General features: G+C 45.3%; 1 protein-coding gene across 1 annotated transcript; it reads left to right on the plus strand.

The window, feature by feature from the left end:
• Positions 1–2,624: 2,624 nt before the first annotated feature.
• DGLUCY (D-glutamate cyclase) lies at positions 2,625–37,919 on the plus strand. The gene is given in 15 exon segments (XM_023546645.2): positions 2,625–3,178; positions 10,078–10,152; positions 10,155–10,221; positions 12,385–12,583; positions 16,107–16,230; positions 17,398–17,520; positions 21,766–21,879; positions 21,882–21,968; positions 22,366–22,375; positions 22,705–22,722; positions 29,275–29,333; positions 29,336–29,380; positions 29,383–29,509; positions 33,969–34,070; positions 37,757–37,919. Coding segments are annotated over 15 exon segments (1,407 nt in total). The 5' UTR covers positions 2,625–3,075; the 3' UTR covers positions 37,911–37,919.
• The last annotated feature ends 23,029 nt before the right edge of the window (positions 37,920–60,948 follow it).

Genomic DNA, 60,948 nt, shown 5'->3' on the forward strand with positions numbered 1-60,948 from the left:
AAATGTAAATCAAAACTACATTGAGATACCATCTCACCCTGACAACACTGGCTTTAATCCAAAAAACATGAAATAACAAATGTTGGAGCGGTTGTGGGGAGATTGGAACTTTTATGCACTGCTGGTGGGAATGTAAAATGGTACAACCACTTTGAAAAAATATATAGCACCTCCTTAAAAACTAAAACAAGAAATACCATACTATCCAGCAATCCCACTGCTAGGAAAATACCCTGGAGAAATAAGAGTGATCACACAAATAGACATATGCACACCCGTGTTCATTGTAGCACTATTCATAACAACAAAAAGATGGAAACAACCTAAATGCCCATCAGCAGATGAATAGATAAACAAATTATGGTACATATACACAAAGGAATACTACGAAAAAATAAAGAACAATAATAAATCTGTGAAACATCTCACAGCATGGATGAATTTGGAGGGCATTCTGCTGAGTGAAATAAGCCAGTCACAAAAGGACAAATATTATATGAGACCACTATTATAAGAATTCAAGAAAAAGTTTACACATAGTAAAAAGTATCCTTTGATGGTTATGAGGGTGGGGACAGAGGGGAAGGGGAAATCTCTAAGTAGATCGTAGACAAGCATCAACTTCAGTGAAGGAAGGACAACACATAATACAGGAGAAGTCAGCACAAATGGACCAAAGCAAAAGCATAGAAGTTTCCTAGATACATCCAAACACTTTGAGGCACCAAGTAGCTGGGGCTGGGGCCTGGGGACCATAGCCTCGGGGGACACCTAGGTCAACTGGCATAACAAGGTTTATTAAAAATAAATGTTCTACATCCCACTTTGGTGAGTAGCATCTGTGGTCTTAAAAGCCTGCAAGCGGCCGTCTAAGATACCTCTATTGGTCCCATCCCACCGGAGCAAAGAAGAATAAAGAAAACCAAAGACACAAGGAAAATACTAACCCAGAGGACTAAAGGACCACATGAAACAGAAACTCCATCAACCTGAGACCAGAAGAACTAGGTGGTGTCCTGCTACCACCAAGGACTGCCCTGTCAGGGATCACAACAGGAAGTCCCAGAGAGAATGGGAGAAAAATGTAGAACAGAATTCAAATTCATGTAAAAAGACCAGACTTAACTGGCCTGACAGAGTCTGGAGAAACCCCTGAAACTAAGGCCCACCCATGCTCTGTTAACCCAGAACTGAAACCATTCCTGAAGCCTACTTTTCAGACAAAGATTAGACAGGCCTATAAAACAAATAAATAACACATGTGAGGAATGTACTTCTTAGTTCAATCAAATATACAAGACCTAATGGGCAGCTACTGTACAAAAGTAGGACAAGAAGGCAGGAAGGAACAGGAACTGGATGAATGGACATGGGGAACCAGGGGTGGAAAGGGGGAGCATACTGTCACATTGCGGGGATTGCAACCAACGTCACAAAACAATATGTGTATAAATTTTTGAATGAGAAACTAACTTGAGCTGTGTACTTTCACCTAAAGCAAACACAAACCTATCATTAAAAAAAAAAAATCTTTCCCCCTTCCAGGGCAATATCCTTCTTGCTTCGTCTGTTGGAGATTTTATGCAATCTCACATTCTTCATTAAAATGGTCCTGAGGTGGACAAGCTTTTTATCCATGAGATTAGAGTTGAAGACACAAATTGACAGTTTGGACTCCCACTGGGTTCTTCTCTTAGGATGGCAAGAGTTGTCCAGAACCCTCACTACGGAGACTGCCCTTGAACATATAAACTTTGTTCTGCAGCCAACCAGTCACTCCTCAAAGGTTTATGGAGCTCCCGCTTCTGTGCCAGGCACTATGCTGGGCCCTGGGTATACTTAGCTGAAAAAGACAAGACATGGGCTGTGCTTTGGGGAGTCTCTAGGTGGTGCAAACAGTTAATACATTTGGTAGTCAACTGAGAGGTTGGAGGTTCAAGTCCACCCGGAGGAACCTCCAAATAAAGGCCTTGAAGCCAACTGGTACTGGTACCTTGGAGGCCAACATAATGTGGCTACCTAAACCAGTCAGTTCCAACTCATGGCAACCGCACACATGTCAAAGCAGAACTGAGCTCCGTAGGGATTTCAAAGGCTGATTTTTTAGAAGTAGATCACCAGGCCTTTCTTCTGAGACGCCTCTAGGTGGAATCAAACCTCCAACCCTTCAGTTAGCAGCCGAGCATATTGACCATTTGTACCACTTAGGGACTCCATGGCTAACTATCCCTACTTTTTGCTGACACACTGCATCCACTTATAGGATTCCTTTCTGAGAGTAATTTCCTAGAGCTTTGAGATCATCTCTCTTTTTAAAAAAAAAAAAAAAAACTACAATATTCATTCATCCATTCATTCTCCAAAAATCTCTGTAAGACACCATACCTACAGCAGTGTACTGGTGGTGGTAGGAGACATAAAGAAGAAAATACAAAATTCCTACTTTCTGGGGACCCAAATCTAAATAACACAAGTCAAAGGTAGACAGAAAATTGGCCTGGTGTTTCATTTGTCATTGCAAGTGGTATTCATTAATTCATCCATTTGATCATAAATATTTTTGGCACTTAGTATTTGGTAAGTGCTCTGGAGCCTATGGGAGAAGCCTAAGAAGAGTGTCCCTCCCTCAAGGCACTTGGGGTCACCCAGGGAGAGAGGAGGTTCAGAGCGAAGTAGAATATCAGGCCGTTGGTGACTCTGGGCCAAAATCGGCAGCGCAAAGAGTTCTGTGGAAGCAAATGGGCCCAGTGCAAGCCTATCAGCTGCTTCACAGGGGTGGCGGACACTGAGCTGGATTTTGAGAAATGGACAGGCCTTCAGGGAGGGGAGGGAGGACATTCCAGGCCAAGAGAAGGGTGTGAACAAAGGTCATGAAGCCTGAGGAATTTCTCATTAAAAACTGAGACAACTGGGGAAACCTGCTCAAGAGACACACTCCACCCCCTGGCCACTCACCCCACTCTCCCCTTCACCCCACCCAAAGCAGGGCCAGGACAGCTGGGAAGGGATTTCTAATTTGTCCCCTTCCCCTTCTTCCTTCACCCAGATTCTCTGCAGCCCATTCAAGGACATATAATGATCCTCACGCCCCACCTGAGGTCCCGCCTTCCCTCTGCCACAAGGAGCATCATTCTACAAAGGAAATCAAACACCAGAAGCATGTGTGGCCTGGCTGGGGGTGAGTGATGTTGGGTAATTAAGAAAGAATTCCCTTCATAGAGTAAGTTAATGGTGGTGAAACAATATGGTTAGACACGAGAATGGTGACAAAATGCAAAGAATGTAAACGTCATTGAACTGTACGTGTAGAAAATATCGAATGGGTGTATGTTTTGTTACGTATATTTTCACCAAAAACAAAATTGAAAAGAATTCCCTGGAAAGACCAACTGCACAGAGCGAGGAATTCTCGAGACTTCTAGCTTCCACATGGGAGATAGAAAGTAATAAAATGGTTAGTGCTGGTGACTACTTAACTTTCCAGGAGAAATGGTACCTTTGGCCAGGTTCAAAGCATGGGAACCTCATCAGACAGGTCTAATATCTTCCAGTTCTGCTTGGTCACCTCAGCTCAGTGGGAGAACTGCCAATGTTTGTTTTAAGCCATAGCTAATTGGGTTTTCTGCTTCCTACAGCTAAAAGGGAAGCCCTGGTGGTGTAGTGGTTAAGTGCTACCACTACTAACCAAAGGGTCAGCAGTTCAAATCCGCCAGGCTCTCCTTGGAAACCCTATGAGGCAGTTCTACTCTGTCCTATAGGGTTGCTATGGTTCAGAATTGACTTGATGGCACTGGGTTTGGTTTTATAGCTAAAAGCATTCTTAATTAATACTTGACCTTCATATTCTCCTGGGGCTCACAGCTACCATCTTCTGTGCTAAAACTTCATACAAAACCCTCATGATTCGCAACTCCATCTCTGAGATGAGCTCATGTCTGAGGCCGGGCTTGTGTTTCAAGCCTCAGATGATAAAAGGGATTTTCCCTCCTAGGAAAACTGTCCCCAGATTACACTGCATTTTAATATGATTTTGATTCAAGCCAAGTCTCCCTACCCTGAGCTGTTTTTTTTTCCCTGGATGGCACCTATTGTCCCACTGTTTCCCAGAGGGATACCCAAGCATCTAGAACATCCTGCAAGAGAAAACAGATATCAAATTTGTCACTGACCTAAGACACAGCAAAGTTTCACAATAAAAAAAAGTTTTTTCTGGTTACAATGGAAATGCCAAAGGGAAAACCACAGCACTGTTTAAAGTACTAGAGCAGAAAAATTTTCATCTAGTTTATTGATGTATCTGGCCTCTGTTGATATTTACAACAGGCCAACAGAGTTATCTATTGTTTGTACAATGAAGCACCTCCAAACTTAGTAGCTTAAGCCTGTAATTCTCAGAATTCTGCCCTTGAGGCTGGGCTTTGCTGGGTGGTTCTTCTGCTCAGGTGGTGTCTTTTGGGGTTAGAACAGTCATGATGGCTTCTTCATTCACGTGTCTAGACTGTCTACTGGGAAGGCTAGAACAGCTGGTACTGACCTAGAATCTCTCTTTCCATGTAGCCTTTCCAACAGTGATCACCAAACTTCTTTACATGTTGGCTCAGGGCTCCAAGAGAGTATTCCAAGAGGTCAAACCCTAATGTTCAAGTGCTTATCAAGCCTCTGCTTGCATGACACTTGCTAATGTCTCATTTGCAAAGCAAGTCACATGGCCAACACCAGCATTAATGGGGAGGGAGCTACACAAGGGCATGAATTCGGGGGGCATGGTTCATAGGGAACCACCAAGGTAACTGTTTACCATGGACCTATTATTAACTTCAGCAAACACTAACTTAACCTCAGGTTGACTATCATTTTTTCTCTGCTAGCTTTCTGACTGTCAGTTCTATTAGTGTCTTATGCTGATAAATAGCCACAGTAATATATCAACAATGCCAACATTTTACATATTTGTGCCAAATGACTTCTCACAGACCAATCTCTGATCCTGTACCACAATTTAGCATGGACTTTGGAATCAAACTCTAGCTCCGCTGCTCAATGTCTTTATGGCCTTAATTTTCTTTACCTCCCTGAACCTCAGTTTCCTTGGCTAAAACATGGAGAGAATAATAGTACCCACCTCATATAACTGTTGTGAAGAATATATGAGAAGATATAGGTAAAGGACTAGCACAGACTATGTACTCAAATAAATGTTTTTTTGCTCTATTATTTTGCCCCTAGCCCTATCTTCTCGTCTTAGAGACAGAGCTGTGGGTTATGAGGTATACTGAACGAAGTTCTAGCACAGAAGATAGTACCCAGTAGCTGTGGATCCCAAAAGAATACAAAGGACAAGTATTAATTAAGAATGCTTTGAGCTATAGGTAACAGAAAATCCAATTAACGGTGGCTCAAACAAATATGTGTTTATTTTTCTCACATAATAAGACGTCTGAAGGTGGGCATCTGCTAGTTCAGTGGTCAAAGACAGCACGTCTGTGATTCTCTTGGCCTTTCCTCCATGGTTATAAGATGGTTGCCCTGCCAGCTCCATTATCACACCTACTTTCAAGGAAAGGAGGGGGGAAGGGAAAGCCACATTGTCCTTTTTACTTGGAATGGAATAGCCTTCCTAGAAGTCCTGTCATACTTCTGCTTATGTTTCATTGGGCAGAACTTGTCATGTGGCTCCCCCTAGCTGCAAGGGAGTTGGGAAAGTAAGTAGCTTCTTCAGTCTCTCTAGAGATGGCCAAGGAAGAAGGGGGTTGGAAACGGTTGATAGGTTAGCTAACCAGCAGGGGCTGCCACAGCCTGCTGCTTATGGGCCAGGCTGCAGTGAAAGCTCCTTTTGGCCCAGATGAGGACCCTGTGATGAGGTGATTCCCTAGACAGCTACTTGCTAGAACCTCAGGAAGTAATAAAGTGAAGTGGCCATGGGCTGAAACCCTGAAGTCAGACAGCCTGGGTTTGAATCCCAGCTTTGCTCCTGACCAGCTATGCAGCCTTGGGAAACTGCGTGACCTCCCTCAGCCTTAGGCTCCTCATCTATACAATGAAGTAGCGATAGAATCTTCCCTATGGAACTATCAGGAGAAGTAACTGAGCTAACATCAGCCAAGTACTCAGCACAGCGCGTGGTGCAAAACAGGAACTCCGTCTATGCCAGCCACTGTGTTTGAAGGCTCAGTGAGAAAAGAAGCTCACTTTACCCAATGGCTGGAAAATCCAGTGTAGGACTATGCCTTCTGGGGCTTTAAATCAGATTTTTTTTTTTTAAAAAGTTACCATCAAGTCAACTCTGACTCAGGGCGAACTTATGGGTGTGTTAGAGTAGAACTATGTCCCATAGGGTTTTCAGTGGCTGGTTTTTTCAGAAGTAGATTACCAGGCCTTTCTTCTTTTTTTACTTTTATTATGATTTAAGTGAAACTTTACACAGCGAATTACTCATTAAACAATTAATACATAATTTGTTTTGTGGCATTGGTTGCCAACCCTGTGATGTGTCAACACTCTCCCCTTTTCCACCTCAGTTTCCCTGTTTCTATTAGTCTTTTTCTGTCCTTTCCTGCCTTCTTGTCTTTGCTTGTGGGCTGGTGTGCCTGTTGAACTATGAAGCATGTCCCTCACGTGTGTTATTATTAGCCCTAGAGACCTGTCTCATCTTTGGCTGAAGGGTAAACCTCAGGAATGACTTCAGTACTGAGCTAAAAGGGTGTCCAGGGGCTATACTCTCGGGGTTTCTACCAGGCCTTTCCTCTGAAGTATCTCTGGGTGGACTTGAACCTCCAACCTTCAGTTAGCAGCTGAGTGTATTAACTGTTTGTATCACACAAAAACAAACAGGGACTCCTTAAATCAGACTTGAAACATTAAAAAGTGAGTTTTTTTTTTCCCTCGTCATTAAGTTAAAAAAAAAACCTCAGGCTTCTCTGCTAAAAGGGCTCAGAGGGATCCCTTCATCTGTCTCCACAAAAAGAAAGTGTCGTGGCTTTAGATGGAGCCCAAGGGACCCAGGGGATGGGTGAATCACATTGACAATAAAATACCTCACCCTGGTGCAACTGCTGCTGCTCCAAAGAGCCACTTGAGGCCTTTATTCTGTGTCCTGTTACTAATATAGATGAGTCAGGGACTTTCCTGTGACCAGCAGGTACCCTTCATTAAAGAAGAAACAAAGAAGCTTTGTACACATAACGCTTTCCTGATCTACTGTATTAAAAATCCAATTTGTTCCCACAACAGGCTTTGGAGAAAGGGGGGTGGGGGTGAGGAATAGTAGGCCTTGACTGGTTGTATTCCCTTCCACCTGACTCTAGATTATTTTTGGAGCCACACTGGGCTTACTTAAGATGTGTGGTCAGCTTCCTCGGGCTTCAGCACCTGTGGGTGTCCCGTTTGTCCTCATTTTGAAGGTTTCTTTGTGGCATGATCTGCAGGCACTTCAGAGTTTGAGATAATGAGTTCCAGGTCCACTGGGAAGAGTAGGATCTGGTCCTGGCCTTTTCCTAGTGGACGGTAACATCTGCTCCATTCCACAGTCCCCAAGGAGGAAGGGGCCGTAGGTGGTGGTGGACTCACCCTAGGGAGACCCAGTGCCCCAGTCCAGTGGATATGGTGAGCTAATGACGTGAGAAGGACTCAGGGCTCATCTGTCTCAGGTTTTGAAACTTGGCTGGATCACCCACCGGCAGTGCAACCCTGGGAAAGTGACTTCACCTCTCTGAGCTGTATTTTCCTCATCTTTAAAATACGAATGGTTACGTGTATAAATGACTTAGCACAGAGAGCCTGGAGTATGAGAAGTGCTCAGTAAATATTAGCTAACAATGTTAGTGCAGGAAAGAAAGCCCACATGTTGACAGAGCAAATCTGCCATAATTAGAATTGTCATCCAGGTTATTTCTCCAAAAGGGTATAATTCTATTTTCCTTTGGGATATCCTTTTTAAAGGAAATGGTACCCCACCCTACTTTTTTTGAAACATATCTTTTCTTGTTTATTTTTTCTCCAATTACAGAAACTATACAAGTTTACTGTAGAAATTTTAGAATACTGAGGAAAGCTCAAAGAAGAAAATGAAAATCACCCATAGTCCTGTCACCTAGAGATAACCATGATTAACATGTAGATGTATTTCCTTCTAGCCCTTTCTCTCATCAATTTTATGAATTATGCTAAACACACTATTTTGTTGCCTGGTATTGTTCCTTTAATGATACGTCATGAATATCTTTTAATATCATTAAATATTTCTTCTGTGCCGTATTTTAGAGGTCTATGCAGGATTTCAACACCTGTTACTTAAACACCTATGTGTTAGGTAATTTACATACAATAACCCACTGAATTCCTTTGATTAAAATGACTAAGGCTATTTTATAGATGAGAAAGCTGAGGCAGAGCAATGTAAAGCCACTGTCCAGGATCACAGAACTGGTCAGAGGCAGAATCAGGATTTGAACCCAGGTCTGTTTGCCTCCAAGGCCAAAGAACTTCATGTTTCAGAGGGCTGCTGGTTGCCACCAGAGAAGGCTGTGGGTGTGAGTGAGGGTCTTTCTCTATAGCTCTGTCGTTGTTGTGTGCCGTTGAGTCAATTCTGACTCATAGTGACCCTATAGGACAGAGTAGAACTACTGTATAGGGTTTCCAAGGCTGTAACCTTTATGGAAGGAGCCCTGGTAGCACAGTGGTTAAATGCATGGCTGCTGACCCAAAGGTCGGTCGTTCAAACCCACCAGCTGCTTCACAGGACAATGTTGCTGCAGTCTGCTTCCATAAAGATTTCAGCCTTGGAAGCTCTATGGGGCAGTTCTACTCTGTCCTATAGGGTCACTATGAGTTGAAATTGACTCAACAGCAGCAGGTAATTTTTACAGAAACAGATCGCCAGGTCTTTTCTCCTGTGGAGTGGCTGGTGGGTTTGAACTGCCAAACTTTCGGTGGTGAGAGTATAAATTGGTACAACCAGCTTGGATAATTGCAGGCTTTAGCTACAAAATCTGAACATACATGTTCATTCACATACCCTATGGCCCTAGGTATATGCCCAAAAGAAATGTATACATATGATCATGATTGAATTGTGTCCCCCAAAAACATGTGTCAACTTGGTTAGGCCATGATTCCCAGTATTGTGTGGTTGTCCTCTATTTTCCGATTGTAATTTTACATTAAAGAGGATTAGGATGGTATTGTTACACCCTTAATAAGGTCACATGTCCCTGATCCAATGTAAAGGGAGTTTCCCTAGGGTGTGGCCTGTACCACCTTTTATCTTACAAGAGATAACAGGAAAGGGAAGCAAGCAGAGAGTTGGGAACCTCATACCACCAAGAAAGAAGCACCAGGAGCAGAGTGCGTCCTTTGAACCCAGGGTTCCTGTACGGAAAAGCTCCTAGTCCAAGAGAAGATTGATGAGAAGGACCTTTCTCCAGAGCCGTCAGAGAGAGAAAGCCTTCCCCTAGAGCTGGCGCCCTGAATTTGGACTTCTGGTCTACTAGTCTGTGAGAGAATAAATTTCTCTTTGTTGAAGTCATCCACTTGTGGTATTTCTGTTAAAGCAGCACTAGATGACTAAGGAACATATGAACCTCCAAAGTACAGGTACTAAAATGTTTGTGGCAGCACTCTTCGTAACAGCCCCAGATTGGAGACTACTCAAGTGTCCATCAGCAATAGATTGAGTAAATATACCATGATATATTCATGAAATGGAAAGAAATCAATTATCGTTAAATGCAACAATGGATGGATCTCACAAACATACTGCTCAGTGAAAGAAGCAAGACTCCAAAGACACGTAGTGTATGATTCTATTCTATGAAGTCCAATGACATGCCAAAGTTATCTGTGATGTTAGAAGGCAGGCTTGTGGTTTCCCTAGAAGGGGGAATTGACGACTAGAAGGGGCACATTTCTGGGATGCTGATAATGTTGTGTTTCTTGATCTGGGTGCTGGTTATGTGGGTGTATTTACTCCGTGAATATTTACCAAGCTGTACACTTAGGATATTTGTATCTTCCTATATAAAAAGTTAAAAGTCTGCCTAGATGGCACTATGACCTTGTCCCTTCTCTCACCAAACCCAGGGCCCCAAACAACCAGCATGGTAGTCCTGAACAGGTCCCTGGCCCCAGCTTTTGACAGTTTCTGCCAGGCCAACAGTCCCTGCTGGGCAGAAGTGAGCCCAGCAAATGGATATTGCCTGCCCTGGGAGCTGCCTCAGATACCAGGTAAAAAGCCTGGGTTACAGGGGTTAAGGCTGGTAGGTGGCCAGGTGCAGTAGCTGAGTATCTCTGTCATCAGGGACCTGTCTGTCCCAACTCGGGGACCCCACACTGCCTGGCATGAGGCCTCACTCATGATTGTTGCTCAGGAAAGAGCTGCCCTTCCATCTTGCTCACTCCTACCCTAGCCCCTGCCCCTGCCCCGGTCCCCAGTAAAATCTTTGGAACCACTGAGAAAGTCCACCTTCGGGGAAATCCCATTGGCAATGCCACCCATGCACTTAATCACCCAAGCCAGACACCTGCCGCCTCAGGATTAGGAAGAAAGTACATACATCTGTAGTCCCAACACCCAGAGACAGACATTACTATTGTGTTTGTTCTCCCCGGATTTTGAGAACGTAACATATCAAATAAATAGCTGTCATATAGTTTCCTAGGGCTTCAGTAACAAAATAGCACACAGTGGCTTTAAAAAACAGACATGTATTGACTCACAGTTCTGGAGGCTGGAAGTTCAAATCAGGGTATCGGCCATGACGGTTCCTTCTGAGGGTTCTGTTCCCTGCCTCCCTCTGAGCTTCTAGTGGCCGCCAGCAATCCTTGGCCTTCTTTGCTGCTTGTAGATGCCTTCACATGGTGTCTTCTCGCTGGGTGTGGCTGTCTTCATGTCTGTTCTCCCCCTTTAAAAAATACCATTCAGAAGAGATTAGGATTAGGACCCACCCTACACCCTACTCCAGTATGACCTCATTTAACTGAATGATAACAAAAGGAAGACTGAACAAGGTCATGTTCACAGGTAGAGGTGTCAGAACTTCAGCATATCTCTTTCGGGGGTCACAATTCATTCCATAACAATGGTCCTACTGATTCTGCTTCCTAATGCCTCTCCAGAGGGTCCACACTTCTCCCACCATCCTAGCTCAGGCTGACATCTTCTCTCCTCTAGACGATGACATCTTAACTAGTCTCCCTGCCCCAGGCTCACTCCCAACCCCCCACCCCCCACCCCCCACCTTCTACTCTCCCACCAGAGTAACTTTTTCTATCTTTAAATATGATTGTGTCACTCTTATATTTAAAATTGCTCAGTACCTCCCTGTGCCTTATACCTTAGCCTAATGTCAAGGCCTGTGGTTACCTGTCCCCTGCTCAGGTTCTCCCCCCTGCCCCACCCTAGTCATTCCCAGTGCTCTCCCCAGACACGAAACTGTCCAAGAACATTCTGCCTGTACCCATTTGTAGACTCCAGAGAAGGGAAAGTCCTTTGGAGACCCCACCTGGGCCCAAGGCTGGGTCCTTTATGTTTTTCCCTAGTGTGCCCCATCACTACCAACCTGGAGTCCCCTAGAGAAGACCCTTCAATGTTCCAGGGTGTTTAATGCCTCCATGCTTTTTCTATCCTGTTCCCTCTGCCTAGGATGTGCTTTTGTCCTTGTTGACCTGATGAACTCCTATCCATCCTTCAAGACCCAGCTCCAGTGTCTCCTCTTTTGTGAGGGAGAATGGACTTCTCATTCCTTTGTGTGCTACTCTATTTAGACTGTTAACACTTACTACTCTGTATTGAAGCATCTGTCTTCAGTGCTGTCCCACCTACTGCCGTAGGGTTGCAAGCTCTGTAAGGGTTGGGGTGGTACCCTCTCCATCACTGTAGCCCCATCACCAGCATGTGCCTGGCAGGGCTCAGTGAATGATTCTGGAGCAAATGAGGAGCAGACTTGTAATCAAAGAAGCCTTGCAGCCTCACAGAAGCATTTCCCTAAGGAAGGAAAGGCCCCACCAACGGGTATCACCGAGGGATTCCTCGAGACACCTGTCCTTTGTCCCGTTTAGTCTGCCAATCCCCCCTTGAAGGTAGAGAGGGCACCATTGGTTTTTCTTGGTGGTTTGGCTGGTCTCAGGTTGAGGTTAGAAGAAATATAATGGGGATGGGAGCAAGAACTACATTACATATATGCTGATCTGATAGTCTTCAATCTGGTAAATTTGGAAGGATGCCCCCAAGACTCCCTGCTCAAAACTATGTCCCCAAGCTCAGTGCCAGTGCCTGAAATCTCAGCACTAGATGTCCTCCTCCCTTTCTCTCCAGTCCTTTTAAAAAATATATCATTAGGGGCCATATTGAGAGTCCGGGGACCTGAGAGTTTTCCCTGGTATTTCCAGGACAGGCTGTCCCCAATTCTGGAAATACGAGTTTGGTATCTGCATGGGCAGCCTGGCCTCGCTGGAGGAGTACTCACAGCAGCCAAAGGACATGGTGGCCTTTGTCCTGGGCTGCAGTTTCTCCCCAGAAGAGGCCTTGAAGGAGGCAGGGCTCCCCAGCAGAGACTCAGGAGGTCATGGCTATGGCAGTGCATACAAGGTAGGGGACATGAGCCACCAGGGCAGAATACCCTGGAAATGGGGATCAACTTGTATTTTCCTGTGACGGGAAAGAACTGGCACAGGAGACAGAAGACCTCAGCTCAGGCCCCAGCTCAGCCACTTTCCAGCTGTGCAACCCAGGCCAAGCTGCTAACCTCTCTGAGCTTTCCTCATCTGGAAAAGGGGGCTACAGCCTCTGCCCCTCCCACCTCTGGGACTGTGTGAGCACCCAGGGTGAAGCACTTGGTGACCCCAAAAGTGGGATTTGAGCCCCTCGTGATAGAGCATTTAGGCTGTGTGAACCAAACTTCTGTATCATTTGTGGTTCTTATAACTTAGGGCCTCTCAGTGAAATCTTCAAAAACTCTCCCTGGCTGGGGTGAGCATTTCCTCAGAGACAATGTATCAGGCTCTGCAAGTATTCTGGGGTTCGTGGCAGAGCCCCTGCCAGGCCTTTCATGACTGCTTTATGTCTCTGTCAGGAAACCTGGGTCATGTTCTGGACTGCTGGTGGTCACAGACGCCACACAGCCACCTCACCTGGGGCCACCAAGATGAGGTGCTGCCTCTCTGCTGGTACTCTGAGGGTTTATTCCAGCCATTCCTTGTCCAGTTGAGAGAACTAGGCTCCCTGACCCCACCAGCCCCTAGGTTCATGGACATTTTTTGTAAAGTCTGAGAATTTACTCTGCTTATAAACAGCCGGCCCTCCAGGTCTATTTATGGAAGACTCAGACAAAAGATTTAATCTCAGACCCAGGACATTTATTAAAACTTGCCTGTTCTAGGCTCTTAACAGAGAGGCTGAGTGGCCTTTGATCAAAAACAAGGCTGCCCACAGCATGGTCCTTTCATGTGGGAAGTGTGTGTCTAGTGGTTTTCTAGAAGCTGGGGTGTGGTGGCTGAACAGCCACTGCTGGCTGGGACCCAGGCCAGGCTCCAGCCCTAGAACACACCATCATTTATAGCTTGTAGGGGCTGGGAGGGCCTGCTGGCTCATCACGAGCCTCTCATTTTAGTTGAGGAAACTGAGGCCTAGAGAGAGAAAGGGTCTTGCCCAAGTCACAAAGCCAGACTGGAACACAGGCTCCTGGCTCCACCAAAAAAAAAGTCAATAATAAGAGTTGTGAAGATTGAATGATGCTCATCCCTGCCCACCCTAAATGCTCAATACAGTCAATGTCTCCACAGCACCACACCTCACTGTCCCCAGTGGTTACCACGCAGCCTTCTGTTAAATGTTGATGACTCTGCCCATTTGTTCCTGGAAGGAATGGCCAGGCAGCCATCTTGCATTCAGCTGGGGGCTTTGAGGGAATAAAGCCATCAAGGCTTTATTATTTTAATAATAATACTGCTAATATATTAATTGTATTGAAATATTGGTAATTATATTATATAATGTATAAAATATATTGTCTTAATATACAATGTTCTTATATATTATTATGTATATATTATATAATAATGGAAACCCTGGTAGCATAGTGGTTAAGAGCTATGGCTGCTAACCAAAAGGTCAGCAGTTCTAATCCACTAGGCGTTCCTTGGAAACCCTGTGGAGCAGTCCTACTCTGTCCTATAGGGTCGCTATGAGTCAGAATCGACTTGACAGCAGTGGGGTTTATTATATAATAATAATAATAGTTTCCAAGGAGTGCCTGGTGGATTCAAACTGCCGACCTTTTGGGTATCAGCCGTAGCACTTAGCCACTACACTACCAAGATTTCCCTTTAAAATACAGCATTAATAATATTATATTATTATGTAATTATATTAATAACACAATATCATTGTTGTTAGGTGCCATCAAGTCAATTTTTGACTTACAGTGACCCATGTGACAGAGTAGGACTGCCCCAAAGGGTTATCTAGCCTGTAATCTTTATAGAAGAAGATTGCCAAGGCTTTTCTCCTGAGGAGCCACTGGGTGAGTTCAAACCACCAACCTTCGGGTTAGCAGCCAAGCGTTTAACTGTGGCACCACCAGGGCTCCTTAATATAATATTAATGATACAATATTATTATTATATAATGATGTAATATTCTTATTTAATGAGATATTATTATGTAATTATATTAATGATATTATGTAATGACATTAGTGATATGTCATCAATAATATTACTGTATTTTTACACAAATAACGTGCACCTTCTACTTTTGTTTGCCATCCACTCCCTCCCCCGTGAGGTATTTTCATAATCACCACTATGCCAATTTCTTTTACAAGTTGCTATAAAAAAATTGACATAGCGCACTTACAAAAATACCTCGTGGGGGGCAGGGAGCAGCTAGCAAACAAACACAGAAGGCGCACATTACAGTAATAATATAATACTGTTGTGTAAGATATTAATGGTATAATATTGCTATGTGACAATACTAATAATACTGCCTCCTCAGCCTCAGGGAGCACTGCCCGTCTCCCCTGAGTGTCCCTGGCATGTGCCCTCTTTCAGTGCTGGTGCCCAGACACCGAGCTGGCAGGCACATGCTGGTTTCATCCTGGTGCCAGGATGGTTACTGCAAGTCCTTCAGGCAGCAGCCAAGACTGTCCCAGTGGATTATAATCCTGGCCGTGTCCTAAAACTTTGGTAAGCCCCATCTCAGGGACCAGAAACTATTCAGGAAAACAAACAAACAAACATGCCAGTGAAAGTCAAGGCAGTCACCCTGGGCCACTTCTACAGAGGCAGGAGGAGTGACGCTGGGCTAAGTGCCGGTCTGGGATCAGACCTCTCTCCCTTCGTGGATACCGGAGCAGAGAAGGCACCAGGTCCTCCCACTGCCCTGGTTCCCTCTGCCTCCGATTCTGCCAGAGGCTCTTCACCTCTGGCCCCAGGCCCTTTGAAGTCCAGAGATAATACTCAGAGGGTCCGTGAAATTGGACGGGAAAAAAATTACAATCTGATTTTCATAGCCTCTAACTGAGATTTGGCATTCCCTTAATAATGACTGCAAGGAGCAAACTTCAGGAGTATTAGCAGACCCTGTGAGGTTGTGGCTGCCAGAAGAAAAACCACAGATATTTTCCTATCACCTTACAGTTGTTCCAGATATCTCAAAAATATCCTTTATACTGATGACTACTTCAAAATAACCAAGGTTATTATTGGAGCTACTGTTTTGTTCCCTAAACCGTTAGTGCAGAAATACATACATCTCTATATCACATTTTGTCATAACTTGCTAACTGCACTTGCAGGGTAACTGGTTTCCTTTGTAATCTTAGGCATTTCCTTTTTTACGTTTAAAAGCATTACCTTGAGCAGGTTTCCATAGCTTCACCAGATTGCCAAAGGGGTCCATGGCACACCAAAAAAGTCACAACTCCCGGTTTTACACCAATAATTATTAGCAAACTTCCCAATTTCAACTTAAGATAGAAGTTATGCTCTCATAGCGGCTACTGAGACCTCCCCCTTCATTCCGCTGCCTGCAACCTTGGTGCTCAGGGCTTGAAACGGTGCTAATTCCATTTTTTTTTTTTTCTTTTTTACTTAATTTTTTTGGTCAGATAACAGTGCCTTGCTCCACCACTGCTGGCTTTTGCTGCCCTCTGATGGTTACAGTGAGGCCTGTCCCCAAGGACAAGCTGGAAAAGCTGATGCAGGCCAGTTGCTCCATTGCTGGGGCGGGGGGTGGGGGGCAGTGAGCATGGACAACCCATTCACATTGGCCACCCAGCTCAGTGACCACTCTCTTTCCTGATCTAGATAGCCTTGCCTGGACTTGCACCTGAGAAGCGGACAGGAGCTTGCTATGTTCCTGGGCTGTCACGGCTTGTCCTCATCTCTCCCAGGGGTCTTGGGGCTGAAGGCACCAGACAAGGCTAGTGACTTGCAGCAGCAACAGGGCTGGGCCTTACAGATTTAAAGATACTGACTTTGGCAGAACTAGCTATCTTTACCCATTAGCGGTCTGTGAACTTCAAGTGAACCTGGGGTGGGGGGAGCAGGTGGTGGAGGGTGATGGCAGGGCTCTCTGCCCTGAGACTTGAACTCAAAGTCACCTTCAACTGGGCTGCTGTCCAGTGGCCTATTTGCACAGGAGAAAGCTTTGTCCCAGTGCTAATTCAGACTGAAACCCACGGAACCCAGTGCATTAGCTCAATCTGAGGGTAAGTAGGCAGATCCAGGAATGAAAATCTGAAGCTGCCCAAGCCTCGTGGAGGCTCTCAGAAGGCCTGGTAAGAGCTTGGGGTTGGGTCTCAGGAGGAGGCCAGAGTCCACTGTTATTGAACTGGCACAACTGTGTAACAAACAAAATCTTGAATTTTATAAAAATAGAATCAGCACTTCCTACCTTCATCATGTGGAGGTGATCTCAGGCACACCCAACAACAACGTGTCTGCTGAATTGTATGGTTATTGGGGATGGGTTGGGCCCAGCACATTCCTCTTTGCCGTGCTCATCAGGTTTAGGGATGCTGTTGGTGACAAATATTAGAATTTGGATCTGTGGAGTGTGATTCAGTCTGTCTCCAGGTAAACTCACAAATGTTGCCTTTGTTAGCTATTTGTACAGTGAAGGTGTTGGGCTGAATGGACCTCATGTCATGGGAGCCTGAGATTCTGTATTCTGAGACAGTACCATCCAGACTGGATTGTAAGACATCAAGTGACCTGGATCATTAAGGTCTCAATTCTTTTTTCCTTCTCCTCCATCTCAGATATCATTTAATATTATCCTATGGCTAGCGTTCCTTTTGGAGAAACAACCACGAACATCTACTCAATGTCTTCTGCTGGGATGGTACCTGCCAGTGCAGGACCCAGCTAAATTATGTTTTTTTTTTCCATCTGCAGACCTGCTGGGAATCAAAGATCTTTCCCAGCCTGCCTACGGGGACATTGTGGTGTGTCAGCCAGGGGATGTCCCAGTGTTCTGGCCTTCTCAGCTGACCAGTCTCGAAGCTGTCAGCAGCTGCAGTATGTTTGGGCATGGGGTGGGAGGGAGGACAATTCTTTTGACCTCAGGTGGGCTCTGATGATTCTTAAAAGCATAGGCTTATAGTACATAATCAGGAGGGACCAATCCCTGGAGAAGGACATCATGCTTGGTAAAGTAGAGGGTCAGCAAAAAAGAGGAAGGCCCTCAACGAGATGGCTTGACACAGTGGCTGCAACAATGGGCTCAAACAGCAACAATTGTGAGGATGGCGCAGGACCAGGCAGCGTTTTGTTCTGTTCTACATGGGGTCACTAGGAGTCAAAACCGACTTGATGGCACCTAACAACAATAACAGTACAAGCATTAAAAAAAAAAAAAGTAATAAAACAAAAACCATAGGCCTACAGCCCACAGCTAAACTCTCTCTGGCTTCCTTATTGAACCCCAGATCTTGGTCTCCTCAGCAACGTAACATGCCTTTCATCTCAAACATGCTTTGATTAAATTTATCTCTATCTGCTGAAGCTTTATAGCCCATTTTAACAGAAGAGCCAACCTTTAGCTTGACCTTTGGAGACATTTTGGAGGTTGATGGGGTTTTAAAAGCAAAGGTGGAGCCAAGAAATACAACTAAACCAACCATTTCAAATGGTATTTGCAAGGTGATTGAAAGTGATTCTGTTACTTAAAAAAAAAAAGTTTCCATTGAGTCAGTTTCAACTCAATGCGACGCCATGTATGTCAGGGTAGAGCTGTGCTCCACAGGGTTTCTAATGGCTGATTTTTCGGAAGTACAGGTAGTCCCCCAACTTACAGTGGGGATCCGTTCTGACGACTCCGTTGTAAGTCTGTTCTGACATAAGCCGAATACCCCTTTTTCTTTCTTAGTTTTCATTATTGCCTTTTATTATCAGTATCTTCATAAATCTGACCTTTGAACATCTACCAGAGTGAATGTGAGAATAACAACAGCAGCTGCAACACTGTGTGTAGTACATATTACTAACAATAAGACGTACCAAAAAAAAAAAAGGTTGTAAGTGCAATTTGTTGTAACTCAAACATGTCAGTCTACTGACTACCGGTAGATTGCCAGGGCTTTCTTCCGAGGCACATCTGGGTGGACTTGAAACCCCAACCTTTCAGTTAGCAGTCAAGCACATTAACCTTTGCACCACCCAAACCCAAACCAAACCCTGCGCCGTGGAGTCAATTCTGACTCATGCCATCCTCATGTGTTACAGACTAGAACTGAGCTCCACAGGGTTTTCTGGGCTGTAATCATTACAGAAGCAGATCTCCAGGCTGTTCTTCCGTGGTGCTGCTGGGTGGGTTCGAACTGCCAAACTTTCGGTTAGTAACTCAGTGCAAACCATTTGGACCACCCTGGGACTCCAATGTTGTTACTACCTTTTTTCAAAGACCCATAGTGATATTACAACGAGGAGACACATGAGGGCGCCCTAAGTAGCTCACAGCACGATGTGAATGTGATACCTACTGCCGTGTGGTCGATTCCGACTTGTAGCGACTCTATAGGACAAAGTACAACTGCCCCCACAGGTTTTCCAAAGCTATAAATCTTTACAGAAGCAGACTGCCACATCTTTCTCCTGTGGAGTGGCTGGTGGGTTCGAACGACAGAACTTTGGGTTAGCAGCTGAGCACTTTAACCACTGCACCACCAAGGCCCCGTCATGGATGTGATAGAAACATCAAAAAAAAAAATTGCATCCCACTGTTGCAGACAGGAGACAGTTCCGGCCCGGTCAGCCGCACTTGAACTGTAAAACACAGAATTTGCTGTTACTTTTTTTTTTTTTTTTTTTACTGGCGCAGTGGTTGAGAGCTACGGCTGCTAACCAGAGGTCAGCATTTCAAATCTACCAGCCGCTCCTTGGAAACCCTACAGGGCGGTTCTACTCTGTCCTATAGAGTTGCTATGAGTCAGAATTGACTCAACACCAACAGGTTTGGTTTTGGCTTTTTGTTTACCTTAAAGGCATTCAAGGGAGTTTAGATATCAGAATGGCCTCATGATAAAGATTATCTCCAATATGACAATAAGGTAGAGGCACCAAGACCCATGGGACTCCATTTGCTTGGTTAACATGTATGTATTGAGCAACTGCTATGTGCCAGGCATGGGCCCAGTTGCCAGGCATACAATTCTGAGTGTGTGTGCACACGTGTGTGTATACACACTCACATCCATGCAGTAAATAACCCCTCTCCTTCCTCAGGTCACAGTGTGTGGGCACGCCAGCACTTCAGCACTTCAGTTCTCATTAGAGACAGCATGTTTGATTGAAAATGAGAACAAGTCACTGCATCACTCAGCGACCATCTTCTATAGCAAATAATATATTGATAATTGCAGTTGAAATATTGAAATTTGAGTTTTTTTTTTTTTTAATTAGAAAGGTTTCTCAAAAAGTCATTCTCAACTTTCAATATTTCAGCTTCTATTTTACACTCTAGGCTGGCTTTAGAGCAACCAATATCAGCTATTGTCCAAAACATGGGAAAACCATTATTGCATTCATCAAATTCGTTAGTTCCTCCCCTGATGCATCACTTCTAAAAGTTAAATTAAAATGCTTTACCAGTAGGTTCGTCTTTTGAAGTCTTGACTGATTGGGCTTTCTGTTGTTCTTAGGTGCTGTGGAGTTGATTCCGTGTGTGCGAGTAGAACTGCTCCACAGGGTTTTCAAGGTTGTGACCTTTTGGGAGCAGACCTCCAGGCCTGTCTTCTAAGGTGCCTCTGGGTGGGTTTGAATCAGCAACCTTTTGGCTAGTAGTTGAGTGCTTAACCATTGGCACTACCTAGGATCTGGCTTTCTATTACAGCTGAGAAAATTTTACTGTTTCTGTGAAACCCCAGATCTTGTCATTTGTTTGGTCACCTCTGCCTTGACTGAGCACCTATGGTGTGCAAAGCAGCATGTGGGAGTCTGAGGTGAATGAGCTGTGGGCCTCTTCTCTAGGAGCACACAGCTGAGTGGGTGATAGTAGTGAAGGATAATAATGACGCTGATTTGTCATAATGACAACGTAGACAGCCAAGCAAAAAACCAAACCCATTGCCATCAAGTCAATTCCAACTCACAGTGACCCTACAGGACAGAGTAGACCTGCCCCATAGGGTTTCCAAGGCTGTAATCTTTACAGAAGCAGACTGCCAGATCTTTCTCTCAAAGAGCAGCTGGTGGGTTTGAACTGCTGATGTTTCAGCTAGCAGCCAAGCGCTTAACCACTGCACCACCAGGGCTCCTATATGCAGAAGACAGGTCAGTTAAGTACAATAAGCACTTCTCCTAATGGGCAGGCACAAGGACACAGAATGAGTAAGATATAACCCCTGGTTTTAATAAAGCAAACCATCATTTACGGAGGGCTTATCCTGTACCTTTTCCTAAACAATTTTTATGTGCGCTTTCCCATCTGACCCTGACAACAACCACATGAGGTGTTTTACAGCTGAGGAGACAGGTTTCAGGAGGTTGAAGCCACACTCTAACTCCAGTGTGTTTGCCACGCTAAAGCCAGGTCCTAATGACTCTGCTAGTGTGTTTCCCATTCCCTGAAATCTATAATGGAGATTGTTTTAAAGAACAATATTAATATAATCCAAAGCAAAATATAAGCGCTCTGAGGAAAAATAGGAGTTCTTGGGTGGTGCAAATGGTTAAGTGGTTGACTACTAGCTGAAAGGTTGGCAGTTCGAAACCACCTAGAGACGCCTCAGAAGACAGACCTGGCGATCTGCTTCCGAAAGATCACAGCCTTGAAAATCCTATGGAGCACACGGGGTGACCGTGAGTTGGAGTTGACTCAACGGCAACTAACCACAACAACCTGAGAAAAATAGAACTGTTGCAGAGTAACAAACAAACCTAACATTTGCTGCAAAGTAAAGCAAGATGGCTTCACGCGTTGTTAGAGTCCAGTAGATGCTTTCTGATATCCATGGGATTAAACTACTGGGCTCTCCTAGGGCCCTGGCTGTAACTGTGGCTGTGGAAGGGCTGTGGCTGTACCTCACTCCTTTTCCCACATTCAACTCGTCTTTACTTTCCCAAAAGTTGGAGGCACTTATTTAAGTGAAACTTGACTGGGCCATAAGCCTGTTTGCTCTGAGCTGGTACCAACAAATGGTGAAGAGAGTACTGTGAGCAGAGTTGAGGCACAGGTGCCATCTTGCCCATCAGCAGTGGGCTAGAAGAGAAGGGACTGGGTTCTACCAAGTGGCTCAGCTTTGTCCCTCCTGTTGTCTGTTTTAGAGGCCTCACTGGCTGTCACCAGTGCTGCAGGTTACATGATACTGACTGACCTGAAGGGTGCAAAGATGCCAGCCACCTGTCTCACCCCTGAAGGCATTCTGGAGGTCCATCACATCTCCAGGATCCTTTGTGCTACAGCATCGCATCAGCTTCAGCTGTGCAGAAGATCAGAGAACTAGAGACTCTGATTACCGTAGACCCAGGTAAGAAACAAAACATTCACACCTGAATGACCTGGAGAAATTCATCACTGATGTAATTGTCAGGGAAAGAGGCAGGATAGAAACTACTGTATGATCCTGGTCTCTTAAAAAAATGTTTGTACTATGTATGAATCTCAAAAAAGTCTAGAAGTCAATGCACCAAAATATTGACATTGATGATTTTACTTGAACACTGACCATGTAAGGGGTTTTGGGACAGTGAGCTTATTAGCTGGGCACGTTGTAGCCAGAACCAAATTGGGACTGGTAGTAAGAAAAAAGAAAAAAATCTTTTCTAGGTAGGCAAAAAAAAAAAATTACCCTTCAAGACTAAAGGGGTGTACTAGCCCTGGAGCAGGGCCTGGAAGGCAGGAGGGAACAGGAAAACTGGTAATAGGGAACCCAGGGTTGAGGAAGGAGAGTGCTGAGATGTCATGGGGTTGTTAACCAATGTCATACAACAATGTGAACTGTTTGATGAGAAACTAGTTTGTTCTGTAAACCTTCATCTAAAGTGCAATAAAAAAAATAATTTAAAAAAAGTTACCCATGTGTTTATAATGCTCCTAATCTCCCCCTTTTGCACCATTGCCCTGGGGCTGGGCATAGAACAGATTTTTTTTTAGATACTGGGCAGCAGAGGAAGAGGCCCTGGTGGTGGCACCGTGGTTAAGGTGTTCGGCTGCTAACTGAAAGGTCGGCGGTTTAAACCCAGCAGCCACTCCGAGGGAGAAAGATGTGGCAGTCTGCTTCTGTAAAGGTTACAGCCTAAGAGACCCTACGGGGCAGTTCTATTCTGCCCTACAGGATCGCTAGGAGTCAAGACTATGAGTCAGAATTGACACGATGGCAAGGGGTTTTTTGGTTTGGGGCAGCAGCGGGGGCGGACAGGACCCTGCAGCCCCAGGCTCCCGACAGTTTCCGTATTGTATATTGTGCAAACCCTTCTGTGGTTTGCCAGCTGCTGCAGTTCTGGACATGGAACAGGGCTGACGGAGTCTACGAGGGGTTCTACCGATTCTAGTTAGGAGGAGGTTTGCTGAAAGCTGGTTAGCCAGGGGTAGTCAAATCGATTCCAGCTCACAGCAACCCGTGTGTCAGAGTGGAACTGTGCCCCTTAGGGCTTGCAGTAGCTGATTTTTCCAAAGTGGATCACGAGGACTTTCTTCTGAGGTACTTCTGGGTGGACTTGAACTTCCAATCTTTCAGTTAGGAGCTGAGCCTGTTAACCATTTGCACCACTGAAGGACTCCTGAGTTGAGGGGCTTTTAACTTCTTTTTAGCTACATCTGCATTTCAGAGCCCAATTTCTAATCCCAGTCGGCCAGCAGAGGGCGCTGTTTCACCCTCTGTTTGCACGGTCAAGTCAATCTGTTGGCAAACGCACGTGAGGCAACTGTGCTGTAAAGACTTCAGAGCCTCTCTCCACCTTAGTTTCCTCATCAGTACACAACAGTAGAAACAATTATACCTCCATTTCAGGACTGCTGTAGGTAATAAGAATGCTGAGTTTTACTCTGTGCCAGGCATTATGCTGAGAGTGTTTATATATTTTATCTTATTAAATTCTCTCAAAGATCCTATGAGGCAGCTATTACTAACCTGCTTTAACAGATGAGAAAACCGAGGCACACAGTAAAATCTGCGAAAGCTGGAACCTGTGTAAGGCAGAAATCTGTCCAAAAAGGAAAACTCAAATATTTTCCACTAATACAGAGCAAGAGAAAAGTGGTAAGGCCACACCCTGTCAAAGGCGGAAAACTTGCAAGACCCAGAAACACAAGGCAGCCGTGTTGAGTTCCGGATCTCACAGATTTTAGCATATGAAAATTGAGAAACTGGCCCAAGCCCACATTCTAAGTAGATGGTCGAGCCAGAACTCGAACCTACATCTGCTGACTCCAAAGCCCATGATCAGTAAATGTTGGATAAATTGGAATCTGAGTCTAAATGATACATCACCATTTCACGTGGGAAGTTAAAAGAGTGCCCTGGCCTCTCCTGGATCACACCCCGTTCCCTGTTTTATATCTTCTCACTGGCACTGATTCTAGGCCTGGGGGCTAACAACCATTTTGCACCTTGAATGGCTGGAGAAGGCATAAGTGGCCTCTCCGCTGGCCCACCTGACTCCTGTCTCCTAGACAGATACCTGGATCGATGGTGGGGAGGCTGCCATAGACGGCAGGAGGATGAGGCCAGCTTGGGGAGGCCAAATCTCCAGGCCAGACTCCAGGACCCGGACAGAGCTGGTTACAGTGACATTGACGTCAGTGTTATTTAAAGAGAGCAGCAACTGGGCAGGGCCACAGCGCAGCCAGCCTGGATGTCCTTTACTCACAATGGCTGTCACTGTGGCTGAGAATCTGACGTGCGACCCAGCCTTAAAAACGTTTGACTGTCTCCCCTTGGGACTGGGAGAAAGGGCTGCCCCCAATTACAGGGGGGTCTAAGGTAACGGCTCCTCCTGCTGAACCACAGGGCATAGCTCTTCGTTCGCTTTTTCATGTTCTTTCCTTTGCTGATTCTGCAGAGAATAAGGTTCCTTTTCATACATTCACCCAGTAGATGTGGGCTATCTGCCCACTGGAGGAGCCCTGGTGGCACAGTGGTTAAAGTGCTTGGCTGCTAACCGAAAGGTTGGCGGCTCAAACCCACCAGCCACCCTGAGGGAGAAAGATGTGGCAGTTTGCTTCTGTAAAAGATTTCAGCCTTGGATACCCTATGGGGCAGTTCTACTCTTTCTACACCAAAACCAGAGCCAAACCCATTGCCGTCGAGTTGATTCTGACCCATGGCGACCCTATAGAACAGAGTAGAACTGCCCCATAGGGTTTCTAAGGAGTGGCTGGTGGATTCAAACTGCCGTCCTTTTGGTTAGCAGCTGAGCTCTTAACCATTACGCAACCAAGGCACCATTCTTCCTGTAGGGTCACTATAAGTCGGAATCAACTCAATGGCAACTGCTTTTGTATGCCCACCACTGATACACTTTCTAGGACCTATACATACAGAGAAGTGAATATTATGGCTGTGTGTACACAGTCTCCTACACAGTGATCTCCTTGGTGGTTATCTTTTTGCATTTCTACAGTCCTTTCTCCCTCACAAGCACTCTCACAGGGCTGATGGCTCTCCTCTCCCACTCAGCATGAGACTCCCGAGGGAAGATGAATTATTAACTCTTCCATTAGCATAAATAAAAAAGTAGCAGGGAAGTAAGTTTATTGCAGACATGATGCACCCACAGCTTAATAAAAATGCCCCAGGATGTCGCCCACACCACCACTCTTCATGCTGGTGTGAACTGTATGGCTGGGCTTGAAGCACAAGGCTTGGGACAAAGACAGATTTATGACTCTCTGGATGTGCCAATATTGTCTATTAAGGAGCATCTTTAATCCTCAAGAACAACAGGTGCTTTTGATTGCTGCTATGTTAAATAAGCAGATATAAGATTAATGACAGTGTACCAAGCATTACTCACGGGCATAAGAATAGAGCCACTCAATCATTTTTGAGAGGACGCTGGCTTGTAATTGAGATGCTTGGAGAATAGGAACACAGAGCTTTATAGTGATGACATGTGCACGAATAACAATAAGATCACCATAAACATATGTCCTGTTATGCAGTTCACAAAGTTCTCTCTCCTTCTTTCCTTTGGTGCTCATGACACTCTATGAAATTGGTTGCATCCCAATTTTTTTTCCTTTAATGATGTTGTTATCCTTTCCCTCTTTTATCAACAGTAATTCCTGCTCATTGTGGCAGCATCAAGAAATAAACAAAAGCAAAGAAGCAACAAAAATGACCAGAATCAAATTTCAGAGTGAGACAACTCAACAGAAAGTCATAGGAGCAGAATTGAGGCAATGGAAGTCAGAATTAGTGAGATTGAAGATAAAGCACTTCACGCCAACATACTTGAGGAAAAATCAGATAAAAGAATTTTAAAAAATGAAGAAATTCTAAGAATCATGTGGGACTGTATCAAGAGAAATAACCTATGAGTGATTGGAGTACCAGAATAGAGGGGATAACAGAAAATACAGAGAGAATCGTCGAAGATTTGTTGGCAGAAAACTTCCCTGATATTGTCAAAGATGAGAAGATATCTATCCAAGATGCTCATCAAACTCCACACAAGGTAGATCCCAAAAGAAAGTCACCAATACGTATTATAACCAAACTCACCAAAACTAAAGATATAGAATTTTAAGAGCGGCTAGGGATAAGCGAAAAGTCAGCTACAAAGGAGAGTCATTAAGACTAAGCTTGGACTACTAGGCAGAAACCATGCAGGCAAGAAGGCAATGGGATGACATATATAAAGTCTTGAAAGAAAAAATTGCCAGCCAAGAATTATATATCCAGCACAACTGTTTCTCAAATATAATGGCGAAATTAGGACGTTTCCAGTTAAACAGAAGTTAGGGAACTTGCAAAAACCAAACCAGTATTATAAGAAATACTAAAGGGAGTCCTCCAGTTAGAAAATCAGTAACATCAGATAACAACTCAAGACTAGAATGCCGGACAGAAACAACCAGATATCAACCCAGATAGGGACATCACAAAAATTAAGCTAAAACACTCAACACAGATAAACAGAGACATCAATATGTAAAAGACGACAACACTAAAACAAAAAGAGGGACTAAAAAATGTAGTCACAGATCTTTCATACGGAGAGGAAGTCAAGGCGATATACAGAAAAGATTGGTTTAAACTTAGAAAAATAGGGGTAAATTAAGGTAACCACAAAGGAAACTAACAATCCTACACATCGAAATAAAAAACAAGAAAAACATAAAGACTCAGCAAATACAAAGTCAATAACAGTGAAAAAGAGGAAAAGAAAATATGTAAAACTGATCAGAATCTCATCATAATTAGCCAACATTAACTGCTCAGTGTTTGCCAGTGACGTCTTTTTCTTCAGTCTGATTCTATGGGTATATATATACATACACATAATTTTTAAACAAAAATGGGATTACACTGTGATATCATTTTAGGGATTTCTTTTCTTCACTTTATATTGTGAACATCTTTACATATCATTAAGCAGTCTTCTACAACATCCTTTTTAATATTTGTATAGAATTCCATTTTACAACTGTTCCACCATTTTATCAATATCCTGTTATTTGACATTTGGGTTGTTTCCAACATAAACAACGCTGCAGTGAACAGCCTTCTGACTCAATGTGTGCACATACCCATGATTGCATCATTAGGATAAATTCCTAGCAGTGAATTGCTAGCTGCGGTGGAATGTACAAATCTAAGGCACAAATCACCCTCTAGACAAATGTTCCAGTTTCCACTCCCACCAGCAGTGTGTGAAAGACCATTTCCCTCCAGCCTTCCTCAACCTGGACCACCCCCCATTCTCCACATAGGAAAACAGAGGTCCTGAGAGATCAAGGGATAAGGCCCAGGTCACACAGCTACAATGTGCCAGTACCTGCACTTGAACGTGAGCCTTCAGACTCTAAATCTGGAACTGTTCCTGTGTACTCCCTGTCTTCAAGTGGCACCTTTGCCGTCCAAGGTGACTTGAGTGTGGACAAAAGCACGTGGTGTGTGATGAGGATTGGGAGGCTCTGCTGCCCTGCTGGGACTGACTCGGTAGCCATGGCTGGGCGTCTGTAGTGGGTGCTGCTGGTGCCAAGCCCATATCTCCTCTGCCCGCCTGGGTTCACCTGCAGCTGCAATGGGTGGTTCTCAGCACATTGACAGCTTCCCGCCTTAGATGCTAACATGTCTCTGCTCCTCCACCTGAAGGCTTTCCCTGCACCTCTGAGCTTCCTCTGCCACAGCAGGCAGGCACGGTCCAAGAGTGCAGGGAGTCAAAACCCCCGCAGGCAACCTTCACCCACAGGGGACAGGAGCCAGTGGATAAATGCCCAGCCTCCCATCCTCTAGTAGGACATTCTGAGGTGTGCTCCACATGGTTCCTTAGAGGATCCCAAGCAGGGCTGAGCCCCAGTTGCCTTCAGAGTAACTAACATACCATTTTTTGGCTCTTTTCCCTTTCCTGTTTCATTTTCCTCATCTTCTGACTTACGTTTCCTGGGATTAAACCCAAACCCAAACCCGTTGCTGTCAAGTTGATTCCAATGCACAGTGATCCTACAGTACAGAGTAGAACTGCCCGATAGGGTTTCCAAGGAGTGGCTGGTGGATTCGAGCAGCTGAGCTCTTAACCACTGTACCACCAAGGCTCCTTCCTGAGATCACCTCCGACTAAAATGTCTGTACCCAAGTCCTTGTCTTAGGGGCGTCTTTTGGATGACCCCCAACTAAGGCCATCCTATTGCCCTTCTTCATTATATATTTCCTGTATCTGTTAAACACCAGTTGCTGTCAAGTCCGTTCCAACTCATGGAGACCTCAAGTGTGTCAGAATAGAACTGTGCTCCAGAGGGTTTTTCAATGGCTGATTTTTTGGAAGTAGCTTGCCAGGCATTTCTTCCAAGGCACTTCTGGGTGAACTCTAACTCCAACCTCTCGGCTAGCAGCCAAACGTGTTGTATGCACCACCCAGGGACTCCCTCTATTAGTTAAAAAAAAAAAAAAGTAAACTGCTATTACAAATAAACCCCAAGAGGCTTTGCTCAAATACAATAGAAATTTCTATCTCTCAAGTAATAGTCCAGGGTGGGCCGAGAGCAGCAAGAAGGGGGATCTGGTCCACCCAGTGACTCGGGGAACCAGCAGCTCTGCCGTCACCATCATGAGACCTCCCAGGGGACTCTAGTTGTCAACATTCCAGCCACAGGAAAGGGAAACAGCTTGGAGGAGCGCATAGGAGGTTTCTGGCCAGGCCCTGAGGTGGCACACATCACTTTCATTTACATTCTATTAAAGAGAAGCTGGTCTTGTGGCCATACCTGAGCGTAAGGGAGGCTGGTAAGACACTTACCCAGCTGCCCTTCACCGTTGTTGTTGTTAGGTGCTTGGAAGATTTTCAAGTCATAGCGACCCCATGTGACAGAGAAGAACTGCCCTATAGAGCTTCCTAGGCTGTAACCTTCATGGGAACAGCTCACCTGGTCTTTTCTCCCTCAAAGCTGCTGAGTGGGTTCTAACCGGCGACGTTTCAGTTAGCAACCAAGCACTTAACCGTTGCACAACTTCAGTACTCAGGGACAAAGAGAATGTGTTCTGATGAACGATTAGCAGTCTCTGGCCACATCCCTCAAAAACAAACAATTGAACAAAAAACTACTTAGCACAATTTTCTACTTTAAACACAACTAACAGATTTTATGATTTCATTTTTTTGTAATTTTAGGCAAGACAAGCTGCTGCGGGCCTCTCTGTCACTGTCCCACACCCACTCTGTGCTCCTCACCATGCGATTCCCACGCATTTCACCCACAAGCCTCCGGAAGAGACAGACGGCCCCCAGGAGCCATCGCTCTGGCTATATTCTTGCAGGCCTTGGAGAAGGAGGCCTCCATAGTTGTTGACCGGAGAGCCTTGATCTTGCACGGGAAGCTTGTTGAAGAGGCTTTTGAGCAAGGTGGGTAAGATGAAGCTTTACATTTCCCTAACTTGGCCTTTGTGGGCAGAGACTGGAGAGAAACGGTGACTTTCGCTGGGTGCCCAGGTACAGTGCTGTGTCGTTAGGGAGGGCGTCTTCCTTAAAACTCAGAACAATTCTTTAGTGTAAAAGCATCATCCTCATTTTGTAGATGAAGAGACTGCTGCTCAGAGAGGTCCAGGTGATTTCCTCAGGCAGGAATGGTGAGCTGGATTTGAACCCGGGTCCCCCAGGCCCCAAAGCCCATGATCCTACCTGTGTACCCGCTGCCTTCCCTCTCAGAGATGGGGAGTGACCTGCTTAGAGCTCTCAGCTCCTGGATCAGCTCTCGACTACTGGAGCCGGGGACAGGCTTGTGGAGTACAGGGTGGTACAAAGGCTCAGACGGCAGCGTCCCGCGAGACCCGCGGAGCAGGGGTGCCCCGCTCTGCCCAGTTCCTGGGGCCCCCAGGTGGGCGTGAGGGCTGCAAGTGTTAGTGAAGTAAGCAGTGATACCACTGCCCTCCCCTCCCCTCGAATCTGCCAGAAGTGTCACTCCAGTATAAGCTGGAAGCCTAGAGAACGAAATCTGCTTCCCACGACCTGTCTCTCTACATCCCTCTGTGTTTTTCAGAGTCTTTCCCTTTCATGTTTAAAAAGGGCTTCAGCCCCAGTAGGGCATACCCTTTCATACCTGTTATGTCGTAAATTTCAAGAAGAAATGTGTCTGTGCAGAGAGCTGTTTGGACTGAATCCATTTCATTCGATAAATGTGTATTAAGTACCTACTATGTGCCATGCAGAAACCCTGGTGGCATAGTGGTTAAGTGCTGCAGCTGCTAACCAAAAGGTCCGCAGTTCAAATCCACCAGGTGCTCCTTAGAAACTCTGTGAATCAGAGTAGACCGACAGCAGTGGGTTTGGTTTTGGTATGTGCCAGGCGGAAACCCTGGTGCCGTAGTGGTTAAGAGCTACAGCTGCTAACCAAAAGGCGGGCAGTTCAAATCCAATAGGTGCTCCATAGAAACTCTATGGGGCAGTTGTATTCTGTCCTATAGGGTCACTATGAGTTGGAATCTACTCAATGGCAATGGGTTTGGGTATTTTTTTTTTAATGTGCCAAGCACTATTCTAGGCTCTTAAGGATCCACCAGTGAACAAAACTGGCAACTAACTTGCCCTCATGGAGCATATTTTCTAGTGGAGCATGACATAATAAACAATAATAAAAAGTAAAGCATTTAAAAAGGACAAATATTGTATGATCCCACTTACAGGAAATATCTAGAAGAGGCAAATGAACTAAAGTTTATTTGTAGCTACCAGAAGTGGAAGGAGGAGGGAAGGGGGCAGTCACTGCTGGGGGTGGGGGCGGGTAGCTGAGTTTCTGTTAATGGTAGGGGAATAATTTGGAAAGAGATAGTGGTAATGGTTGCATAACATGATGACCATATTCAGGGTCACTGAGTTGTACCAGGTAAAAAATGTTGAGCTGGCAAATGTTTCATTATGGACATTTTACTACAATAAAAAGGAGCCCTAGTGGCACAACGGTTAAGCGCTCGGCTGCTAACTGAAAGATGGGCAGCTCGAACCCACCCAGCAGTTCCACAGGAGAAAGACCTGGCAATCTGCTTCCTTAAAGATCACAGCCTAGAAAACCCTATGGGACAGTTCTACTGTGTCACATGGGGTCGCTGTGAGCTGGAATCAACTCGACGGCACCTAACAACAACTGCATAATAAAGCAATTTTTAAAAAGTAAAGTAGATAGCATGTTAGAAGGTGATGATGCTATGGTAGACAATGAACCATGATAAGGGAAGGGATGTGCTGGGCTGGGTGGTGAGTTTTTTTAAATAGCATGGTCAGGGACAGCCTCTTCAAGAAGGTGGCATCTGACAAAGGTGTGTTCCAGGCTGTGGGAGCAGCCATGCAGAGGTTGTAGGTGGCATTAGAACCCAGCATGTATAAGAAACTGCTGGCCTGGAGTGAATGAAAAGTTGGACAAGAGGAAGGAGAGGCAGCAAGGGCCAGCTCAGAATGGGCCTCAAGAGACACCAGAAGAGTCTAGGCTTTTGGTCTAGGGGAGCCTGGGGGCCCTGGAAGGAGACTGAGCAGAATGAGGGCCATGCTCTGGCTTAGGGTTTAGAAGGTTGCTGTAGGGGAAAGGTGGACACAGGAGATCAGTTAGGCTGTTGCAGACAGGGGTTGAGGGTGACTTGGTGTGGCGTTCATGACATATCTCTAATGCCCACCTCTATTTCAGCTGCATCTGGAGTGAAGTTCTGAGCCATGCTGAGCTGGCTGGGTCACACTCAAGCCAGCGCTCTCCAGGGGCCTCTCCAAAGCTGTACAGACCCACTTAGCCCAGGGATCGCAAGTGCAGCCCAGAAGTGTGGGGCAGCCTTCAGAGCACCCTCAACCAATGGGGGCCAGAAGCTGGTGGATTAGCGCCCTATCTCCTGTCCTTTGGACTGAGAATTCAGGAGGGACACGTAGGTCCCAAGGAACTGAACCCCGTTGCCTGGAGCAATGACCTTGAACATGAACATACTTTCCGATTGGCTTCCTTCCTTCCCAGACTTACTTTCCTGTCCCCTCCATCCTGCTTCCTGGAATCTTCTCAAATAGACCACCTGCACCCAAATCCTTGCCTCAGGCTCTGGTTTGAGGGGAGCCCAAGCTCAGACAACGAATGGCCCAGAGGGAGAGTAGCTACGTTCTGTATATATATTGAAGGTAGAGTCAATGTGATTTCCTGATGGATTGGTTGTGAGGTAGAAGAATTGGGGATTGCGCTAAGGTTTCTGGCCAAGGTCTCTGGGTGGTGCAAACAATTTGCATTTGGTTACTAACCTAAACGTTGGCAGTTCAAATCCACCCAGTGGTCCACAGCAGAAAGGCCTGTGATCTGCTTCCATAAAGATTACAGCCAAGAAAGCCCTATGGGGCAGTTCTACTCTGTGACACATGGAGTCACCACAAGTCGGCAACAGGTTTGGCTTTAACTGAAAGGACGGAGTTGCTGTAAACTGACATGGGGAAGACTGTGGGTGGAGCAGATTTGAGGTAAACGAAAAGTGCAGGCTTGAGCCTGGTAAGTGTAGGATGCCTGTTAGACACTCCAGCAGAAAAAGTCAAGTAGGAGTCAAGAAGGCAGTAGATAGATGTGTTGAGTTCAGGAGGGCAGTCTGGGCTGGAAAGATAAATTGGAGGGCTGTTGGCATTTGATGGCACTTAAAGCCAAGAGACTGGATGAGATCACCGAGGGAAGAAGTTGGGACAAAGCAGAGCCCCTTCCTCCCTGGATTGTGCCCTGGGACCCTCCATGTAAGAGGACAAGGAGAAGGAGGAAGCCAGCAAGGCTGGTGGTCTGAGCCACTGTTGTGGACAGTGCTGGTGCCCCACCCAGAGACACTTCACCTGGCAGGAATACCCAGCCCCCAGTGGCTATGAGTGTTGACTGCTAGTGGCCCACAGCTGTGCCCTTCCAGGATCTTGTCCAGTGTACAGACACAAAGCAGACTGAGAAGGGTAGGAAACAGAAGAGGAATTAATCTCACACAAGATGAGCTTTGTAGATGGAAAGAGATAGAGAGGTAAGGGGTTAAAGATGGCATGGCTGTCAGAATGTGGGCTGTGGAATCAGGTTGTCTAGGTTCAGATACCAGGTCCTCCTGTGACTGGCCTTGGGCAAGTTGCTTAATCTCTCCAACTGTAAAGTGGTATGCAGGATGGCAGCAAGCAACAGCAGGTGAGAACTTGGGATGGGATCAGTGACACCTATACACATACTTGGTTTTGCCCAAGTTATTTAGTAGCTCTGGGCCTCGATTTTCCTCCTCTGAGAAATGGGGATAATAATTGTTGTCATCTCATAGAATTGTTGAGACAATTAAATGAGGGAGTGCATGTTGAATGCTTAGCAAAGTGGTAGAACACTGTCACCACAGGCACGCAAATGTATGCCCAGCACTCATGATGGCAGTGGACCAGATAGACCTGTTAACCTTGTATTATGGGCATCTCCACGCAGCATACCTGCTGGCCCACGATATCGTGACGCTAGCCCTGATTCCTCGCACCCATTCTCAACCCTGAGGTTTATTCAGGATCAAAGTAACATGACAATCCTCTGTGTTGAAGTGTTGGCTTACCTGACAAAGTGTAAAGGTAGGCATCATTCGATGATGGTAATGTGCTTTCTTGGAGCCCTGGTGGCGCAGTGGCTAAGAGCTCAGCTGCTAACCCAAAGGTCAGCAGTTCAAATCCAACAGCTGCTCCTTGGACACCCTCTCGGGCAGTTCTACCCTGTTCTATAGGGTTGCTCTGAGTCAGAATCAACTCAACAGCAACAGGTTTGGAACGTGGCTTTCCAAAAGAGCTTTTGAAAGTCATCATGAACTTCCAAAGGGTGACACTCGAGCTGACGTGTCCACCCTTTGCCTTTATTTTCAAAGTGTGCTGAAGACCCAGATCCCGTTATTAACTTACCAAGATGGATCAGCAGAAGCTGTGCAGGCTTTTCTGCGCAAAGATGGGGATCCCAAGTCACCAGGTATGTACGTCCCGTCCCAATTTAGCTGTGTGATGATGGAAAAGCCCACATGCTATTAACTTTGCCAGCTAAGTTTGTGCTTGCTTTAACACTCTGGAGAGGACAAAACTATAAACCTAGAAGTAAAGAGTTTCTGATGGAACAGACTAACGAATGAGACTGGGGGAACCTCAGGGTATGCTGGGGGCTTTGCAAATGGTCTCTGGAAGTAGCAGGTCCTTGGAGGACAGGGAGAAATGGCATGTCTTCCTGATAGAGGGAAGTGATAGGAGAATTTTTTTTTTTTAAACCAGCAGTTTCTCAAAATGTAGGTCATAACCCAGTAGAGGGTGGTAAAATCATTTCAGTGGGATGTAACCAGCATTTTTGATAAATGAATAGAATAGAATAGAAAATACCAATTCATGTCTGTATAGAAATGGTAAGTATTGTCTTGTGAAACCTTATGTGTGTGTGTGTATTTCTTTCTTACTGTGTGTTGTGATGGAACATTTTGAAAAATACTTCTTTATCGTATGTGGGAATGGGTCAGATCTTATAGCCTTTAGTACATTGTTTTGCAAACTTTTTTTTTTACAACAACCCACAGTAATAAACACATTTTGCACTGCAAACTGATACGAACACACATGAAACAGAAGTTTCAAAGAACCATATTTCCTCCTGCTATGGCATGTACAATATTTTCTATCCCAGTCTATTCTCTTCTACTTTTCAGAAAAATGCTGATCGGACCCAATGAATTGATTTTACAACCCACTAACAAGTGTCTACGTAGAGTTTGAAAGCACTGCTTTAATAGGCCATGAAGGCATACTGTATTGCAAGTCACAGCAGAATCTGGTGTTCATAATGAGGACCCTGAGTCACCAGGGAAAAGTTCCATTGTGGCTCTGATATGCTATTTAAAGCTGCAAGATTTAATATCTGTGATTGTCATGAATTGAATTATGTTCCCCCAAAAGTGTGTGTATTAACTTGGTTAGGCCATGTGTGGCTGTCCTCCATTTTGTGATTTTCCTATGTGTTATAAATCATAATCTCTGCCTGTGGTTAAAAGGATTAGGGTGGGATGTAACAGTGTTGCTTAGGTCACCTCCCTGAGCCGATGTAAAGGGAGTTTCCCTGGGGTGTGGCCTGAACCACTTGTTATCTTACAAGAGATAAAAGGAAAGGGAAGCGAGCAGAGAGTTGGGAACCTCATACCACCGAGAAAGAAGCACCAGGAGCAGGCACTATCTTTTAGACCCAAGGTTCCTGCACAGAGAAGCTCTAGTACAGGGGAAGATTGACAGAAAGGCCTTCCTCCAGAGCCAACAAAGAGAGCCTTCCCCTGGAGCTGATGTCCTGAATTTGCATTTCTAGCCTACTAGACTGTGAGAAAATAAATTTCTCTTTGTTAAAGCCATCCACTTGAGGTATTTATGTTATTAAAGTGGCACTCAGTAACTAAGAAAGTGATGCATATTAGAAAGGTTTATATCCTCCAATGATTAACATACAAATAAAGCTCTGTCCTCTAAGGCAGAAACTAAAAAGTCCACCTGGGGCAACCTCTGATGCAGGGTTACAGAGGCAATACTCTGATTCCTGAGTAGAGGGGAGGCGAGCCAGATCCGATGGTAGGAGAGAGGATATTGCTGTCTTAGGAGAAGATGTGTTAACTTTTCCTGGGGAGCAGGCTTCAGATGAGTGAATTACTTCCCGCTGTAGCTAAGTGGAGTCTTCTGGCCTGAAAAAAATCAATCCACTTCTACAAAGCATGTAATTGAGTTCTCCCGGGGGTCCATAACTGTGCCCTTCCTGCAGAACAGGGAGATGTATTGATGTCAGTCGGAGCTCTTGCTCTAAACTGCCTTTTCATCACCACTAATGTGGGTCTAGTGGGAATCCAGGCTCCAAGCTCCTTTCTGGTAATTTTGCTTCTCACTGGCTGCCTTTTCCTGCACTAGGAGCAGTCTCAGGATCGTGTTCTGAGTCCTCTTCACTGGCCTACTCATTCCAGACACATGTGATGCCATAAAACTCTAGCACAAGGAAAGGATATGGACAGACTCATAGATTTTTTTTTTTAATTGTTTGCAGGAAAAACGTTCAGACTTAAAATCTTAAAGAATGTAATCATGAGATAACTGCATCGTACAATTTTTCATGCTCTTAGATTATCAAAATAATATTTCTGTCAATAATAATAGAAACAACAACAACTAACATTTACTGAGCACTGAGTAGGTGCCAGGCTCTGGACCAAGCAGCTTTCCTGTATTTTTCCATTTAATCTTTTCAGTAGTTATGAGACAGAAACAACCAGCTCCAACTTAGGGCGACCCCATTTGTGTCAGAGTAGAACTGTGCTCCAAAATGTTTTCAATGGCTGATTTTTTGGACATAGATTGACAGGCCTTTCTTCCAAGGCACTTCTGGGTGGACTCAAACCTCCAACCTTTTGGTTATCAGCTGAGTGCTTATCTGTTTGCACCACCCAGGGACTTTAATATATGAGATATTGTTGTTGTGTGCTGTCCAGCCCAGTAGATCCCGACTCATAGTGACCCTATATGACAAGTAGAACTGCCCCATAGGGTTTCCGAGGCTGAAGTCTTTGTAGGAGCAGGTTGCCACATCTTTTCTCCTATGGAATGGCTGGCGGGTTCACGCCATCAAGCTTTTGGCTAGCAGCCAAGTGCTTAACCATTGCAACACCAAGACTTCTTAACATATGAGTTGTTGTTATTAGGTGCTGTCAAGTCAATTGCGACTCATAGCAGCCCTATAGGACAGAGTAGAGCTGCCCCATAGGGTTTCCAAGGAGTGGCTGGTGGATTTGAACTGCCAACTTTTTGGTTAGCAGCTGAGCCCTTAGCCGCTATGCCACCAGAGCCCCTAATGTATGAGTAGGTACTGTTATTATGCCACTTTACAGTTGCAGAGGTTAAGCAACTTGCCCAAAGCCAGTCACAGGAGGACCTGGTGTCCCAACCTAGACAACCCGATTCCACAGCCCACATTCTGACAGCCATGCCACCTTTACTCCCTTACCTCTCTATCTCTTTCTATCTAAAAAGCTCATCTTGTGTGAGATTAATTCCTCTTGTTTCCTACCCTTCTCAGTCTGTTTTGTGTCTGTACACTGGACAAGATCCTGGAAGGGCACAGCTGTGGGCCACTAGCAGTCAACACTCATAGCCACTGGGGGCTGGGTATTCCTGCCAGGTGAAGTGGCTCTCTCTGAGTGGGGCACCAGCAGTGTCCACCACAGTGACCCAGACCACCAGCCTTCCTGCTCTCACAGCCTCTAAATCTAATAAAGAAATTGCTAAGGATTCCAAGCTCTTTTTTTTTTTTTTTTTTTAAATAACCTAACTGGTAGATTAGCCCCTGGCACAAATACCATAGCAGGTATTTGGTCAAGTTTTGTAGAAATGAAGGAATCAGAGAAAGAAGGCAGGACCCTTCACACAAACTCCCAAATCAAACCCCCTGCCATCGAGTCAATTCCAACTCATAGTGACCCCGTAGGACAGAGTAGAACTGCTCCCATAGGGTTTCCAAGGCTATCTTTACGGAAGCAGACGGCCACATCTTTCTCCACTGTGCCATCAGGGTTCCTACCACACAAAAGCAGAAGGGTCAACCCAACAAAGTAGCCAAACTCTCCATAAAGACCCTATGGCCCTTGCTTCCCTGCAGTTTTGACCATCTGGTGGCCACAGAACATGCAGGAAGGGCCGCCGATGGCAACTACTACAATGCAAGGAAAATGAACATCGAGCACTTGGCTGACCCCATTGATGATCTTTTCCTTGCAGCGCAGAATATTCCTGACATCTCATCAACTGGTTAAGTAAGGTGAACGAAGAACGCGGGCAGAGACAAGAACATGTCAGCTTTAAATGCCTTTTACAATACGTCTTAAATACAGGATTAGAGCAGTATTTCTGTTAATAATATAATAGTGATAACTTGTGGCTTGTACAGAACTTTAACATCGGCAGAGCATTTTCACATCCATTGTATCGTTTAAGCCTCTTAACTACCTGTGAGGCAGGCGAGGCAGGTATATACTATCCAAAAATGAGACCCAGAGAGGTTCCAAGACATTTTCAAGGTTACCTAACTAATTAATGTACTGGCAGACTCCTGGACCCTAACACAACTGACCCCAACAACAGTTGTGCTTTTCCGGTAATCACGTTGTCTTTATGAATTTCTAAAAGACTTCTTATAACTCCTTAGGGGAGCCAGCGTCTCCTTCGGCGGGGTAGGCCTTGAGCGTGGGGTAATTAAGGCTTGATTGTTGTTCTGTTTTTGTCCTCTCTATCCAAACGACTTCACTGTTTCTCAGACTCATTAGTCTCCTTTGGCTTTTGAGGTTTTAAGGAGACAATGAAAGCCTTCTGGCTGGTTAGAAAATTTCTGCGAATGGCCCTGGGCTTTCCCAGAAGACACAGTGGGTGTGGTGCACAGGACGTGGTTGGCTTCACACTTCCTGTCCCTCCCTGCTGCCAGCAGAGGACTTGAGGCTGGGAGAAGGTGCCCCCAGAATGGAGAAGGAAGGGGTCTCCGAGCCCAGAGGGGCAATCGGGGGCCGAAGGAGCTGCTGGCGTGTGCTCCCCTCCTCATGACACCCCAAGATCACCAAGGAAGCAGCGGGAGCTGGCCTCTCGCAGCTTCAAACTGCCATCTTTGTGGACCCCGGGGCCCTCCCTGTGGCCTCCCTCAGCTCTCTGCCCAGCAGGGCCACCCCCCTCTCCCTGAATGTTCATTTCCCTTTTCTGCTCCATCAAAAACCCTCTTCTTCAGTTTCCACCACAGCTGCCATGTCGTGATGCAGCACTCAATGGATAATCAAGACATCTGAGTTTAAGTCTTCGCCCTTTAAGACCCAGGTACCGCCCCTCGCAGAGACTCCAAACAGGACTGCCATGAGATGAAATCAGTAAAATGCTAAAAGAAAACAAAACAAACGAGACAGACAGAAAGAGCCAAAATACAAATGCTGGGTGGTGTTATTCTTGGCTTCTTTCGGTTGGCTCTCTTGGAAAACACCTGAGAAAAACCTTCAGGCTGTGAATTGATCTAGGGCACTGGTCATTCACAGTTGTCTGAATCTTTTGGTCAAGTCCAGTCTCTGACGCTTGAGGTGGGTCAGCTCTAGACCACCCCTACCACCATCTCACAATGAAAGTCAGCCCCAGTCAGAGTACTTCCACGTAGTCCAAGCTTTTCTAGCAAGCAAGCACAAAAATAATCACACACCCGTTCTGTAGGCTTGGGACGCCTGCTCTCTGGTCTTGAGCACTTACCTGCAGGCAGCCGCAACCATCATCTAGAGGCAGGATTCAGCTGACCTTCCAGTCTACAGAACGTTTCAGGAATACCTAGACAGAGGACCAAATAGTGTCCAGTAGGCTTAGAATATCTCTGGTTGCTAGATTTTTTTCATCTTGTCAGTGCAAGGGTGAAGGTGCCTATTAATTATTTTTAGACTGTACCAAGTGACAGTGTCAGGGGGGTGACACCAAAATGACTGTCTATCAAATTTTTGTGCAGTGTTTCAGAAGAAATTTATTAGTTTTTATAAAAATATCTCTGTCGTTAGTTATAACAACAAAAACATTTTTTCATAAGCGCCGCTTACATATATCAGTACAAGGCTAAAACTCTATGCTAATTCACTTTTTGAACCTTCTAATGCGCTCCTGTGAGAGCTGTCACTATTACCCAGTTACAATGGCACCTCAGATCACATGGTTTCACCTGCACGCTCTACAAGCACGCACTGTTGTTTTCATGGCTGTCACTGTTTTTATAGTCGCTGATTTTGTCAAATTTTCTGTTGTTTTAGCTACAATATTATGATAATTAGTATTTGGGAACCTATGTCAATAACTTTTTTCAGAACAAAGTAGTCATTAAAGGAAAAGGAGAAAAATCAAAAGGCTTCCGCTCAGTTACGAATAATATCCTAATCCAATGCAGAAAGATTTTACAAAAAAAAATTTTGTTGTTAGTACCAAAAACCAAACCCACTGCCGTCGAGTCGATTCTGACTTACGGCAACCCTATAGGACAGAGTAGAATTGCCCTTGTAGAGCTTCCAAGGAGCGCCTGGTGGATTTGAACTGCCGACCTTTTTTTGGCTAGCAGCCGTAGCACCTAACCACTACACCACCAGGGTTTCCGTTGTTAGTACGGTATTCATATAATCTAAGAAATATTACATTTAAGTGATTTATGACTATATTTATCACATATTATTCTATGATTAAAATTGATACTCAACATTACTAAGGATTCGGTATGGTCTGGTACAGGAGAAGGTCCATGGTGGTGGGTGGGGGGATTGACATCATGAGTTATCACACTGGGTCACACCAACCCTAGTGATGACATTGATCATTTCTAACTTCCCAGTTGGTTGCACCGTGAGAAAAAGACCTGGTGATCTGCTTCCTTAAAGATTAACCAAAACCAGAGATGCCTTTAAGTCAATCTGACTCGTAGTCACCCTATAGGACAGAATAGAACTGCCCCACATGATTTCCAAGGCTATAAATCTTTATGGAAGCAGACTGCCGCATCTTTCTCCCATGGAGAGACTTGTGGGCTGGAACCACCAACCTTTCAGTCAGGAGCTGAGCTCTTAACCACTGTGCCACCTGGGCTCCTCTGTGGAGATTACAGCCTCTGAAATGCATGAGTTTGACATGAGTTGGAATGGACTACATGCTAACTGGTTTTTTGTCTGTTTTTTCTTTAAAACAGGAATATACACTCCAGGGGTGGGCGGTTAGCATTTTAAAGAGACACATCAGAATTCCGCTGTCTAGAGGTCCATTTTATAATCAGCACCAAACGGTTTGTTAATCAGCATAAGGTTATCATTGTTGCTGTTAGGAGCCATCAAGCCTGAATAGCAACCCCACTTGATGGAACAGAACTGCCTCCAGAGGCTTTCCTAGGCCATAAAGATTATTAATATTTATTTTATTGTAGTAAAATATATATAACATAAAATTTGCCATTGTAACCATTTTTAAGTATATAATTCAGTGACATTAATTACATTCATTGTGCAACCATTACCACCATGTATTTCCAAAACTTTCATCACCGAACAGAAACTCTACCCATTGTTACGCAAAAATCAGGGCTTCAAGCCAGTTCTTTCCGTTTCCCAGGTGAGGCTGATGCTGCTGGTTAGGGACAAATTCTAAGAAGCACTAGCAGAGCAGTCGTTCTCAAAATTTATTATACATTTAAGAATCACGTGGGGATCGTCTTAAACTGTAGATTCTGATTCAGTGTATCTGGGGTGGATATGAAAATTCAAATCGGTTTGAAACCCTGACAAAAATAATATTAAGCCACTGATATTAATTGAAGTAAAATATTTTTAATATACAATTTGCAAATTGGGGAAACATTCCCGACCAGAGGGTCAAAAATGTTCCAAAGAAGAAAATCTTTCTAAGATTCTTATACTCCAGCTTATCACTAGTAGTTATACATTGCCATGGAAAAGGGCCAGAATAAAACCAGAAAGAACACAATGCCCAAGGCAAAACATTCCTTTACTAATTAGGTTGGACCACAAGGAGCCCTGCGGGTGCAGTGGTTAAGCACTTGGCTGCTAACCAAAATGTCGGCCATTGGAACCCACCAGGGGCTCCTCTGGAGAAAGATGGCAATCTGTTTCCATAAAGATTCTAGCCTCGGAAACCCTATGGGTCACTAGGAGTCAGAATCAACTTGATGGCAACCAGTTTAGTTTGGTTTTGGTTTATGGTTTGCCTTAAAGGCGACTTTCAGGAAGCCAGTTTTGTCATGGTTCAAGGTTAAAAAATCACCTCAAGGGGCTAGCTTGGGTGGGTCACCTCAACCTCCATGGAATCCAGAAACCTGGATCCCATGAGAATTAGAAACTGAAATAATACACAGAAACCTGGATTCCACGAGAATGTAAACTCTGTACCTCACCATTAGGCACTAACTCCCTCTTCTCCCCTCCGCAGCCTACTCTCTGTCTCTGTGCATTTGTCTGTTCTATATATTTCCTGTAAGTGGAACCATACAGTGTATTTCACCTTTTGTGACTTAAACTGAAGTCTTTCCAAAGTTAATTATAGAAGTGACTTTAACAGTCTGTGCCAGCTCCCCTCGGTCAATGGGATGCTCTCTGGTCACATCTACAGGCCCAGGGCCTTGTGGCCCCTCCCTGATCAGGCACCACTGGAGGGAAGGTCCTGAGGGTCATGTCCCCGTGCCCCCTCCCCCCGCCCCGTGCTCATGGCACCATCAGCATAGATCCATCTCCATCTATGACAGGAGAACTTGACCTGATAGGGAATGTGCTCACACTCTGGAGGGTTCCAAACTTCTACTCACTTTTAACCAAAGAAGTCTCTAGAAAATTTGAGGGCAAAGCACATCGCCTGGTTTTCTGAAAATATACCCAGAGCCACCCCCGCTCCTGTCAGGACTGAGTAGCCTGAATCTAGACCTGCTCCCCAGGCCCTCCCATTCATCACCAAGGTAACATACCCTGGCAGGCTACTCCCATGTTGTTGTCGTTAGAGGCTACTGAGTCAGTTTCGACTCAGGGTAACCTATATAAAACAGAACGAAACACTGCTCAGTCCTGTACTATCCTCACGATCATTGTTACGCTTGAGTCTATTGTTGCAGCCACTGTGTCAATCCATCTCATTGAGGGTCTTCCTCTTTTTGACTGACCCTCTACTTTATCAAGCATGATGTCCTTCTCCAGGGGCTGGTCTCACCTGGTAACACGTCCAAAGTATGTGAGACAAAGTCTCACAGTCCTTGCTTCTAAGGAACACTCTGGCTGTACTTCTTCCAAGACAGACTTGGTTCTTCTGGTAGTCCATGGTATGTTCAATATTCTTCACCAACACCATAATTCAAAGACATCAGTTCTTCTTCATTCTTCCTTATTTACTGTCCAGCTTTCCCATGCACTCCCACGGAAGCAACTTTTTCCCTGGATGAGCAGTAGGCCTGGTGTTCCAAGCCATAAGCCAAAGACCAGTACCAGTGAGGCAGAGCCTGCCTTAAAGCAAAGGTCTTCCAGCAGACAGCCAACAGGCTGGATTGGGTGACCTTTGACCCACTAGTAGTCGTAAGTCATTATGGGGGACCTAATTTTTTAATACAAGTGACCCTACCTTCTAGTTTGACTGTAGGCAGGTTCCTTAATCTCTCTGAGCCTCATTTTTTTTTGCCTGTAAAATAGGGGCAATCAGCTTTGTTTTTGGAAGAACTGAATGCCTGACCCATGGCAGGCACTTCACACAGGTGGCTGTGGGTGTCACCCTCCTCCAAGGAGTTTACAACCCAGCAAGGGAACTAGACCTTCTGGAGTGAAACAATTAGCCATTCATCAGAGACATCAGAGGTGTCATGCACAAAAAAGTCCCAAGGTCATAGAGGAACAGAAGTGAGGTGGGGGAACAAATCCCATGTGTGGGCTGGAACCTGGAAGGAATAGATCGGATCAGAGAAGGGCAAACGTTCCACGCCTGAGGAATGACAGGGAAATAAAGCCAAGTGCTGGTCGGTCGGACTGGATAAGGTGGGGCAGTAGGGAGGGGGCTCTGATAGGTTTAGAGGAGGTCTTCATACCCCAGGACCCATCAGGAGGAGTCCAGGAGCCCCCTGAAATAGTTCGTAATGTTATTCCTGTTAAGTGCATTTTTCTGGGCAAAGACCCATGGTTTCACTGGGTTCTCAGAGTAGTCTGGGGCCATTAAGAAACCACTGGGAAGACGGAGACCATGTTAGCCAGAGCCAAGAAAACCATGACTCCCTCACCGAGGTGCGTGGATTCTACCTGAGAGGTAAAAGGGAACCATTCCAGGCCTTTCAGCAAGCGAGTGGGAGCCCACCGTGTGGCCTTTGCTGAGCTCCTCTGACAGCGCAGGGCCCACTGTCTGAAGCGTTGTGCACAGGTCCGGGCGAGCCCGTGTAGACCAGTGCCGAGAAAGGGTGTTGCTCGCACGCATGCACGCACACCTGCATGCACGAGCAGGTCTAACTTATGTAAATTAATGCATGAGTGTCGGGAAATGCCCACAAGAGACAGCAGTCCTGTAAATGGTGCCTGCGGTTCTGTTCTCAGCCTGAGAGGCGGTCCTCGACTGTGCCAGCCGCTGGCCTCAGTCCCCACAGCTCTCATGGAGCAGGACCGCCCCACTGACAGGGATCTCAGACACAAGCCCACCTCCCGACCTGCAGGGCCACAGCAGAGCAGGAATCTGTCCCTGTCAGTCCCTTCGAAGGAGGAGCTGGTTGGGCCAGACTTACAAAGCATCACGCTCGAACAGGGCACATTCTTGGGGGAATTTTCCAGGGTGATTTGGACCATGGGAAATCGGAGTGAAAGCCCCAACTTTAAATCCTGGGCCAAATGTGACTTCCCTCAATGAGTAGATGGCAGAGTGGGCAGAATGGTGGGAGAGAGCTGGAAACAGTGGAGGAAACTGGGGTGTTGGCCTGGAGGAGAGAAGCCAGGAGCATATGGGGCTTAACACATTTCCTTTAAAGCAAAAGGTCAAACACATGATTGTTGAGCACGTTCTCTGGGCCAGACCTGGCTTGCTCTGAGAGAAAAGGCTTCCTGAGTAAGAGGGACAGACAAGCCCCTCAGCCTTCTGAGAGACAAGGGCAGGCCAAGAACCAGGTTCTGGCTCAGTGTCGAGAAGAGACTCCCCCTACAGCCATTTGCCCCACCCTGCAGGGGGTAGTTCTCTGATAACAAAGGACCCCCGTCAGTGGTGAGGGGAGGAGACCCGGTACTGGCCAGGCTGGACCGATGACCTCCTGCCCTCCCCTCCCAGCCTGGATTCCCACTGTCACAGCATTCCCAGTGTCTTCACTAGGATTGGTGTCACCCAGCGCGATAACTCATGGTGTCACTCCCCATCCTCCATGGACCTTCTCCTGTACCAGACCATACAGAATCCTTAGTAATGTTAAGTATCACTTTTAATCATAGAATAACATATGATAAATATAGTTGTAAATTGCTTAAATGTAATGTTTATTGGATTATAGGAATACTATGCTAACAACGAAATTGTTTTGTAAAATCTTTCCACGTTGGATTACAACATAGTAACTGAGCAGAAGCCTTTTTTGACTTTTCTCCTTTTCATTTCCTACTTCATTCTCAAAAAAGCTATTGATGCAAGTTCACAAATACTAATTACTGCAATATTGTAGCTAAAATACCAGAAAATTTGACAAAATTGGCAACTATAAAAACAGCAGCAGCCACGAAAACAACAACGTGTGCTTGTAGCGAGTGCAGACGAAACCAAGTGATTCAAAGGCTCGTTGTAATTGGGTAATAATGACATCTCTGACGAGAGCACATTCCAAACCAAAACCAAACCCATTGCCACTGAGTCGATTCTGACTCGTGGCAACTCTATAGGACAGAGCAGAGCTGCGCCATAGGGTTTCCAAGGAGCGGCTGGTGGATTCCAACTGCCAGCTTTTCAGTTAGCAGCTGAGCTCTTAACCACTGCAACACCTGGGCTCCAGAGAGCATTAGAAGGTTCAAAAAGTAAATTAGCATAGAGTGTTAGCTTTTTAGGTATAGTGATACATGTAAACTGGGCTTACGAAAAATGTTTTTGTTGTTATAACTAACTGCCCACCTATTGCCATGGAGTTGATTCCTACTCAGAGCGACCCTATAGGACACAGAACTGCTCCATAGGGTTTCCAAAGAGTGACGGGTGGATTTGAGCAGCTGACCTTTTGGTTAGCAGCCACACTCTTAACCACTATACCACCAGGTCACCATAACTACCTGCAGGAATATTTTATTTAAAAAATGATAAATTTATGCTGAAACACTGCACAAAAATTTTATAGACAGTCAATTTGGTGTCACCCCCTCTGACTGTCACCTGGTGAGGTTCGAACCCCCCTGGCCCCCTAGTGACACCACTGCTCATGTACCTATCTTGTACACCTCATGACTTCACTTTTCCCCTCTTTTCTCTCCAAAGGCATGAAAAGCCAAAACCGAGCCTGTTGACAATGAGTCAATTCCTACTCATAGTGACCCTACAGGACAGAGCAGAACTGCCCCATAGGGTTTCCAAGGCTGTAAATCTTTACAGAATCCCCCGCATAGCAGTTGGTGGGTTCAAACAGTCAACGTTTTGGTTAGCAGCAGAGCACTTAACCACTGCACCACCATGGCTCCTCCCCAAGGACATAATTACTACATTGCGAACTCCCGGAGGTCAGGAACTGGGTCATTTCTATCTGTTTTCCTGGCAACCCAGAGGGAAACACAGTAGTGTGCTCAGGAGATCCTTGCTGAATGAGTGAATTATGAATGAATGAATGAATGAACAAATGAATTAATGGAAGCAGTGCTTTATTAGAGGTATCAAACTTCAGAGGCATCAGGATCACCTCAGGCCTTGTTAAAACAGAGTATTGGCCCGCTCCTAGAGATCCTGATTCAGCAGGCTGTTGGTGGCCAGAGAATCTGCATTTCTAACAAGTCCCTGGTGACATTGATGCTGCTGGTCCACGGGACCGCACTTTGAGAACCATAGGACTGCGGAGTTGATTTGGTAGTGGTGAGGGAGAGGATTAGCTTGAGGAAATGCGAAAGCGAACAAAAAGGGGTCCTGAGCATTGAGCCTTGAAATCAGCAGCTGAGATGCCGTGGGCAGTTGTTACAAGTCCCCTAGCCAGCCGGTTCTAGAAGCTTCTAGATCCACATCCAGAGCCTCTCCCTGCCTCTTTTCTTTCTTTTAAGTTGTCTTGTACCCTTTTTGCTCCCTTTTTTCTTTTGCCTGTGTCTCCCTCTCTGTTTCTCTTCCTGCTCTCCCTCCCTGTTTCTCTCCAACACGCTCCTGGGTTGGTGGTAGTATCCCCATTTTACAGATGAGAGAACTGAGTCTCCAAGAGATGAGCTAACTTACCTCAGACCACTCAGCTAAGAGGCAGACCTGAAATCTGAGTCTGGGTCTGTCTGATTCCAGCAAGCTGATCTCACTCTAGCTCAGTAGTTCCCAGTTCCTGGTGATGCCAGGGTGCCGTGCTGGGATAGGGGTGGGGGCTATGACAATGTCGGCAGGAGAAACAGTCTGCCCTAGAGCGACCCAGAGGGCCTTGAGTGCTTTCTCTGCACTTCCTGGAGCTGAACTGGAAAAAACATGCATGGGACTGCCTCACACATGATTCCTGACTCACAGAGACACAAAAGAATGAACCCAGACAAACAAACACACACAGCCTGAACACTTGGCCTCCAGGCACAGAAAATTCTCCTTTCACACTGCCCCCCAGTACTTCTTAAGAACATACGAATGCACCACCCTTACAAAGAAAATAAAAGGGAAGGTTTTTATAGCAAAAATGAAAACACATGTTTGTGGAGCACCTGCTCTGGCCCAGGCTCCAGCTTGCTCTGGGGAACAAAGATGAGTCAGACATGGCCCCTGGGCAGGTGACTTATGGTCCTTGAAGGAGATGACACGTGACAGGTAATTTCAGGCACGGGGACCAGCGAGCTGCTATGGGGAATTAGAGGACAGGGCTCATTCAGAGAGTTCACAGAAGGCTTCCAGGAAGTGTGACCTGAGCTGGGCCTTGGCAGGTGAGTAGGATATAGATAGCCAAGTAAGGCAGGGTGGGAAGGGCATTCCAGGCACCAGGACCCACATAAGCAAAGGCACAGAGGCATGTGTGCAGCGTGCAGGGGAGAATAACTGGAATTGTAACCCTAGAGCTCCATGGGCCATTCCACTGGGTCTCTGAGATATCAGGAGATGCTGGGCAGAGCTGTGGCCTGAGCTGGTGGCAAGGCTTGATTGGTTAGGGCCAGAGTGTTCCTCACCTCTGCTCAGTGAGTTGCTTGAAAGTAAGGTCTTAATTGTTCTAATATGGAACCTGTACATAAACCAAGAGGCAGTCATTTGAACAGAACAAGGGGATACTGCATGGTTTAAAATCAGGAAAGGTGTGCATCAGGGTTGTATCCTTTCACCATACTTATTCAACCTGTATGCTGAGCAGATAATCTGAGAAGCTGGACTATATGAAGATTAATGAGGCATCAGAATTGGAGAAAGACTCATCAACAACGTGCGTTATGCAGATGACACAATCTTGCTTGCTGAAAGCGAAAATGACTTGAGGCACTTCTTGATAATGATCAAAGACCACAGCCTTCAATGTAGATTACACCTCAACATAAAGAAAACAAAAATCCTCCCAACTGGACCAATAAGCAATATTATGATAAATGGAGAAAATATTGAAGCTGTCAAGGATTTCTTTTAACTTGGATCACAATAAACACCAATGGAAGTAGCAGTCAAGAAATCAAACAACAGATTGCATTGGGCAAATCTGCTGCAAAAGACCTCTTTAAAGTGTTTAAAAGCAAAGATGTCACTTTGAGGACTAAGGTGTGTCTGATCCAAGCCATGGTCTTTTCAATTGACTCATATGGATGAAAAAACTGAACAATGAATAAGGATGACCGAAGAAAAATTGACACCTTTGAATCATGGTGTTGGCAAACAATACTGAATATACCATAAACCTTCAGAAAAACGAACAAATCTATCTTAGAAGAAGCACAGCCAGAATGCTCCTTAGAAGTGAGGATGTCTAGACTTCCTCTCACATAGTTCGGACATGTTATCAGGAGGAGCCAGTCCCTAGAAAAAGATATCATGTTTGGTAAAATAGAAGGTCAGTGAAAAAGAAGACCCTTGACAAGTTGGATTGACACAGTGGCTACAACTATGGGCCCAAACATAGCAACCATTGTAAGGATGATGCAGGGCTGGGCAGTGTTTCATTCTGTTATATATAGGGTCTTTGAGGTGAGTCAGAACCGATTTGATGGCACCTAACAACAACCAAAACAACAACAACAGGGTCTCCCATATGCAGGGTCAGGAATTGTGAGAACCAGTTCTGTTCTCGGGTCTCATTGTGACTGTAGTAGGAGTGAACACCATGCTGAAGAGCCCCTGGGAAGGTGGCCGCCACCATCCAGAGAACATACTTGTCCACTCTGGTCCCCAGCCCAGGGAATCTGCAGAGAGGGAGAGGCTGTGCCTTTGAGCTTCATTCCCCAGCCTTTGTCAGGGGTCAGAGCCAGTGACACCTTCTGGGAGGGAGTGAGATGATACCTGCAAGCTCAGGTACGGTGGGCCCAGAGCCTAGGAGCTATGGAGAGAGTCTTCCTCACATGGAGGGCCTGAGTGCTGCAGGGTGGCAGAGCTCTGGACGGGGTAGGGGCTTGAAAGGGACCCAAGCCCTCCCAGAGTGAGACTCAGAGAAGCTCATTCATTCAGCCATCTCCCCTTCAACCCTATGGGTCCATGAACAGGAGCAGCTAGGCCAGCTCTGCCTGAATTCAGGCTGGACTAGGATGATTTTCTCCTTTGTACTTCTAGAGCGTGTGGATTTTTCCTCCATTTCCTAGGACTGATCCTTTGTAAAAATTTCTAACTCGTCTTGGGTGAGTGAAGTGTGTGGTTAGGAAGAACACAGACTGGCTTCCTGGTTCAAATCCCAGCTTCACTCCTTGAGCTTGAGCAAGTCCCTGAACCCAGCATTCCTTATTTATTCACGGAAGGTGGAGTTAATAAAATCCGTTACCATCAAGTCAATTCTGACTCATAGTGACCCCATAAGACAAAGTAGAACTGCTCCTTAGGGTTTCTAAGACAATCTTTACAGAAGCAGACTGTACATCTTTCTTCCAGCTGGTGGGTTGGAACTGCTGACTTTTTGGTTAGCAGCTGAGCACTTAACCACTTTGCCACCAGGGCTCCTTAGCACAGCATCTGCCTTGTGAATAAATGCTAGTCATCATCATCATCGTTGTCGTCGTCATCATGGTATCATAAAAGGGTCCTTTCCCTACCTCAGTCAGGCCAGGGCAGGGGTCAGGGCAACCTGAGCCAGGTTTGGTGGTGGCAACAGGTAGCCTGTCCCAAGGAGAACTCGGGCAGCCAGAGTAGATGGAGAGTGAAAGCCAGGAGCAGAGTTTAGCCAGCGAGTTTGGGTCAACAGAGCTGGGCCTCCAGATGCTGTGTGGTATCACGTGAAATCGTCACTCTTTCCTTTCTGTGGCTTGGGAAGCAGGGTGAGCTGTTTGTCCAGCCACTGCACTCCTCAGCCCAGCCCAGCCAGCTGGATCTCATGGAGTAGGGCCACACTCACACCTGTCCACTCGGCCAGCAGCACCACCCTCCTCCCAGCCTCATCGTCACCTGGCCTGTGCCAGAAATGAGGGCCTAGCAAATGCCTTAGTTTTCAGACCCTGCCTTGCATCCCAGCCTCTCAGTGCAGGGGCACGAGGTAGAGAGCACCCCCCAGGAAGGCTGGGCAGACAGGAGGCAGCCCTGGGCAGGAAAGAGTGGCCTAAGCGGAGATGGGGTCATGGTATAAACACAAGGAAAGGGTTCCGGGGTTTCCCCACCTCAGCCCAGTAGCCCAGTAGTAGAATGAAACAGCTGGGTTTGCTCGTAACACTGCCTTGAATAGAGAAGGGGGAGGGGTACCTCTCTGCTCCATCTCTGACCCGGGGCCCTATAGGGTCACTGTGAGTCACCTGGTGAGTGTACACATATAAGCACATGTATTTGCACTTGTGCCAGAGCCTGGCTGTCCCTTCTCATCCTCTCCATTTGCAAGATTCCAAGGCCAGGGCACAGCAGCCATGTGGGTTGGGGAAACAGAAGAGGGCCTCTTTATTCTCATGGCCAGCGGCAGGCAGGAAGTGAGGGGCCAGAGAGTGTGGGTTCATGGAGGAGAGGGATGCTGACTTATGTGTCCCTATCTCAGGGCACGGCCCAGAGAAGGCACTCAGGAAATGTTGGCTGGAAGGAGGACGGATGGACGGACGGACGGATGGACACACTGATGAATGGATGGACAAACTGATGGATGGAATATCAAATGGATGGTGTCTTAGTTATCTAGTGCTGCTATAATAGAAGTACCACAAGTGGATGGCTTTAACAAACAGAAGTTTATTCTCTCACAGTCTAGGAGGCTAGAAGTCTAAATTCAGGACCCAGCTGCAGGGAAAGCTGTTGGCTCTGGAAGAAGGTTCTTGTCATCAGTCTTCCCCCGGACTTGGAGCTTCTCAGCACAGGGATCCTGGGTCCAAAGAAAGTGCTCTGCTCACAGCTCTGCTTTCTTGATGGTAGGAGGTCCCTCTCCTCTCTGCTCATTTTTCTCTTTTATATCTCAAAAGGTATTGACACAAGATACAACATAATCCTGTAGACTGAGTCCTGCCTCATTAACATCATAGAGGTTAGGATTTACAACACATAGAATAATCACATCAAATCACAAAATAGTGAACAACCACACAATATTGGGAATCACAGCCTAGCCAAGTTCATATACATTTTGAGGGGACAGAATTCAATCCATAACAGATGAGTAGATAGAGTGATGGATAAATGGATGATGAATGGATGGAGGGATGGGTGGATAAGTAGGTAAATGGACAGACTGATGAATGGATGGACAAACTGAATAATGAATGGATGGGTAGATAGATGATGGGCATACTAATGGATAAATGGATGATGAATGGAAGGATGGAAGGATGGATGGATGATGGATGGACAATGGATGGATCAGTGTGGAAAGGCAGGAACGTAGCCTCTGGCCTTGTCCTGAGCTCCTGTTTTCTTCTAGCATGCTCATCCCACTCCTCTTTTTTTTTTTTTTTTTTTTTTTACTTTTTTAAAATTGAGGTACAACTAGCATTCAGTAAAGTGGTTAAAGCCTAAGTGTAAAGTTGGATGAATTTTTAAAATATATACACACCACACATACAATCACCACCAAGATCAAGATACACAGTAGTCCCAGCTTTTCAGAAGGCTCCGTGGTCCTACTCCATTTTGAACAGCAACATCAGCCCACCATGGTCCCAGTGTGAGTTAACAGTGACCACCCGCACACTCAGCCTCTAAACCCAGACGTCATCCTGGATCTTCCTTCCCCACACACAGCAAAGTAGGCTCCAAGCCTGGTCCATTCTGCCTCATTTCGTTCCCCCACCCCTTCTCTCCTGCCCCACTGCCACAGCCCAGAGTGGTGCAGCAGCCTCCAGGAGCTCTGCCTCCAACTTCTTCCTGGACAGCTCTGCCTCCTCCCACCCCACCTCCTTGGGCCTTTCTGCAGTTCCTGGAAATTTGCAGGGGAGTAGCTGTTGGCAGTTCCCTGAATGGTGCCAATTGTTCACACTGTTGGCTACTAACCAAAAGTTTAGAGGTTCAAGTCCACCCAGAGGCACTTCAGAAGAAAGGCTCAGTAATCTATTTCTAAAAAATCAGCCATTGAAAACCCTATGGAGCACAGTTCTATTCTGACACACATGGGGTCACCTTGCATTAGAATAGATTCCACAATGACTAGTTTGTTTTGTTTTAGCTATTGGCCCACCTGGTCCCTGTGGCTCAGACAAGCAGAGTGCCAGCTGTTGACTGATCATGTGCACCCTGCAGGCCCTTCAGGAGACCCAGAGGGATACAAATGGTGAGACCAGGCAGCGTGCTGGGAGGAAATGGCCCCATGGTCCCAGAAGCATTTCCCCATAAAGAGAGGATATGACCCAATGGAGAAGAGAAGTAGGAGAATAGACCCAAACAAAGGACAGGAAATGCCGTTCTGGCCTGTTGGACAAAGAGCTGGCGTGGAAACACCCGTGGGCACCCCTCCCGCAAAAGAACATCCTCCTTTCCCTCCAGGGCCAAATGAAAATGCAGGCTCTCAGGCCAGCTGTGAGTAGAGACAGTCCCAGGTGACATCTGCCAATGCTTCCTCCATTGTTTCCAAAAGTTCTGAGTGGGTACCCCTCATAGCCCCTGGCTTAGCTCATTCCTACTCTTTTGTCACCTCTGAACCTAGATGCCCCTCCTCCAGAAAATCTTCCTTGACCCATGGAATGGGTTGGGTGTCCTGCTCTGTGTTGGGATCACCATGTCCTGTGACTGCCTGACTGCTCATCTTAAGTGTGAGCCTTCTGAGGACAGGGATCATGGCATCCTGACTCAGGGCCTGGCACATAGCAAGTGCTTAATAAAACTTTGATGGATGATTGAATGAATGAGCAAATACCTAGATAGGAAGGTGAAGGCCCTTCTAATATCTGTCCTACTCTTCGTGCTCCTAGATTCCTTCAGTCCTCTCCTCTCATCTCTCTCTTCTGTTTGTGACAGGAGGAGGAAGGGAAAGATGTATTTGACTTCCACCCCCGAAGCACATCCTCTCACCTGTGTCTTCACCTAAGACCCACCTTCCTCAGGTGAACCAGAGTTATTCAACCAGGGACGGTCACATCAGTGATTTAGACAAGTGGTTCTTGGGACCTTGTTTTTGGAGGGAGAGGGAAGAAGGGGACTCAAAACCTTTTTTATTTTATTTTTTAACCAAATGTAAGTCAAAGGAAGATAGCTCTGGGCTAGGGCCAGGAGACCCAGCCCTGCCAATAATAATCACCCTTATTTCATGAGCACCTACTGAGCACCAAGGACCATGCTAGGTGCTCGCTTTACTTGCATAGTCTCATTTCATCCTCACAAAAAATGCTCTAAAGTTGACATTGTTGTTATGATTATCATCAACCTTCTCATTTTACAGATGAGGACATCAAGGTACAGAGAGGCTAAAACACCTGCCAGAAAAGACCCAAGTCAGGTCCATCTGATTCCACTCTGCCCGGTAGGCCTAGGGCTGCAACTTCAAGATGGGGCTGCATTTTCTCCATGGCTCCCTCCAGATGGTCCCACTTCCACACTGGGTGTCTTAGGCTGGGTTCTTTAGAGAAGCAAAACCAGTAAAGTGTATAAATATATATAGAGAGAGATTTGTATTGAGGAAATTGCCCATATGGTTGTAGAGGCTGGAATGTCCCAAGTCCATGGGTCAGGATAGAGGATAGAGGCTTCTCCTGATTCACATAGCTGCAAGGGCTGGCGAACCCAAGATCGGCAGGTCAGAGATCAGGGCTCTTGCTCACAGGCTGTGAAGATTGATGAATCCCAAGATCAGCAGGCAAGACCACAGGTAAGCCACTATGTCAAGTCCTAAGAACCGGATGTCAGATGAACAGAAGCCAGCTGCAGGATCCAGTGCCAACAAAAAGCCCACGAGTCTTGCCAGAATGTCCACTTATATTTGATGCAGGCCACATGCCCAAGGAAACTCCCTTTCAACTGATTGGCTACTCACAGTCAAGCCCATCATGGAGGTGATCACAACTTCATATGACTACCAAATCACTGAGAATCATGGCCAATCAAGTTGACACCCAACCTTAACCATCACACCAGGTTAATACCTGGAAGGTGGCAACAGTAAGGTTCAGCATATCCAGCACAGGAGGCTAGTTGATGGGGTCTCAGGAGAAATACAGGCCTTTCTGAAGTGATCAGAAGCCACTGGCAGATAATACAGTGCTGGCAAAGGTGGATGGGCAGGAAGTAGCCCATGCTGCCCCTGCGGGAGGAGTGGATCTTTAGCGTTTGGGAAGAAAATGCACATATTCCCCAGAGCAGCTATGTTCCTTGCTGCTGGAGAACCACTGCTAGAGAGCCAAAGTATAAAAACGAGCCAGTATACCAGGTCTGGGTCTGGACCCAAGCTCAGTCCTGTCCCTTCAGCAAATTTCCAGTTCCATAGATCAGATCAACATATTTAAGAATAACCCAACACGTGTCTGTCAGTTTGTCATACTGTGGGCGCTTGTGTGTTGCTATGATGCTGGAAGCTATGCCACCGGTATTCAAATACCAGCAGGGTCACCCATGGCAGACAAGTTTCAGCTGAGCTTCCAGACTAAGACAGACTAGGAAGAAGGACCCAGCAGTCTACTTCTGAAAATAATTAGCCAGTGAAAACCTTATTTATAGCAGCGGAACATTGTCTGATATAGTGCCAGAAGATGAGCCCCCCAGGTTGGAAGGCACTCAAAAGATGACTGGGGAAGAGCTGCCTCCTCAAAGTAGAGTCGACCTTAATGACGTGGATGGAGTCAAGCTTTTAGGACCTTCACTTGCTGATATGGCATGACTCATAATGAGAGGAAACAGCTGCAAACATCCATTAACAATTAGAAGCTATTATATACGAAGTATGAATCTAGGAAAATTGGAAATCGTCAAAAATTAAATGGAATGCATAAAGATCAATATCCTAGGCATTTGTGAGCTGAAATAGACTGGTATTGGTCCTTTTGAATTGAACAATCATATGATCTACTATGGCAGGAATGATAACTTGAAGAGGAATGGCACTGCACTCATCATCAAAAACAACGTTTCAAGATCTATCCTGAAATACAGTGCTGTCAGTGATAGAATATTCATATGCCTACAAAGAAGACGAGTTAACACTACTATTCAAATCTACCCACCAACCACTAAGGTGAAAGATGAAGAAATTGAAGATTTTTACCAACTTCTGCAGTCTGAAACTGATCAAACATGCAATTAGGATGCATTGATAATTACTGGTGATTGGAACAAGGAAATTGGAAACAAAGAAGGATTGGTAGTTGGAAAATATGGCCTTGGTGATAGAAACAATACCAGAGATCGCATGATAGAATTCTGCAAAAACCAATGACTTCTTCATTGCAAACACCCTTTTCAACAACATAAATGGTGACTATACATGTGGACCTTGCCAAATGGAATACACAGGAATCAAATCAACCACATCTGTGGAAAGAGACAATGGAAAAGCTCGATATCATCAATCAGAACAAGGAGAGGGGCTGACTGCAGATCAGACCATCAATTACTCATATGCAAGTTCAAGCTGAAACTGAAGAAAATTAGGACAAGTCTATGAGAGCCAAACTACAACCTTGTGTTTATCCAACCTGAATTTAGAGACCATCTCAAGAATAGATTTGATGCATTGAATACTAATGAACGAAGACCAGACCAGTTGCAGAATGACATCAAGGACATTATACATGAAGAAAGCAAGAGGTCTATCAAAAAGAACAGGAAAGAGAGAAAAGACCTAAATGGATGTCAGATGAGACTCTGAAAATTACGCCTAAACGTCGAGTAGCTAAAGCAAAAGGAAAAAATGATGAAGTAAAAGAGTCGAACACAAGATTTCAAAGGGCAGCTTGGGAAGACAAAGTAAAGTATTATAATGACATGTGCAAAGAGCTGGAGATAAAAGACCAAAAGGGAAGAACGTGCTCAGCATTTCTCAAGCTGAAAGAACTGAAGAAAATATTCAAGCCTTGAGTTACAATACTGAAGGATTCTACATGGAAAATATTAAATGACACAGGAAGCATCAAAAGAACATGGAAGGAATACACAGAGTCATTATACCAAAAAGAATTGGTCGACATTCAACCATTTCAGGAAGTAACATATGATCAGAAACCTATGGTACTGAAAGGAAGAAGTTCAAACTGCACTGAAGACACTGGCAAAAAACAAGGCTCCAGGAATTGACAGGATACCAATTGAGATGTGTCAACAAACAGTTGCAGCGCTGGAAGTGCTCACTCATCTACGCCAAGAAATTTGGAAGACAGCTACCTGGCCAGCCGACTAGAAGAAAAAAAAAAACATATTTATGCCTATTCCCAAGAAAGGTGATCCAACCCAATACGGAAATTATCGAACAATATCATTAATATCACATGCAAACAAAATTTTGCTGAAGATCATTCAAAAGTGGCTGCAGCAATATATTGGCGGGGAACTGCCAGAAATTCAAGCCAGATTTAGGAGAAGATGTGGAACCAGGGATATCACTGCTGATGTCAGATGGATCCTGACTGAAAGCAGAGAATACCAGAAAGATGTTTACCTGTGTTTTATTGACAATGTAGGGCATTTGACTGTGTGCATCATAACAAATTACTGATCACATTGCGGAGAATGGGAATTCTGGAACACTTAATTGTGTTAATGAGGAATCTGTACATGGATCCAGAGGCAGTCGTTCTAACATAACAACAGGATACTGCATGGTTTAAAGTCAGGAAAGGTGTGCTTCAGGGTTGTATCCTTTCACCATACCTAATCAATCTGTATGCTGAGCAAATAATCCAAGAAGCTGGACTACATGAAGAAGAACGGGGCATCAGGATTGGAGGAAGACTCATTAACAATCTGCATTATGCAGATGACACAACCTTGCTTGCTGAAAGTGAAGAGGATTTGAAGCACTTACTAATGAAGATCAAAGACCACAGCCTTCAGCATGGATTGCACCTCAACATAAAGAAAACAAAAATCCTCACAAGGACCAATGAGCAACATCATGATAAACAGGAAGAAGATTGAGGTTGTCAAGGAATTCGTTTTACTTGGATACACAATCAACACCCATGGAAGCAACAGTCAAGAAATCAAACGACGCATTGCATTGGGCAAATCGGCTGCAAGAGATCTCTTTAAAGTTAAAGTTAAAAAGCAAAGATGTCACCTTGAGGACTAAGATGTGCCTAACCCAAGCCATGGTGTTTTCAATCACCTCATATGCATAAGAAAGCTGGACAGAATAAGGAAGACCGAAGAATTGATGCCTTTGAATTGCGGTGTTGGCAAAGAATATTGAATACATCATGGACTGTCAAAAGAACGAACATATCTGTCTTAGAAGAAGTGCAACCCGAGTGCTCCTTAGAAGCAAGGACAGCAAGACTACATCTCACATACTTTGGACATGTTATCAGGAGGGATCGGTCCCTGGAGAAGGACATCATATTTGGTAAAGTAGAGGGTCAGCAAAAAAGAGGAAGGCCTTCAATAAGATGGTTTGACACAGTGGCTGCAACAGTGAGCTCAAGGATAGCAACGATTGTGAGGATGACACAGGACCGGGCAGTGTTTTGTTCTGTCAGTCATAGGGTTGTTAATGAGTCGGAACTGACTCGACGGCACCTAACAACAACAACAACCAGTCAGCTGCTGTCTAGTTAACACCAACTCATGGTGACCCTGTGTGTTTCAGAAGGTTTTCAATGGCTGATTTTTTTAAAGTAGATCGCCAGGACTGTCTTCTGAGGTGCCTGTGGGTGGACTTGAACCTCCAACTTTTCAGTTAGTAGCTGAGCTTCTTAACTGTTGGCACCACCTGGGGACTAGTGTTTTTGTTTTATTCTTAAACAACAGCAAAATGATTAGTATTGAGATGCTCCTGCTTAATTCCATGTGTTTTCCATCCTTTGAAGATTGGCTTGGCTTCAGAAGGTGTCTCTGTCATCAGCAAGAGTTAGAGATGGGAAAAGACACAACATCAGTTGCAAAGTGAGCCCAAGTTTGTTTTCTTTTTTTTTTTAAGGCATTTAGAAACTCCAAGGGAAAAAAAATTAAACAAGAAGGGAACAATAATATGAATATACTTCCAGTCACTACAATGAACAATATCTACACGGTCATAACAAAGTCAATACCATTTGTATTAGTTTCTTATTGCTGCTGTAACAAATTACTACAACTTAGTTGTTTAAATAATACAAATTTCTTACCTTACAGTTCTGGAGGTCAGTCTGAAAGGGGTCTCATTGGGCTAAAATCAGAGATGCGCCCCTTCTGAACACTCCGGGAGAGAATATGTTTTTGTGCCTTTTCCAGCTCCTAATGGATCGTTACAAATTATGGATAACATTTCAAAGCATGAGAGTCCCAGAACACTTATATGTGCTCGTGCAGAACCTGTACATAGACCAAGAGGCAGTCATTCAAACAGAACAAAGGGGATACTGTGTGGTTTAAAATCAGGAAAGGTGTACATCGGGGTGGGATCCTTTCACCATACTTAATCTGTATGCTGAGCAAATAATCCAAGAAGCTGGACTATATGAAGAAGAACGGAGCATTCGGATTGGATAAAGACTCATTAACAACCTGCAATATGCAGATGACAACCTTGCTTGCCGAAAGTGAAGAAGACTTGCAGCACTTACTGATGAAGATAAAAAAAATACAACCTTCAGTATGGATTACACCTCAACATAAAGAAAGCAAAAATCCTCACAAATGGACCAATAAGCAACATCAAAATAAATGGAGAAAAGATTGAAGTTGTCAAGGATTTCATTTACTTGGATCCATAATCAACAACCATGGAAGCAGCAATCAAGAAATCAAATGATGTATTGCATTGGAAAAATCTGGTGCAAAAGACCTCTTTAAGTGTCGAAAAGCAAAGATGTCACTTTGAGAACTAAGATATGCTGGATTCAAGCCATGATATTTTCAATCACCTCATATGCACGCAAAAGTTGGAGAATGAATAAGGAAGACCAAACTGATGTCTTTGAATTATGATGTTGGTGAAGAATACTGAATATACCATGAACTGCCAGGAGAACAAATAAGTCTGTCTTTGAAAAAATACAGTCAGAGTGCCCCTTGGAATTGAGGATGGGGAGACTTCATCTCATGTACTTTGGATATGTTATCAGGAGGGACCATCCCTGGAGAAGGGCATCATGCTTGGTAAGGTAGAGGGTAAGCAAAAAAGAGGAAGAACCTCAACAAGATGGATTGACACAGTGGCTACAACAATGGGCTCAAACATAGCAATGATTGTGAGGATGGTACAGGACCAGACAGTGTTTTGTTCTGTTGTCCATAGGGTCGCTATGAGTCTGAACTGAGTTGATGGCACCTAACAACAGTGGCTGCTCCCATTTCTTGGCTCATGGCCCCCTACCTCCATCTTCAAAGCCAGGATTGGCTGGTTGAATCTTTCTCACATCTAATTGCTCTGACTCTGACTCTTCAGCTTCCCTTTTCCACACTGAAGGACCCTTGTGATTACATAAGGGGCTCTGGTGGGGCAGTGGTTAAGCACTTGGCTGCTAACCTAAAGATCATTGGTTGGAACCCACCAGCAGCTCCATGGGAGAAGATGTGGCAGTCTGCTTCTTCTGTAAAGATTTCAGCCTTGGAAACCCAATGAGGCAGTTCTATTCTGTCCTGTAGGGTAGCTATGAGTCAAAATTGACTCAATGGCAGTGTGTGTGTGTGTGTGTGTGTGTGTGAGATTACATAGGGCCCACCTTGATAATCCAAGATAACCTCTCCATTTTGAGGTCAGCTGATTAACAACCTCAATGCCATCTGCTACCTCAATTTCCCTTTTGTCATATAGCCTAAGATATTCACAGGTTCCGGAGATTGGAACATGGACATCTTCTGGAGGCCATTTTTCTGCCCACCACATCAGTCATTCAGTTAACTAAAATGATGATAGAACTACAGTGAAACCTGGGAGAGGGGACTGCCTTGTTTTTCCAGGTCTTGAAAGTTTTCCACCTTTGACACTGAGCAGTCTTACCACCATTTCTCTATTGCTCATTTTAGTGAGAAATACTTGAGTTTTCCTGTCCTAACAGGTTTCTACCTTACGCAGGTTCCAGCTTTCAGAGGTTTTACCGCACATCAAGAGGATGGAGGAGGTGGAGGGGGATGGTATACAAGCGAAATCCTTTCTTACAGGAAGTAGATAGATAATGGCTAAAACTGATAAATCAGGGAAGAGTCATAAAAGGATATTATTTAGGCAACTGAAGGTAACTAGCAGAAGAAACAGCCTAAACTGTTCAAAGCAGTTGCTTCTGGGGAGTGGGTTTGGGTGCTGATGAGGGGTGATACAGAACACTATTATTTTTCATTATGAGGCTTTCAGTGGTATTAGTATTTTTAACCAAAAATTTATTTTTTTTAAAAAGAGGATGTAGAGTCAAATGCCTTTTACCCCCCTGTAAGTGTATTTATTTTTTCCTTTCCCTCCACTACTTCTAAAAAGACCTGATGGTGCAACTGTTAAGCACCCAGCTGCTTGCT

Source organism: Loxodonta africana, chromosome 10 (assembly GCF_030014295.1).
Source record: "Loxodonta africana isolate mLoxAfr1 chromosome 10, mLoxAfr1.hap2, whole genome shotgun sequence".
NCBI classification, from domain to species: domain Eukaryota; kingdom Metazoa; phylum Chordata; class Mammalia; order Proboscidea; family Elephantidae; genus Loxodonta; species Loxodonta africana.